Source organism: Pinus tabuliformis, chromosome 5_2 (assembly GCF_031772625.1).
Source record: "Pinus tabuliformis cultivar Carrire ecotype Pingquan chromosome 5_2, CPIR1, whole genome shotgun sequence".
Lineage (NCBI taxonomy): Eukaryota > Viridiplantae > Streptophyta > Pinopsida > Pinales > Pinaceae > Pinus > Pinus tabuliformis.
The window spans coordinates 401,519,510-401,591,598 of NC_142306.1; the positions used below are offsets into that span (position 1 = coordinate 401,519,510).

At 35.1% G+C, this 72,089-nt stretch overlaps 5 pseudogenes; all 5 read left to right on the forward strand.

Moving 5' to 3' along the window:
• The first annotated feature begins 5,025 nt into the window (after positions 1 to 5,025).
• Positions 5,026 to 6,255, forward strand: LOC149159205 (polyadenylate-binding protein 4 pseudogene; annotated as a pseudogene).
• A 15,577-nt stretch (positions 6,256 to 21,832) lies between these two features.
• LOC149159206 (polyadenylate-binding protein 4 pseudogene) lies at positions 21,833 to 25,543 on the forward strand (annotated as a pseudogene).
• A 9,427-nt stretch (positions 25,544 to 34,970) lies between these two features.
• LOC149159207 (polyadenylate-binding protein 4 pseudogene) lies at positions 34,971 to 38,668 on the forward strand (annotated as a pseudogene).
• Positions 38,669 to 48,387: 9,719 nt separating this feature from the next.
• Positions 48,388 to 49,257, forward strand: LOC149159208 (polyadenylate-binding protein 2 pseudogene; annotated as a pseudogene).
• Positions 49,258 to 56,560: 7,303 nt separating this feature from the next.
• On the forward strand, positions 56,561 to 57,778 carry LOC149159209 (polyadenylate-binding protein 2 pseudogene; annotated as a pseudogene).
• The last annotated feature ends 14,311 nt before the right edge of the window (positions 57,779 to 72,089 follow it).

Genomic DNA, 72,089 nt, shown 5'->3' on the forward strand with positions numbered 1-72,089 from the left:
TCAGGGCACCTCCAGCAGTGTAAAAATTACACAGGCGCGACCCGTTGGGCAGTGCGCGCGACCCATCAATGTTTCCTCCACAGAAAATTACCAGCAAGCTGCCAAGGAGCCACAAATTGCAAAATTTTGCAAGGTAGGCCCTCCATCATAAACAATTATTGCTTGCTACAGTTCAAGAAGGTCATGATTGTATTTGTAAAAGTCTCCATTTGCAACTGAAAGTCTCCATTGTGCTTTTGGTTTGAAGTTGTCAAATTGCTAAGGTTTTATATGTTGTTTTGAGGTATCCCATTGTTCTCATTTTTCTTCCATCTCCCATTTCATATTCCTTATAATTCTATGTAAATTTCCCTTCCAAATATGTGAAAACCCTAAACCCTACCCCTTTTTCCCTAAAAAATGAAGAATCAACCCCTAACCCTACCTCTCATTATACCCATGTAAACAATGTATATAATTATGCATATGCAATGATTTTTGCAATGTTTTTTCCCTTGAATCCCTGTTTTATATATTTATTCCCATTTTCCCTTTAAAAGTGTCCCTCCCCTAACATTTCCCTCGTGCTCCTTGTCCCCTTAAAACAACATTTTAATCAGCAGTTTTCAAAGCAGAAACAGCAGTACATTTCAGCCACTTTGCTCTTGAAACCATGTCAGAAACCGAAACCGACTATGAGCAAAGTGATGACCGTGAGTCAACACCAGAAGTTGAGCCTGCTCCGGAACATGAAAAACCACTATTGGGCCCGAATGCATGTGTGCAAGGCAAAGATGAAAATGTTCCAAAGGCGGTTGGCCAAGGCACAAAAAAGGAGAAAGAGGCCCGATCCCCTCCATATCTTGCCCGAGGCTTCACTGAAGGACCAAGGCACTAAATAGCCCAGCCACAGCACAAATCCCAAGAAATTTTGAACATTTTTGGTCAATTTTGATTTTTCAGGCAATTTACAGGTTTTGTCCATTAACGGGTCTCACCCCCCGCGCGACCCTTCATCCTGGCAACTCCATTTTGCAAAAACTCAGCATTTCCAGATTTTTCATGAGAAGTTACATATGCTCATCAATGGACTTGAGATTTTATGAAGTTTTGGGCCTCCAGAAAGTCAAAAAAGGAGCAAAAAATGACTTTCTACCACATTTTTGAGACACAGAAAGCAGTCTTGGGAGATTGCAATTTTTGAGGGGCAAATGACCACCAAATTCAGAAATTCCAGTTGGGTTGGAAAGTAGACTCACAGACCTTTCGAACAAGCCTACTATTGCTCAATTTGGACACCTGGAAGTGCCCCAAAATTGGTCCCAAAGGCGCGCGACTTGTCAGGCAGAGGCACGCGACCCGTCAGGCAAATTTCTCCAAATTTCAGTGTACAGCTCAGAAAAACGCAGTTTGACCCTGTTTGACTTTTTGGGGTGGATTATTATCCTCTTTGATGTAATTAATGTACTTTTATGACACTTTTACACTTGTGTACATCTTCTAGAAGATTCATTCATGAGATAGGTGAAAATTAAATGAATGAATTGGTTTCCTAGCTTACAGAGGCAAGTTGTTTTGACTGCCTAGATTTTAGTGCTTAGTTTAGAATTAGTTGAAACAGCTCCTAGAAGGATGAGCTCGATCCCTAGAGGCAAGGGAAGAGGTTGGCTTGCCTATATTATGATTTTTCTTAGTCATTTTCAGGGGTTGGAAGGTTGGACTCTTGAGGGAGAAGCTATCATTGTATTATTCATTGTATCTCTGCAATTTTTGGCTAAGGAAGACCAGGGTTTTGCAGTCTTTTTTGGGATTCTTGTGGTTACATGTATTGATGGTGTGTTTCTCTATGTACCTGTAAGTATGTTATGTGAATCATTTCCTTTCTTTTCCTTCTGCACATTAAGCAAACGAAGTGTTGAAGTAAGAATTCATGACTGTCATGCTCTGCTTTTAAGTTTGTTTAATTTCAATGTTTTCTACTGTTTAAGGAGAATTCAAAGTTATTGTTTGCTCTCCTTAGCTCCTCACCTATCATTCCTGACCATCCACCTCAATCAAATGCATCAATATTGTCTCCTACCTCGCCCCAAAGAACCCCCTGCAGAAACTGTGTCCAATCCCCGCACCCAAAATTTCCATCCCCTCAATTTGCCACCAAAAACCCTAAAAACCTCAAATCAACCTTTTTGATCAGTTTACTAGCCTAAAATCAGTGTTACCCTATTGGTCATCTCATCCATTGAAGATTTCACCGAGATAGACCGGAGAGAGCCCTCTCCAGCCCCGTAGGGCTAGCTACGAGGCTAAGTGGTTTGATGTTGCCTTGAGGTTTACCTTTCTCAGCCTGAGGTGAAATTTCAAGCTCTAACAGGTTTCACTACCGTTTGACTGTGGGAAATGACCACCCTGAACTAGTTAGAGTACCAAGAGGTGAGACACCCACCAGATCATGGTGACTATTTGAATAAGTACAATCGTTTACAAGGGCTAACCAAAGTTGTGGTACACATTTATGATGATGCTCATGTAGGTCAAGGGTATTGACTTAGATAAAGGTGTTATCGATGAGATTTACCTTTGTTTTAGAAAGATCATGTACATAGAAAACATTTGGATAATCATTATGAATACCTACCAAGTTAAGAGGGAGTGTTGAAGAATGCAATTATTGTCAATATTCATAATCCTTGATGTATTTATAATATTATGTACAAACACGAAAGAAAATGATATTTTAAAACAAAAGAAGGAAAATTAAAAGAAAGGAAATCAACGAGAAAACCTAAAATTAAGATCTTTGATAGTCCATACTATGGTAAATAACATATTTACTATCAGTTATTACTCGTAATAATTTAAGCAAGTATTTTCATAAAATATGTAATAGGAACAAAAAGTAAATAAATGTACTTACAAAGAGTCACTCGCCGCCATTATTTACGTGATCTTCAACACTTTAACAAATATGAGAGTGTGAAAACTTACTAGAATCTAATTTACAAAGATATATGATTTTATTTAAGAAACATGTCTCTTGTATATATTGGGTATTAAATACACTCGAACCTTTTCATTTTACGAAAGGACTTATCACACACATATCTCTATCTCTCACACATTGTGATAAATACATTTTAATTTCATGGTTATTAGTTGAATTTCTGAAGTGTGATTGTTTGATGAAGATAAAAGAAATATAATATATATTCACAAGTAATTACCACGATTCATAAATAAAGTAGTTGTATCAATCGCACTAAAAGATGAACAAGAGATCAAACTGAGCAAAACAAAATGCCAAAATATTTTGCAAAAATAATTACAAATTGCATGGATTTCCGAAGATCATTGTGAGTGATAGGGATACCAAATTTAAAGGAAACTTTTCTAAAGCTTTTTTCAAACAAATGCGGACATCCCTCAACATGAGGTTAGCATACCACCCCAAACATGTGACCAATATGAAATTGTCGATAGATGTTTGGAAGCATATCTCTGTCATTTTGTAAGAGATTAACAAAAAAATGGTTTGAATAGTTACATCTAACACCATGGTGGTAGAATTCCACTTATCACGTTTCAATAAAACTAATGTCATTTCAATCTCTCTATGATTATACACCCCCTAAATGGAAAGAGTTAACCATAAATAATATAAAAATTCCAACAATAAAGAATCAATTTGAGGATAACTAAAAGGTTGCTCGAACACTAAAGGAAAACTTAAATACTGCAAGAAACCGCACGAAGTAGCAAGATGACCAATGTAGTTTAGAAATAAAATTTAAGTAGATTGGGTGTATGTGAAGTTTCAAACCTTACAAACAATTATCGTTAAAAATATATGGGAAAAACAATTTAGGCCCCGAGTTCTATGGTCCATATCAATTTGTGAAGAAACTCACTCAAGTTGTGAAGAAAATTGATTATGTTCTTAAGTAATTAAAAAATACCTCAACAAGTCGAAGGGCCTAATGGAAGGTGTTTCTCGGGAGACAGAGGATTTTTGTTAACATCTCTCATACCTATGCTTTGAGCATAAAATATTTCTTTTGAAAGCAATGTAATCTTTTTATATATATATATATATATATATATATATATATATATATATATATATAAATATATATTTATATAATATAATTATATATAATTATGTAGAGAGGCACCACTAAACATAATGACCTTTGGTGAAAAGGCGCTTAAGACTATTTATGCTAGAGCTTTCATCGTAAAAGAATATTGATCTATAAATTATTATTCAATTTGTATAAACACATTTAATTTTATTAATTTTGATTTAATATGATAATCGTTAATTAACTAGATTTCAATAAAAATATATAAATCTGAAATAAATTTTAACCATTATTATTAATAAAAAGTAAAACTAAAGTAATGTTAGCAAAATTGGAGAAAAAAACCAAAATTTTAATTTTAATTAATAAAATTATTAATAAATAACCATAAAATCACTAACATTACATTACACTTTTTATTAAATATATATTTTATCTCTTAAATAACGTATTTATTTAATTAATTTAATTATTCTCTTTATGTGTTATTCAATTAATATAATTATACTCTTTAATCACTAATATATTTATTACTTATTAATATATTTATTTAATTACTCGAGCATTCACGGTTATGAAAAAACTAAGAAACGTCACACCATGTTTCACGGCAATTAAGAAATGTAAAACCATGTTTCTCTTCCATTCAATGTTGTGAAAAATACGGCGCCGACCCATGAAGAGAAAACCTAAAACATATTTATAGAAGAATTGGTGCGGCACTCTCACCATTATACCTTTCCATATTGAATCGAAGTGGAATGTTCAGCGTTGAAGTCTATTTTCAGCGTGGAAAATCGATATAATCTTCGCCTGTTGTACAGAAATAAGCGGTTTTGATTTTGCGATCTACACCTGCTGTGGTTTCGATTATTTCGGTTGAATTGGGTTTGGATTTTTATTTCCGTTGAGTTGGCGTTAGGAAGTTGTGCTTTCTGCTTTTCCAGGGTCAGTGAGTAAAGAGGCGATGGCACAGAATCAAGTCCAACCAGCAGAACACCGTGTTGCACAACATCAACAAGCAGTTGCTAACGGCAACAACAATCGATTACTGCCGAAATCTCTGTATGTGGGGGATTTGGAGCCCAATGTGACCGAGGCCCAGATATATGATCTCTTTGGGCGGATTGGCCCGGTGCTCACTGTTCACATATGCAGAGATGCCACTACCAACACTTCTCTGGGATACGCTTATGTCAATTATAGGTTCGCTGAAAATGCTAGTGAGGCTTTAAGTTTATTGAATTCTGCGCCCCTTAATGGAAACCATATTCGGGTAATGTACTCACCCCATGACCCCAGCATCCGTAACTTTGTATCAGCCAAAATTTTTGTAAAGAATCTTGATAGAACAGTAGGCGAAGATGCTTTCTATCGTACTTTCGCTATGTGTGGGCCCATTCTCTCTTCTAATATTGCAACAGATGCATCAGGGCAATCCAAAGGATATGGATTTGTGATTTATGAACGTGAAGAGGGAGTGAAAAATGCAATAAAATATTTGAATGGTCAGTTTATCGATGGGGAACGGGTTTATGTTGCTCCATTCATGGAAAAGGAGCAGCGAGAACGAGAAAATGGAAACACCAAGTTCCCTGATGTTTTTGTTAAGAATTTATCAGAGTCAATGAATGATGAGGATTTGAGATATTACTTTAGTGTGTACGGAACAATTACAAGTGCCAAAGTGATTAGCGATGCCGCATGTAATTCAAAGTGTTTTGGATTTGTTAATTTTGAGAATGGAGATGATGCCGCAAGCTGCGTTGAGAATTTAAATGGGAAAACAATTGATGGTAAGGAATGGTATGTTGGAAGGGCATTGAAGAAATCTGAATTGAGGAGGCAATATGGATTAAATCTTTATTTAAAATATTTGGATGACAGTATTGATGACAACAAGTTGAAAGAACTATTCTCTATTTATGGCACAATCACTTCATGCAAGGTAATGAGAGACTTTCATGGATACAGTAAAGGTTCAGGGTTTGTGGCATTTTCATCTCCTTTACAAGCATCACAAGCTAAGGTAGAAATGAATGGAAAACTTGTTGCTGGAAAATTTCTTTATGTTGATTTCGCTGAGCCAAAGGAGGAGAGAAGTGAAAAGTTACAGAGTCATTTATTCAAGTCTCACAATCCAATTGGTAGGGAACCTACTATTACTACCACTTTCTCCATGTATAAGCGTCGTTAGACGAAACCATCCAATTAGCATGGCACTAGATTTTAGTCTTGCATCATAGTTATATTTTACTCATTTATTTAATTATCTTTCTTTCCTCTTTCTAGGTGAGTTAGTTATCTTTCATGTAAAAGGAGGTGGGGAAGATAATAACCACTACTCACTACCACACTAGCTGTAACTTGTAAGCACTTCAATCTTTAATAGTTTCTATTTGGAAAAGGAATGAATACTTAATTATTTAATTAGATTTAAATGATGATTACTAAATTGGTTTAGTTACATGTTTACATCATATGATAAGTTAATTGTGCATTGGTATGACACAATTGATCATATTAGTTTATATGATTTAGATAATTTGAAATTAGTTGAAGGGCACCCAATGAAGCTATAACATTATTTCTAAGTGGCCATTAACTTCTTAGCAAAGGGCAACAAGAATGATAATAGGGTTTCCACAACTGTATCATTTTCCAACCAAGAAAGCTAAATACTTTCAAGGCATGTGCTAGATAACAGTTGTGGGAATTAGGGATGATTAGAGATACTTCCACAATGAATAATATTGAAAAAATATGAAATGTAATAATATGAATAGACTTTCTAAAAATATAATTTCTATTAATAAAAGCCATGTAACTAATTAAATTTTGACTTTTTCTAATGATGACATGTTTTGTGTGATTGAAAATGTAATATATATGTTTCCAATACCATTAGATTTTATCACTTAATTAACTTTAATTTTATATTTTTTTATTAATTAAAATCAATACATTTTTTAAATTACAAGGCCTTTTATTTTTTATGCTACATGTTCCATTTCATGACTTAGATATTCTTATCCATTACCAAGATAATCCCCCATAGATTTTGTGAGAAGAAACCAAATTGTAGCTAACGAATAAGATCAAAGCCATAAAGAAATGCCCTCAAAGCTTATTCACATAATAGTGTTCATGATTCTCCCTAATAGTTCCTCTTGTCTCAATTTATCTCATGCATTTTTACATACCAAGTAGTTTCACTATTCTCTTGTATATTATATGACACATAGAGCTATACAGTGGCATCTTTTTGTTACTTTCATTAGTTTGATCACTTTGCTTCCCTATTAAGGGGCCATTGGAACTAGTGGCATGATTGTCACATTGAATAATGAGGAAAAGCTTGTATTAGAATACCTCGACAAGTGGAAGAGCCTAATGGAAGAAGATGCTTCTTGAGAGAGAGAAGATTTATATTAACAACATCTCTCATTGCCTATGCTTTGAGCATAAAATATTTCTTTTGAGGAAAAGGTAATCTTATGTATAAAAACTAAAATAATTTTAATTATGGTTTGAGCCTAAAATATTTCTTTTTAAGGAAAAATTGATATTATGTATAAAACTAAAATGAATTTAATTGTATATTAACTATATAGAAAGGCTATAATAAAAGTGAAAAAGCACTTAAGGCTATATTTAAACATGAGCTTTCATGGTAAAACAAACTTCATCCATCCATTATTATTGAATTTGTATAAATATATTTCTATTTATTAAGTTTTCTTTAATAAAATAATGATTAATTAATAAAGTTTCAAAAAAATATATATAAAAAGTGAAGAAAATTAGAAAAAATATTATTAAATAAAAAAAACGATTTAAAAAAAAAATTAATTTAAATTTAAAAAATAAATCACTAGACGTTACCATATATCCTTCATGGTACATCCTTCATTTTATATATATTTTCTATTAAATAACATATTTATTTAATTAATATATTTATAGTCTTTAATGTTTAATATATTCAATAATATATTTATTTAATTAGTCAAGTATTCACGGGTATGAAGAAACTAATAAACCTGAAACCATGCTTCTCCCAGTCTGTTTTGAATTGTCAGGATTGATTTTGCTATTCAATCTTATGAAAATTAGGATGCCCACCAATGAAGAGAAAACCTAACAAACCTTGCACCTATTTCGAAAATCCGATCCGCCACATATTTATCCCTCTCCACATGCCTAGTGAAGAAAGACATTCAGGAAAGTCGATGTGATCTTCACCTGCGTTAGAGAAATAAGTGGTTTTCATTCTCCATCAGTGGATTTTTGACCTACACCAGCCGTGGATGGATTTCTGTTTTTATTTAGGTTTAACTGGTATTTCGGTTGAATTGGGTTTGGACTTTTATTTCGATTGAGTTGGCATTTGGGAAGTTGTGCTTTCTTCTTTTCCAAGTATCAGAGAGCAAAGAGCAATGGCAAAGATTTAAATCCAACCAGCAGAACACCGTGTTTCGCAGCAACACCTAGCAATTGATAATGGCAACAACAACCAATTACTACCTAAATCTCTGTATGTGGGGGATTTGGAGCCCAATGTTACCGCGGCCCAAATGTATGATCTCTTTGGGCGGATTGGCCCGATGCTCACTGTTCACATCTGCGGAGATGCCATTACCAACACTCCTCTGGATACGCCTACGTCCATTACAGCTCGGCTGAAAATGCTAGCGAGGCTTTAAGTTTCTTGAATTCTACACCCCTTAATGGAAACCCTATTCGGATAATGTACTCACCCCATGACCCGAGCATCAGCGACTTTGTATTATCTAAACTATTTGTTAAGAATCTTGATGAGCAACTTTGTATTAGCTAAAATATTCGTTAAGAATCTTGATAAAACAGTAGATGCAATAAAATATTTGAATGGTTAGTTTATCAATGGGGAACGGGTTTATGTTGGTCCGTTCATTAAAAAGGAGCAGCCAGAACGATAAAATAGAAATGCCAAAGTTTAATAATGTTTTTGTTAAGAATTTATCAGTCTCAGTGGGGAACGAGTTTATGTTGGTCCATTCATGAAAAAGGAGTAGCCAGAACAATAAAATGGAAATGCCAAAGTTTAATAATGTTTTTGTTAAGAATTTATCAGACTCAATGAATGATGAGGAATGATGAGGATTTGAGATATTAGTTTGGTGTGTACAGGAAATTCAAAAGTGTTTTGTATTTTCTAATTTTGAGAATGTAGATGATGCAGCAAATTCCTTCCAGAATTTAAATGAAAGAAAATTTAAGGCAAGTAATGGTATGTTGTAAATATGGAACAAATCTTTATTTAAAGTATTGGATGATAATATTGATGATAACAAGTTGAGAGAGTTGTTCTCTATTTATGGCACAATTGTTTCATCCAAGGTAATGGAGGACTTTAATGGACACAGTGAATGTTCAGGATTTATGGCATTCTCATCTCCTTTTCAAGCATGCCTAGCTATGATAGAAATGAATGGAAAAGTTGTTGCTGGAAAACCTATTTATGTTGCTTGGGCTAAGCTAAAAGATGTGAGAACATAAATGCTACAATCTCATCACCTAAGTTACTTAATCCAATTGGCAGTGCAACATAATCCATCATTTTCTTATAGCTATAGCTTACACATCTTGCCTGTGAGTGGTTTCTAATTTAGCTATCCTCTTTTATAACCATCCAGTAATATGTGTTTGTGTGTGTGTTTAGATATTTTTTTTTAATCAAAAAAATATTAGTATTATTGGATATTTATAGTTTTTGTAATGATATTATTTCTAAAAAGTTTCTCTCTAGCAAATTTAATTTTATAAATATATGAATTCTAATTTTATTGGTTTTGTAAAGATATAATTTTTAAAATAATTTCTTTCTAGGAAATTTAATTTTCAATAGTTTGTTTTTGTTGTTGTATTTTTTTTAAGAATTCTTTTTGTAATGATATTATTTCTTAAAAAAAATATTTTCCTAGCAAATTTAATTTTCATTATATGTTTTTTCTAAATAGTGTGGTTAATTGTATTCAAGATCCATACATATCCATTAAAAACCCACCTAAGCCTAATTTTAGACGTATTTCGTCTCAAATGGGTTACTTTTTTAGCTTCTGACACATTGCAGAAAAAAGTTATAGCGAAAATGCCACGATGACCTGTTTGGAGCAGCGAAACCCTAGAATCCAAAGCTTTGATACCAAATGTTATGAAATATCTAGAAGCATTGTTGTGTGCCATTTCTATTATCCAACCAAATTGGATAAACGAAACAAGGTATGAATGTAATAAGGACGAAGAAGTGTGGCCACTCATTCAAAAGTTGCAAAACATCTCAGTTCAAACAATATTGCCAGAACTTGACGAGGAAGGAAAAATCATATTGGAGCCTGGAGCAGTCACAGAAACAAGAACCTTACATCTATGAAATCGATCAATTTCAGAGTATCTCATCAAGTGGAAGAACTTACCTGCTGAATATTCCACATGGGAGGACAAATATTTTATACAAAAGCATCAAGAACTACTCAAGCATTGAGGACAACACTTTTTGAAGGAGAGGGGCATGTTAGGTCCCTATACTACTAGTGTAACCCCTTATTGTTATTAGTATAACCCCCTTATTATATTGTTTTTCCCATGTAGTCCCCATATTGTTATTATTGTTCCCCATAGAAGCCCACTATTATTATTATTGTGCCCTTACATTATTATTGTTATGTCGGTTCTAATTATATTATGACCCCTTAGACTCCTATATCTAGAAAGGAGGTCTTGTCATTTGTATCATCCAGGAATTCTTCATTTGTGTAATGTAAAGGAGGTTCCCCCACGAAGAGGCTGAATCTTAAGACGTTGATTTATATTTTCTATCTTTTTGTGAGTTGGATTCATAACAGACACATGGATTGTGAACATGTGGATCTCTTTCCAATCCCCTTACCAATTTTAGAATAGTTGGTTCTATTTAATGTTGAAAAACGAGATGAGAAGCATTCTTTCATTCATTTATTCTTTGATCATTATATCATATCTTTATTTATCTATGTTTTACTATTTATATCCACTCTTCTACCACTCATTTATATGTACCCCTTACATTAAATATATATATAGACACACACACACACACACACATAGATCAACTATTTTATTAATCTTGCTATTATATATATACCATCTCTTTGGCCTTGTTATCCTACTGACTTTTCTTATTCATTCTAATTACTGCACTCGTTTATGTTTTTTCATTTATCAGAAACATTCTTATTATTATTATCATTATTATTATTATTATTATTATTATTATTATTATTATTATTATTAGGGCATTACAAAAAGTACACCTTTTTTGAACTTGGTACTACAGAAGCAAAGTATATTGTAGCTTGTTGCACATTGTGAAGGAGTATGGATTCATAAGCTACAATGTGGCTTGTTCGACCATATGCTTGAATCGACTATTTTGTTTTGTGACAGTCAAAGCTATGTGAAGCTCACAAACAATATAGTGTTTCATGCTACGATAAAACATATTAATATCAAGTACCAATTTATTCGTGATATGGTACATAAGGGAGTGGTGAGGCTCTAGTATGTCTCCATTAATGAGCAGATGGATGACATTCTCACAAAGCCTTTCTCTCAGGAAAAGTTTGTATATTTCAGAGACAAACATGGACTAGTGAATAACTCCTCTCTCAGTGAGAGGGAACATTGTTGTGACATCAATAGGGGTATGCCTCAAAATGTTGGTAATAACAGGAGCTTGACTCACACTATTTATCGGTGGATAACAAGGCTATGGCTCAGACTATTGGTTGCAATAGGAGCATGAATCTAGTTGTTGGTAAAATAGCATGAGAGATGAATATTCTTGAAAGAAATGTTATATGGGGCCTAGACACTTGTGGAGTGGTTACCTGTTCAATATCATGGCCTACATAGAGGCCCTTGGATTTGGGACATGGGTTTTGTTAGTGTCAGTCTTTCCAGCCTTCCTCCAGTGATCAAATATGCTCTTACAAAGTGGTCTTAGAGTTTCCAAGTCAAATTTTGTCATTTCAAAGAGTTTTCAAACAAAATTTGGTCACTAGGCATTAGGTCTAGGGTTTGCTTTAACTCCTTCTAAAGTTGTCCAAATGTCGGTCCATGTCACCATTCAGCTGAGTCTATCATCATTCATAGGGTTTTCATTACCATCTCAGTGTCTAATGAGTCATTGTACACCTTGTTCATGCTTCAGTTGTGCCTTGGCAAGGTCATTTCCATCTCCTAGGGTTCTGAAAGCCAATTTCTCTTGGACGGTCAAATCATCGGCAAAAATTGTATCCTAATGTTCATACACCTTCCCCTGTCCTTAAAGTACCTTACCAAATGCTTCCCATCCCTTATATCCCCCAAATTCCTCATTTTGGCACAAACCCTAGTTTCTAGCTACAACCTGGCAATTTTCTAGGTTGGGCCTGTGTTTTGCCCTTTTGGACCCCTTTCCCTCGCTCAATCTCTGATATTCCACTTTCCCCTGCTTCCTAACATCCCTCCCCACTCCCAAAAATTTCCCCAAGAATTTATAAGCCCCCTATCCCCTTCATTTCGCTCCATTTCGACAAAATTCCTTGTTTCACACATCGGGACAAGTCGCACTCAAATGATGTTCCAGAGAAATAAAAGATGAATTTTGCAAACCTGAGAGATGGTTTTGTCCACAACATGCCAAAGAAGAAAAACCTCCTTCACTTTTTGCACAGGTGTCATGGTTTGAGAGAAATGTCAAGAATACCGTTGCCTCAGGAGAATCAAAGACACCTCAGAAATTACCTTGGGAAAATCAAGCTTTCTCCTAGATTGGTTGGCCAAATTATTTTCTTTATGGGTAAAATGATAACTAGACACAAATATCTTTCCAATGAGCTATCATGAGCTAAATTTGGGGTTGAGGAAGGCATTCAAAGGTTGACTGCAACAGCACTCTTCCTTGAGGCAGCCTCATTTGGCACTTTTTGACCAGTCTTGGGAGATTTGATTTTTGACAGGGCAATTGAACTCCAAATTGAAAAATTCCAGTTGGGTTGGAAATTATACTCAAATACCTTTCCAACGAGCTATCCTTCACCTGATTCTGACACCGGGAAGGCCTCCAAAAGCCTCCTGCAAAAGCGCGACCCGTTGAGCCTGGCGCGCGACCCGTCAGGGCACCTCCATCAGTGTAAAAATTACACAGGCGCGACCCGTTGAGGGCGCGCGACCCGTTGGGCAGTGCGCGCGACCCGTTGAGGGCGCGCGACCCGTTGGGCAGTGCGCGCGACCCATCAGTGTTTCCTCCACAGAAAATTACCAGCAAGCTGCCAAGGAACCACAAATTTCCAAATTTTGCAAGGTAGGCCCTCCATCATAAAAAATTATTGCTTGCTACAGTTCAAGAAGGTCATGATTGTATTTGTAAAAGTCTCCATTTGCAAGTGAAAGTCTCCATTGTGCTTTTGGTTTGAAGTTGTCAAATTGCTAGGGTTTTATATGCTGTTTTGAGGTATCCCATTGTTCTCATTTTTCTTCCATCTCCCATTTCATATTCCTTATCATTCTATGTAAATCTCCCTTCCAAATATGTGAAAAGCCCTAAATCCTACCCCTTTTCCCTAAAAAATGAAGAATCAAGCCCTAACCCTACCTCTCATTATACCCATGGAAACAATGTATATAATTATGCATATGCAATGATTTTTGCAATGTTTTTTCCCTTGAATCCCTGTTTTATATATTTATTCCCATTTTCCCTTTAAAAGTGTCCCTCTACTAACATTTCCCTCGTGCTCCTTGTCCCCTTAAAACAGCAGTTTTCAAAGCAGAAACAGCAGTACATAACCGACTATGAGCAAAGTAATGACCGTGAGTCAACACCAGAAGTTGAGCCTGCTCCGGAACATGAAAAACCACTATTGGGCCCGAATGCATGTGTGCAAGGCAAGGATGAAAATGTTCAAAAGGCGGTTGGCCAAGGCACAAAAAAGGAGAAAGAGGCCCGATCCCCTCCATATCTAGCCGAGGCTTCACTGAAGGACCAAGGCACTAAATAGCCCAGCCACAGCACAAATCCCAAGAAATTTTGAACATTTTGGGTCAATTTTGATTTTTCAGTCAATTTACAGGTTTTGTCCATTAACGGGTCTCACCCCCCGCGCGACCCTTCATCCTGGCAACTCCATTTTGCAAAAACTCAGCATTTCCAGATTTTTCATGAGAAGTTACATATGCTCATCAATGGACTTGAGATTTTATGAAGTTTTGGGCCTCCAGAAAGTCAAAAAAGGAGCAAAAAATGACTTTCTGCCACATTTTTGAGACACAGAAAGCAGTCTTGGGAGATTGCAATTTTGGAGGGCAAATGACCACCAAATTCAGAAATTCCAGTTGGGTTGGAAAGTAGACTCACAGACCTTTCGAACAAGCCTACTCTTGCTCAATTTGGACACCTGGAAGTGCCCCAAAAGTGGTCCCAAATGCGCGCGACTTGTCAGGCAGAGGCACGCGACCCATCAGGCAAATTTCTCCAAATTTCAGTGTACAGCTCAGAAAAAACGCAGTTTGACCCTGTTTGACTTTTTGGGGTGGATTATTATCCTCTTTGATGTAATTAATGTACTTTTATGACACTTTTACACTTATGTAACTCTTCTAGAAGATTCATTCATGAGATAGGTGAAAATTAAATGAATGAATTGGTTTCCTAGCTTACAGAGGCAAGTTGTTTTGACTGCCTAGATTTTAGTGCTCAGTTTAGAATTAGTTGAAACAGCTCCTAGAAGGATGAGCTCGATCCCTAGAGGCAAGGGAAGAGGTTGGCTTGCCTATATTATGATTTTTCTTAGTCATTTTCAGGGGTTGGAAGGTTGGACTCTTGAGGGAGAAGCTATCATTGTATTATTCATTGTATCTCTGCAATTTTTGGCTAAGGAAGACCAGGGTTTTGCAGTCTTTTTTGGGATTCTTGTGGTTACATGTATTGATGGTGTGTTTCTCTATGTACCTGTAAGTGTGTTATGTGAATCATTTCCTTTCTTTTCCTTCTGCACATTAAGCAAACGAAGTGTTAAAGTAAGAATTCATGACTGTCATGCTCTGCTTTTAAGTTTGTTTAATTTCAATGTTTTCTACTGTTTAAGGAGAATTCAAAGTTATTGTTTGCTCTCCTTAGCTCCTCACCTGTCATTCCTGACCATCCACCTCAATCAAATGCATCAATATTGTCTCCTACCTCGCCCCAAAGAACCCCCTGCAGAAACTGTGTCCAATCCCCGCACCCAAAATTAGGGCTCAATTTGCCACCAAAAACCCTAAAAACCCCAAATCAACCTTTTTGATCAGTTTACTAGCCTAAAATCAGTGTTACCCTATTGGTCATCTCATCCATTGAAGATTTCACCGAGATAGACCGGAGAGAGCCCTCTCCAACCCCGTAGGGCTAGCTACGAGGCTAAGTGGTTTGATGTTGCCTTGAGGTTTACCTTTCTCAGCCTGAGGTGAAATTTCAAGCTCTAACAGGTTTCACTACCGTTTGACCGTGGGAAATGACCACCCTGAACTAGTTAGAGTACCAAGAGGTGAGACACCCACCAGATCATGGTGACTATTTGAATAAGTACAATCGTTTACAAGGGCTAACCAAAGTTGTGGTACGCATTTATGATGATGCTCATGTAGGTCAAGGGTATTGACTTAGATAAAGGTGTTATCGATGAGATTTACCTTTGTTTTAGAAAGATCATGTACATAGAAAACATTTGGATAATCATTATGAATACCTACCAAGTTAAGAGGGAGTGTTGAAGAATGCAATTATAGTCAATATTCATAATCCTTGATGTATTTATAATATTATGTACAAAAACAAAAGAAAATGATATTTTAAAACAAAAGAAGGAAAATTAAAAGAAAGGAAATCAACGAGAAAACCTAAAATTAAGATCTTTGATAGTCCATACTATGGTAAATAACATATTTACTATCAGTTATTACTCGTAATAATTTAAGCAAGTATTTTCATAAAATATGTAATAGGAACAAAAAGTAAATAAATGTACTTACGAAGAGTCACTCGCCGCCATTATTTACGTGATCTTCAACACTTTAACAAATATGAGAATGTGAAAACTTACTAGAATCTAATTTACAAAGATATATGATTTTATTTAAGAAACATGTCTCTTGTATATATTGGGTATTAAATACACTCGAACCTTTTCATTTTACAAAAGGACTTATCACACACATATCTCTATCTCTCACACATTGTGATAAATACATTTTAATTTCATGGTTATTAGTTGAATTTCTGAAGTGTGATTGTTTGATGAAGATAAAAGAAATATAATATATATTCACAAGTAATTACCACGATTCATAAATAAAGTAGTTGTATCAATCGCACTGAAAGATGAACAAGAGATCAAACTGAGCAAAACAAATTGCCAAAATATTTTGCAAAAATAATTACAAATTGCATGGATTTCCGAAGATCATTGTGAGTGATAGGGATACCAAATTTAAAGAAAACTTTTCTAAAGCTTTTTTCAAACAAATGAGGACATCCCTCAACATGAGGTTAGCATACCACCCCAAACATGTGACCAATATGAAATTGTCGATAGATGTTTGGAAGCATATCTCTGTCATTTTGTAAGAGATTAACAAAAAAATGGTTTGAATAGTTACATCTAACACCATGGTGGTAGAATTCCACTTATCACGTTTCAATAAAACTAATGTCATTTCAATCTCTCTATGATTATACACCCCCTAAATGGAAAGAGTTAACCATAAATAATATAAAAATTCCAACAATAAAGAATCAATTTGAGGATAACTAAAAGGTTGCTCGAACACTAAAGGAAAACTTAAATATTGCAAGAAACCGCACAAAGTAGCAAGATGACCAATGTAGTTTAGAAATAAAATTTAAGTAGATTGGGTGTATGTGAAGTTTCAAACCTTACAAACAATTATCGTTAAAAATATATGGGAAAAACAAGTTAGGCCCCGAGTTCTATGGTCCATATCAATTTGTGAAGAAACTCACTCAAGTTGTGAAGAAAATTGATTATGTTCTTAAGTAATTAAAAAATACCTCAACAAGTCGAAGGGCCTAATGGAAGGTGTTTCTCGGGAGACAGAGGATTTTTGTTAACATCTCTCATTACCTATGCTTTGAGCATAAAATATTTCTTTTGAAAGCAATGTAATCTTATATATATAGGGCTAGCTACGAGGCTAAGTGGTTTGATGTTGCCTTGAGGTTTACCTTTCTCAGCCTGAGGTGAAATTTCAAGCTCTAACAGGTTTCACTACCGTTTGACCGTGGGAAATGACCACCCTGAACTAGTTAGAGTACCAAGAGGTGAGACACCCACCAGATCATGGTGACTATTTGAATAAGTACAATCGTTTACAAGGGCTAACCAAAGTTGTGGTACGCATTTATGATGATGCTCATGTAGGTCAAGGGTATTGACTTAGATAAAGGTGTTATCGATGAGATTTACCTTTGTTTTAGAAAGATCATGTACATAGAAAACATTTGGATAATCATTATGAATACCTACCAAGTTAAGAGGGAGTGTTGATGAATGCAATTATAGTCAATATTCATAATCCTTGATGTATTTATATTATTATGTACAAACACGAAAGAAAATGATATTTTAAAACAAAAGAAGGAAAATTAAAAGAAAGGAAATCAACGAGAAAACCTAAAATTAAGATCTTTGATAGTCCATACTATGGTAAATAACATATTTACTATCAGTTATTACTCGTAATAATTTAAGCAAGTATTTTCATAAAATATGTAATAGGAACAAAAAGTAAATAAATGTACTTACGAAGAGTCACTCGCCGCCATTATTTACGTGATCTTCAACACTTTAACAAATATGAGAATGTGAAAACTTACTAGAATCTAATTTACAAAGATATATGATTTTATTTAAGAAACATGTCTCTTGTATATATTGGGTATTAAATACACTCTAACCTTTTCATTTTACAAAAGGACTTATCACACACATATCTCTATCTCTCACACATTGTGATAAATACATTTTAATTTCATGGTTATTAGTTGAATTTCTGAAGTGTGATTGTTTGATGAAGATAAAAGAAATATAATATATATTCACAAGTAATTACCACGATTCATAAATAAAGTAGTTGTATCAATCGCACTGAAAGATGAACAAGAGATCAAACTGAGCAAAACAAATTGCCAAAATATTTTGCAAAAATAATTACAAATTGCATGGATTTCCGAAGATCATTGTGAGTGATAGGGATACCAAATTTAAAGGAAACTTTTCTAAAGCTTTTTTCAAACAAATGAGGACATCCCTCAACATGAGGTTAGCATACCACCCCAAAAATGTGACCAATATGAAATTGTCGATAGATGTTTGGAAGCATATCTCTGTCATTTTGTAAGAGATTAACAAAAAAATGGTTTGAATAGTTACATCTAACACCATGGTGGTAGAATTCCACTTATCACGTTTCAATAAAACTAATGTCATTTCAATCTCTCTATGATTATACACCCCCTAAATGGAAAGAGTTAACCATAAATAATATAAAAATTCCAACAATAAAGAATCAATTTGAGGATAACTAAAAGGTTGCTCGAACACTAAAGGAAAACTTAAATATTGCAAGAAACTGCACGAAGTAGCAAGATGACCAATGTAGTTTAGAAATAAAATTTAAGTAGATTGGGTGTATGTGAAGTTTCAAACCTTACAAACAATTATCGTTAAAAATATATGGGAAAAACAAGTTAGGCCCCGAGTTCTATGGTCCATATCAATTTGTGAAGAAACTCACTCAAGTTGTGAAGAAAATTGATTATGTTCTTAAGTAATTAAAAAATACCTCAACAAGTCGAAGGGCCTAATGGAAGGTGTTTCTCGGGAGACAGAGGATTTTTGTTAACATCTCTCATTACCTATGCTTTGAGCATAAAATATTTCTTTTGAAAGCAATGTAACCTTATATATATAGGGCTAGCTACGAGGCTAAGTGGTTTGATGTTGCCTTGAGGTTTACCTTTCTCAGCATGAGGTGAAATTTCAAGCTCTAACAGGTTTCACTACCGTTTGACCGTGGGAAATGACCACCCTGAACTAGTTAGAGTACCAAGAGGTGAGACACCCACCAGATCATGGTGACTATTTGAATAAGTACAATCGTTTACAAGGGCTAACCAAAGTTGTGGTACACATTTATGATGATGCTCATGTAGGTCAAGGGTATTGACTTAGATAAAGGTGTTATCGATGAGATTTACCTTTGTTTTAGAAAGATCATGTACATAGAAAACATTTGGATAATCATTATGAATACCTACCAAGTTAAGAGGGAGTGTTGAAGAATGCAATTATAGTCAATATTCATAATCCTTGATGTATTTATAATATTATGTACAAACACGAAAGAAAATGATATTTTAAAACAAAAGAAGGAAAATTAAAAGAAAGGAAATCAACGAGAAAACCTAAAATTAAGATCTTTGATAGTCCATACTATGGTAAATAACATATTTACTATCAGTTATTACTCATAATAATTTAAGCAAGTATTTTCATAAAATATGTAATAGGAACAAAAAGTAAATAAATTTACTTACGAAGAGTCACTCGCCGCCATTATTTACGTGATCTTCAACACTTTAACAAATATGAGAATGTGAAAACTTACTAGAATCTAATTTACAAAGATATATGATTTTATTTAAGAAACATGTCTCTTGTATATATTGGGTATTAAATACACTCGAACCTTTTCATTTTACAAAAGGACTTATCACACACATATCTCTATCTCTCACACACTGTGATAAATACATTTTAATTTCATGGTTATTAGTTGAATTTCTGAAGTGTGATTGTTTGATGAAGATAAAAGAAATATAATATATATTCACAAGTAATTACCACAATTCATAAATAAAGTAGTTGTATCAATCGCACTGAAAGATGAACAAGAGATCAAACTGAGCAAAACATATTGCCAAAATATTTTGCAAAAATAATTACAAATTGCATGGATTTCCGAAGATCATTGTGAGTGATAGGGATACCAAATTTAAAGGAAACTTTTCTAAAGCTTTTTTCAAACAAATGAGGACATCCCTCAACATGAGGTTAGCATACCACCCCAAACATGTGACCAATATGAAATTGTTGATAGATGTTTGGAAGCATATCTCTGTCATTTTGTAAGAGATTAACAAAAAAATGGTTTGAATAGTTACATCTAACACCATGGTGGTAGAATTCTACTTATCACGTTTCAATAAAACTAATGTCATTTCAATCTCTCTATGATTATACACCCCCTAAATGGAAAGAGTTAACCATAAATAATATAAAAATTCCAACAATAAAGAATCAATTTGAGGATAACTAAAAGGTTGCTCGAACACTAAAGGAAAACTTAAATATTGCAACAAACCGCACGAAGTAGCAAGATGACCAATGTAGTTTAGAAATAAAATTTAAGTAGATTGGGTGTATGTGAAGTTTCAAACCTTATAAACAATTATCGTTAAAAATATATGGGAAAAACAAGTTAGGCCCCGAGTTCTATGGTCCATATCAATTTGTGAAGAAACTCACTCAAGTTGTGAAGAAAATTGATTATGTTCTTAAGTAATTAAAAAATACCTCAACAAGTCGAAGGGCCTAATGGAAGGTGTTTCTCGGGAGACAGAGGATTTTTGTTAACATCTCTCATTACCTATGCTTTGAGCATAAAACATTTCTTTTGAAAGCAATGTAATCTTTTATATATATATATATATATATATATATATATATATATATATATAAAATTTTAATTATATATTAATTATGTAGAGAGGCACCACTAAACATAATGACCTTTGGTGAAAAGGCGCTTAAGACTATTTATGCTAGAGCTTTCATCGTAAAAGAATATTGATCTATAAATTATTATTCAATTTGTATAAACACATTTAATTTTATTAATTTTGATTTAACATGATAATCGTTAATTAACTAGATTTCAATAAAAATATATAAATCTGAAATGAATTTTAACCATTATTATTAATAAAAAGTAAAACTAAAGTAATGTTAGCAAAATTGGAGAAAAAAACCAAAATTTTAATTTTAATTAATAAAATTATTAATAAATAACAATAAAATCACTAACATTACATTACACTTTTTATTAAATATATATTTTATCTCTTAAATAACGTATTTATTTAATTAATTTAATTATTCTCTTTATGTGTTATTCAATTAATATAATTATACTCTTTAATCACTAATATATTTATTACTTATTAATATATTTATTTAATTACTCGAGCATTCACGGTTATGAAAAAACTAAGAAACGTCACACCATGTTTCACGGCAATTAAGAAATGTAAAACCATGTTTCTCTTCCATTCAATGTTGTGAAAAATACGGCGCCGACCCATGAAGAGAAAACCTAAAACATATTTATAGAAGAATTGGTGCGGCACTCTCACCATTATACCTTTCCATATTGAATCGAAGTGGAATGTTCAGCGTTGAAGTCTATTTTCAGCGTGGAAAATCGATATAATCTTCGCCTGTTGTACAGAAATAAGCGGTTTTGATTTTGCGATCTACACCTGCTGTGGTTTCGATTATTTCGGTTGAATTGGGTTTGGATTTTTATTTCCGTTGAGTTGGCGTTAGGAAGTTGTGCTTTCTGCTTTTCCAGGGTCAGTGAGTAAAGAGGCGATGGCACAGAATCAAGTCCAACCAGCAGAACACCGTGTTGCACAACATCAACAAGCAGTTGCTAACGGCAACAACAATCGATTACTGCCGAAATCTCTGTATGTGGGGGATTTGGAGCCCAATGTGACCGAGGCCCAGATATATGATCTCTTTGGGCGGATTGGCCCGGTGCTCACTGTTCACATATGCAGAGATGCCACTACCAACACTTCTCTGAAAATGCTAGTGAGGCTTTAAGTTTATTGAATTCTGCGCCCCTTAATGGAAACCATATTCGGGTAATGTACTCACCCCATGACCCCAGCATCCGTAACTTTGTATCAGCCAAAATTTTTGTAAAGAATCTTGATAGAACAGTAGGCGAAGATGCTTTCTATCGTACTTTCGCTATGTGTGGGCCCATTCTCTCTTCTAATATTGCAACAGATGCATCAGGGCAATCCAAAGGATATGGATTTGTGATTTATGAACGTGAAGAGGGAGTGAAAAATGCAATAAAATATTTGAATGGTCAGTTTATCGATGGGGAACGGGTTTATGTTGCTCCATTCATGGAAAAGGAGCAGCGAGAACGAGAAAATGGAAACACCAAGTTCCCTGATGTTTTTGTTAAGAATTTATCAGAGTCAATGAATGATGAGGATTTGAGATATTACTTTAGTGTGTACGGACCAATTACAAGTGCCAAAGTGATTAGCGATGCCGCAGGTAATTCAAAGTGTTTTGGATTTGTTAATTTTGAGAATGGAGATGATGCCGCAAGCTGCGTTGAGAATTTAAATGGGAAAACAATTGATGGTAAGGAATGGTATGTTGGAAGGGCATTGAAGAAATCTGAATTGAGGAGGCAATATGGATTAAATCTTTATTTAAAATATTTGGATGACAGTATTGATGACAACAAGTTGAAAGAACTATTCTCTATTTATGGCACAATCACTTCATGCAAGGTAATGAGAGACTTTCATGGATACAGTAAAGGTTCAGGGTTTGTGGCATTTTCATCTCCTTTACAAGCATCACAAGCTAAGGTAGAAATGAATGGAAAACTTGTTGCTGGAAAATTTCTTTATGTTGATTTCGCTGAGCCAAAGGAGGAGAGAAGTGAAAAGTTACAGAGTCATTTATTCAAGTCTCACAATCCAATTGGTAGGGAACCTACTATTACTACCACTTTCTCCATGTATAAGCGTCGTTAGACGAAACCATCCAATTAGCATGGCACTAGATTTTAGTCTTGCATCATAGTTATATTTTACTCATTTATTTAATTATCTTTCTTTCCTCTTTCTAGGTGAGTTAGTTATCTTTCATGTAAAAGGAGGTGGGGAAGATAATAACCACTACTCACTACCACACTAGCTGTAACTTGTAAGCACTTCAATCTTTAATAGTTTCTATTTGGAAAAGGAATGAATACTTAATTATTTAATTAGATTTAAATGATGATTACTAAATTGGTTTAGTTACATGTTTACATCATATGATAAGTTAATTGTGCATTGGTATGACACAATTGATCATATTAGTTTATATGATTTAGATAATTTGAAATTAGTTGAAGGGCACCCAATGAAGCTATAACATTATTTCTAAGTGGCCATTAACTTCTTAGCAAAGGGCAACAAGAATGATAATAGGGTTTCCACAACTGTATCATTTTCCAACCAAGAAAGCTAAATACTTTCAAGGCATGTGCTAGATAACAGTTGTGGGAATTAGGGATGATTAGAGATACTTCCACAATGAATAATATTGAAAAAATATGAAATGTAATAATATGAATAGACTTTCTAAAAATATAATTTCTATTAATAAAAGCCATGTAACTAATTAAATTTTGACTTTTTCTAATGATGACATGTTTTGTGTGATGCAAAATGTAATATATATGTTTCCAATACCATTAGATTTTATCACTTAATTAATTTTAATTTTATATTTTTTTATTAATTAAAATCAATACATTTTTTAAATTACAAGGCCTTTTATTTTTTATGCTACATGTTCCATTTCATGACTTAGATGTTCTTATCCATTACCAAGATAATCCCCCATAGATTTTGTGAGAAGAAACCAAATTGTAGCTAACGAATAAGATCAAAGCCATAAAGAAATGCCCTCAAAGCTTATTCACATAATAGGTGTTCATGATTCTCCCTAATAGTTCCTCTTGTCTCAATTTATCTCATGCATTTTTACATACCAAGTAGTTTCACTATTCTCTTGTATATTATATGACACATAGAGCTATACAGTGGCATCTTTTTGTTACTTTCATTAGTTTGATCACTTTGCTTCCCTATTAAGGGGCCATTGGAACTAGTGGCATGATTGTCACATTGAATAATGAGGAAAAGCTTGTATTAGAATACCTCAACAAGTGGAAGAGCCTAATGGAAGAAGATGCTTCTTGAGAGAGAGAAGATTTATATTAACAACATCTCTCATTGCCTATGCTTTGAGCATAAAATATTTCTTTTGAGGAAAAGGTAATCTTATGTATAAAAACTAAAATAATTTTAATTATGGTTTGAGCCTAAAATATTTCTTTTTAAGGAAAAATTGATATTATGTATAAAACTAAAATAAATTTAATTGTATATTAACTATATAGAAAGGCTATAATAGAAGTGAAAAAGCACTTAAGGCTATATTTAAACATGAGCTTTCATGGTAAAACAAACTTCATCCATCAATTATTATTGAATTTGTATAAATATATTTCTATTTATTAAGTTTTCTTTAATAAAATAATGATTAATTAATAAAGTTTCAAAAAAATATATATAAAAAGTGAAGAAAATTAGAAAAAATATTATTAAAAAAAAAAACGATTTAAAAAAAAAAATTAATTTAAATTTAAAAAATAAATCACTAGACGTTACCATATATCCTTCATGGTACATCCTTCATTTTATATATATTTTGTCTATTAAATAACATATTTATTTAATTAATATATTTATAGTCTTTAATGTTTAATATATTCAATAATATATTTATTTAATTAGTCAAGTATTCACGGGTATGAAGAAACTAATAAACCTGAAACCATGCTTCTCCCAGTCTGTTTTGAATTGTCAGGATTGATTTTGCTATTCAATCTTATGAAAATTAGGATGCCCACCAATGAAGAGAAAACCTAACAAACCTTGCACCTATTTCGAAAATCCGATCCGCCACATATTTATCCCTCTCCACATGCCTAGTGAAGAAAGACATTCAGGAAAGTCGATGTGATCTTCACCTGCGTTAGAGAAATAAGCGGTTTTCATTCTCCATCAGCGGATTTTTGACCTACACCAGCCGTGGATGGATTTCTGTTTTTATTTAGGTTTAACTGGTATTTCGGTTGAATTGGGTTTGGACTTTTATTTCGATTGAGTTGGCATTTGGGAAGTTGTGCTTTCTGCTTTTCCAAGTATCAGAGAGCAAAGAGCAATGGCAAAGATTTAAATCCAACCAGCAGAACACCGTGTTTCGCAGCAACACCTAGCAATTGATAATGGCAACAACAACCAATTACTACCTAAATCTCTGTATGTGGGGGATTTGGAGCCCAATGTTACCGCGGCCCAAATGTATGATCTCTTTGGGCGGATTGGCCCGGTGCTCACTGTTCACATCTGCGGAGATGCCATTACCAACACTCCTCTGGATACGCCTACGTCCATTACAGCTCGGCTGAAAATGCTAGCGAGGCTTTAAGTTTCTTGAATTCTACACCCCTTAATGGAAACCCTATTCGGATAATGTACTCACCCCATGACCCGAGCATCAGCGACTTTGTATTATCTAAAATATTTGTTAAGAATCTTGATGAGCAACTTTGTATTAGCTAAAATATTCGTTAAGAATCTTGATAAAACAGTAGATGCAATAAAATATTTGAATGGTCAGTTTATCAATGGGGAACGGGTTTATGTTGGTCCGTTCATTAAAAAGGAGCAGCCAGAACGATAAAATAGAAATGCCAAAGTTTAATAATGTTTTTGTTAAGAATTTATCAGTCTCAGTGGGGAACGAGTTTATGTTGGTCCATTCATGAAAAAGGAGTAGCCAGAACGATAAAATGGAAATGCCAAAGTTTAATAATGTTTTTGTTAAGAATTTATCAGACTCAATGAATGATGAGGAATGATGAGGATTTGAGATATTAGTTTGGTGTGTACAGGAAATTCAAAAGTGTTTTGTATTTTCTAATTTTGAGAATGTAGATGATGCAGCAAATTCCTTCCAGAATTTAAATGAAAGAAAATTTAAGGCAAGTAATGGTATGTTGTAAATATGGAACAAATCTTTATTTAAAGTATTGGATGATAATATTGATGATAACAAGTTGAGAGAGTTGTTCTCTATTTATGGCACAATTGTTTCATCCAAGGTAATGGAGGACTTTAATGGACACAGTGAATGTTCAGGATTTATGGCATTCTCATCTCCTTTTCAAGCATGCCTAGCTATGATAGAAATGAATGGAAAAGTTGTTGCTGGAAAACCTATTTATGTTGCTTGGGCTAAGCTAAAAGATGTGAGAACATAAATGCTACAATCTCATCACCTAAGTTACTTAATCCAATTGGCAGTGCAACATAATCCATCATTTTCTTATAGCTATAGCTTACACATCTTGCCTGTGAGTGGTTTCTAATTTAGCTATCCTCTTTTATAACCATCCAGTAATATGTGTTTGTGTGTGTGTTTAGATATTTTTTTTTAATCAAAAAAATATTAGTATTATTGGATATTTATAGTTTTTGTAATGATATTATTTCTAAAAAGTTTCTCTCTAGCAAATTTAATTTTATATATATATGAATTCTAATTTTATTGGTTTTGTAAAGATATAATTTTTAAAATAATTTCTTTCTAGGAAATTTAATTTTCAATAGTTTGTTTTTGTTGTTGTATTTTTTTTAAGAATTCTTTTTGTAATGATATTATTTCTTAAAAAAAATATTTTCCTAGCAAATTTAATTTTCATTATATGTTTTTTTTAAATAGTGTGGTTCATTGTATTCAAGATCCATACATATCCATTAAAAACCCACCTAAGCCTAATTTTAGACGTATTTCGTCTCAAATGGGTTACTTTTTTAGCTTCTGACACATTGCAGAAAAAAGTTATAGCGAAAATGCCACGATGACCTGTTTGGAGCAGCGAAACCCTAGAATCCAAAGCTTTGATACCAAATGTTATGAAATATCTAGAAGCATTGTTGTGTGCCATTTCTATTATCCAACCAAATTGGATAAACGAAACAAGGTATGAATGTAATAAGGACGAAGAAGTGTGGCCACTCATTCAAAAGTTGCAAAACATCTCAGTTCAAACAATATTGCCAGAACTTGACGAGGAAGGAAAAATCATATTGGAGCCTGGAGCAGTCACAGAAACAAGAACCTTACATCTATGAAATCGATCAATTTCAGAGTATCTCATCAAGTGGAAGAACTTACCTGCTGAATATTCCACATGGGAGGACAAATATTTTATACAAAAGCATCAAGAACTACTCAAGCATTGAGGACAACACTTTTTGAAGGAGAGGGGCATGTTAGGTCCCTATACTACTAGTGTAACCCCTTATTGTTATTAGTATAACCCCCTTATTATATTGTTTTTCCCATGTAGTCCCCATATTGTTATTATTGTTCCCCATAGAAGCCCACTATTATTATTATTGTGCCCTTACATTATTATTGTTATGTCGGCTCTAATTATATTATGACCCCTTAGACTCCTATATCTAGAAAGGAGGTCTTGTCATTTGTATCATCCAGGAATTCTTCATTTGTGTAATGTAAAGGAGGTTCCCCCACGAAGAGGCTGAATCTTAAGACGTTGATTTATATTTTCTATCTTTTTGTGAGTTGGATTCATAACAGACACATGGATTGTGAACATGTGGATCTCTTTCCAATCCCCTTACCAATTTTAGAATAGTTGGTTCTATTTAATGTTGAAAAACGAGATGAGAAGCATTCTTTCATTCATTTATTCTTTGATCATTATATCATATCTTTATTTATCTATGTTTTACTATTTGTATCCACTCTTCTACCACTCATTTATATGTACCCCTTACATTAAATATATATATAGACACACACACACACACATAGATCATCTATTTTATTAATCTTGCTATTATATATATACCATCTCTTTGGCCTTGTTATCCTACTGACTTTTCTTATTCATTCTAATTACTGCACTCGTTTATGTTTTTTCATTTATCAAAAACATTATTATTATTATTATTATTACAGGGCATTACAAAAAGTACACCTTTTTTGAACTTGGTACTACAGAAGCAAAGTATATTGTAGCTTGTTGCACATTGTGAAGGAGTATGGATTCATAAGCTACAATGTGGCTTGTTCGACCATATGCTTGAATCGACTATTTTGTTTTGTGACAGTCAAAGCTATGTGAAGCTCACAAACAATATAGTGTTTCATGCTACGATAAAACATATTAATATCAAGTACCAATTTATTCGTGATATGGTACATAAGGGAGTGGTGAGGCTCTAGTATGTCTCCATTAATGAGCAGATGGATGACATTCTCACAAAGCCTTTCTCTCAGGAAAAGTTTGTATATTTCAGAGACAAACATGGACTAGTGAATAACTCCTCTCTCAGTGAGAGGGAACATTGTTGTGACATCAATAGGGGTATGCCTCAAAATGTTGGTAATAACAGGAGCTTGACTCACACTATTTATCGGTGGATAACAAGGCTATGGCTCAGACTATTGGTTGCAATAGGAGCATGAATCTAGTTGTTGGTAAAATAGCATGAGAGATGAATATTCTTGAAAGAAATGTTATATGGGGCCTAGACACTTGTGGAGTGGTTACCTGTTCAATATCATGGCCTACAGAGAGGCCCTTGGATTTGGGACATGGGTTTTGTTAGTGTCAGTCTTTCCAGCCTTCCTCCAGTGATCAAATATGCTCTTACAAAGTGGTCTTAGAGTTTCCAAGTCAAATTTTGTCATTTCAAAGAGTTTTCAAACAAAATTTGGTCACTAGGCATTAGGTCTAGGGTTTGCTTTAACTCCTTCTAAAGTTGTCCAAATGTCGGTCCATGTCACCATTCAGCTGAGTCTATCATCATTCATAGGGTTTTCATTACCATCTCAGTGTCTAATGAGTCATTGTACACCTTGTTCATGCTTCAGTTGTGCCTTGGCAAGGTCATTTCCCTCTCCTAGGGTTCTGAAAGCCAATTTCTCTTGGACGGTCAAATCATCGGCAAAAATTGTATCCTGATGTTCATACACCTTCCCCTGTCCTTAAAGTACCTTACCAAATGCTTCCCATCCCTTATATCCCCCAAATTCCTCATTTTGGCACAAACCCTAGTTTCTAGCTACAACCTGGCAATTTTCTAGGTTGGGCCTGTGTTTTGCCCTTTTGGACCCCTTTCCCTCGCTCAATCTCTGAGATTCCACTTTCCCCTGCTTCCTAACATCCCTCCCCACTCCCAAAAATTTCCCCAAGAATTTATAAGCCCCCTATCCCCTTCATTTCGCTCCATTTCGACAAAATTCCTTGTTTCACACATCGGGACAAGTCGCACTCAAATGATGTTCCAGAGCAATAAAAGATGAATTTTGCAAACCTGAGAGATGGTTTTGTCCACAACATGCCAAAGAAGAAAAACCTCCTTCACTTTTTGCACAGGTGTCATGGTTTGAGAGAAATGTCAAGAATACCGTTGCCTCAGGAGAATCAAAGACACCTCAGAAGTGACCTTGGGAAAATCAAGTTTTCTCCTAGATTGGTTGGCCAAATTATTTTCTTGATGGGTAAAATGATAACTAGACACAAAGAGATTTCCAATGAGCTATCATGAGCTAAATTTGGGGTTGAGGAAGGCATTCAAAGGTTGACTGCAACAGCACTCTTCCTTGAGGCAGCCTCATTTGGCACTTTTTGACCAGTCTTGGGAGATTTGATTTTTGACAGGGAAAATGAACTCCAAATTGAAAAATCCTAGTTGGGTTGGAAAGTAGACTCAAATACCTTTCCAACGAGCTATCCTTCACCTGATTCTGACTCTGGGAAGGCCTCCAAAAGCCTCCTGCAAAAGCGCGACCCGTTAAGCCTGGCGCGCGACCCGTCAGGGCACCTCCAGCAGTGTAAAAATTACACAGGCGCGACCCGTTGAGGGCGCGCGACCCATCAATGTTTCCTCCACAGAAAATTACCAGCAAGCTGCCAAGGAACCACAAATTGCCAAATTTTGCAAGGTAGGCCCTCCATCATAAAAAATTATTGCTTGCTACAGTTCAAGAAGGTCATGATTGTATTTGTAAAAGTCTCCATTTGCAAGTGAAAGTCTCCATTGTGCTTTTGGTTTGAAGTTGTCAAATTGCTAGGGTTTTATATGTTGTTTTGAGGTATCCCATTGTTCTCATTTTTCTTCCATCTCCCATTTCATATTCCTTATCATTCTATGTAAATTTCCCTTCCAAATATGTGAAAAGCCCTAAACCCTACCCCTTTTCCCTAAAAAATGAAGAATCAAGCCCTAACCCTACCTCTCATTATACCCATGTAAACAATGTATATAATTATGCATATGCAATGATTTTTGCAATGTTTTTTCCCTTGAATCCCTGTTTTATATATTTATTCCCATTTTCCCTTTAAAAGTGTCCCTCTCCTAACATTTCCCTCGTGCTCCTTGTCCCCTTAAAACAGCAGTTTTCAAAGCAGAAACAGTAGTACATTTCAGCCACTTTGCTCTTGAAACCATGTCAGAAACCGAAACCGACTATGAGCAAAGTGATGACCGTGAGTCAACACCAGAAGTTGAGCCTGCTCCGGAACATGAAAAACCACTATTGGGCCCGAATGCATGTGTGCAAGGCAAGGATGAAAATGTTCCAAAGGCGGTTGGCCAAGGCACAAAAAAGGAGAAAGAGGCCCGATCCCCTCCATATCTTGCCCGAGGCTTCACTGAAGGACCAAGGCACTAAATAGCCCAGCCACAGCACAAATCCCAAGAAATTTTGAACATTTTGGGTCAATTTTGATTTTTCAGGCAATTTACAGGTTTTGTCCATTAACGGGTCTCACCCCCCGCGCGACCCTTCATCCTGGCAACTCCATTTTGAAAAAACTCAGCATTTCCAGATTTTTCATGAGAAGTTACATATGCTCATCAATGGACTTGAGATTTTATGAAGTTTTGGGCCTCCAGAAAGTCAAAAAAGGAGCAAAAAATGACTTTCTGCCACATTTTTGAGACACAGAAAGCAGTCTTGGGAGATTGCAATTTTGGAGGGGCAAATGACCACCAAATTCAGAAATTCCAGTTGGGTTGGAAAGTAGACTCACAGACCTTTCGAACAAGCCTACTCTTGCTCAATTTGGACACCTGGAAGTGCCCCAAAAGTGGTCCCAAAGGCGCGCGACTTGTCAGGCAGAGGCACGCGACCCGTCAGGCAAATTTCTCCAAATTTCAGTGTACAGCTCAGAAAAAATGCAGTTTGACCCTGTTTGACTTTTTGGGGTGGATTATTATCCTCTTTGATGTAATTAATGTACTTTTATGACACTTTTACACTTATGTACCTCTTCTAGAAGATTCATTCATGAGATAGGTGAAAATTAAATGAATGAATTGGTTTCCTAGCTTACAGAGGCAAGTTGTTTTGACTGCCTAGATTTTAGTGCTCAGTTTAGAATTAGTTGAAACAGCTCCTAGAAGGATGAGCTCGACCCCTAGAGGCAAGGGAAGAGGTTGGCTTGCCTATATTATGATTTTTCTTAGTCATTTTCAGGGGTTGGAAGGTTGGACTCTTGAGGGATAAGTTATCATTGTATTATTCATTGTATCTCTGCAATTTTTGGCTAAGGAAGACCAGGGTTTTGCAGTCTTTTTTGGGATTCTTGTGGTTACATGTATTGATGGTGTGTTTCTCTATGTACCTGTAAGTGTGTTATGTGAATCATTTCCTTTCTTTTCCTTCTGCACATTAAGCAAACGAAGTGTTAAAGTAAGAATTCATGACTGTCATGCTCTGCTTTTAAGTTTGTTTAATTTCAATGTTTTCTACTGTTTAAGGAGAATTCAAAGTTATTGTTTGCTCTCCTTAGCTCCTCACCTGTCATTCCTGACCATCCACCTCAATCAAATGCATCAATATTGTCTCCTACCTCGCCCCAAAGAACCCCCTGCAGAAACTGTGTCCAATCCCCGCACCCAAAATTTCCATCCCCTCAATTTGCCACCAAAAACCCTAAAAACCCCAAATCAACCTTTTTGATCAGTTTACTAGCCTAAAATCAGTGTTACCCTATTGGTCATCTCATCCATTGAAGATTTCACCGAGATAGACCGGAGAGAGCCCTCTCCAACCCCGTAGGGCTAGCTACGAGGCTAAGTGGTTTGATGTTGCCTTGAGGTTTACCTTTCTCAGCCTGAGGTGAAATTTCAAGCTCTAACAGGTTTCACTACCGTTTGACCGTGGGAAATGACCACCCTGAACTAGTTAGAGTACCAAGAGGTGAGACACCCACCAGATCATGGTGACTATTTGAATAAGTACAATCGTTTACAAGGGCTAACCAAAGTTGTGGTACACATTTATGATGATGCTCATGTAGGTCAAGGGTATTGACTTAGATAAAGGTGTTATCGATGAGATTTACCTTTGTTTTAGAAAGATCATGTACATAGAAAACATTTGGATAATCATTATGAATACCTACCAAGTTAAGAGGGAGTGTTGAAGAATGCAATTATAGTCAATATTCATAATCCTTGATGTATTTATAATATTATGTACAAACACGAAAGAAAATGATATTTTAAAACAAAAGAAGGAAAATTAAAAGAAAGGAAATCAACGAGAAAACCTAAAATTAAGATCTTTGATAGTCCATACTATGGTAAATAACATATTTACTATCAGTTATTACTCGTAATAATTTAAGCAAGTATTTTCATAAAATATGTAATAGGAACAAAAAGTAAATAAATGTACTTACAAAGAGTCACTCGCCGCCATTATTTACGTGATCTTCAACACTTTAACAAATATGAGAATGTGAAAACTTACTAGAATCTAATTTACAAAGATATATGATTTTATTTAAGAAACATGTCTCTTGTATATATTGGGTATTAAATACACTCGAACCTTTTCATTTTACAAAAGGACTTATCACACACATATCTCTATCTCTCACACATTGTGATAAATACATTTTAATTTCATGGTTATTAGTTGAATTTCTGAAGTGTGATTGTTTGATGAAGATAAAAGAAATATAATATATATTCACAAGTAATTACCACGATTCATAAATAAAGTAGTTGTATCAATCGCACTGAAAGATGAACAAGAGATCAAACTGAGCAAAACAAATTGCCAAAATATTTTGCAAAAATAATTACAAATTGCATGGATTTCCGAAGATCATTGTGAGTGATAGGGATACCAAATTTAAAGGAAACTTTTCTAAAGCTTTTTTCAAACAAATGAGGACATCCCTCAACATGAGGTTAGCATACCACCCCAAACATGTGACCAATATGAAATTGTCGATAGATGTTTGGAAGCATATCTCTGTCATTTTGTAAGAGATTAACAAAAAAATGGTTTGAATAGTTACATCTAACACCATGGTGGTAGAATTCCACTTATCACGTTTCAATAAAACTAATGTCATTTCAATCTCTCTATGATTATACACCCCCTAAATGGAAAGAGTTAACCATAAATAATATAAAAATTCCAACAATAAAGAATCAATTTGAGGATAACTAAAAGGTTGCTCGAACACTAAAGGAAAACTTAAATATTGCAAGAAACCGCACGAAGTAGCAAGATGACCAATGTAGTTTAGAAATAAAATTTAAGTAGATTGGGTGTATGTGAAGTTTCAAACCTTACAAACAATTATCGTTAAAAATATATGGGAAAAACAAGTTAGGCCCCGAGTTCTATGGTCCATATCAATTTGTGAAGAAACTCACTCAAGTTGTGAAGAAAATTGATTATGTTCTTAAGTAATTAAAAAATACCTCAACAAGTCGAAGGGCCTAATGGAAGGTGTTTCTCGGGAGACAGAGGATTTTTGTTAACATCTCTCATTACCTATGCTTTGAGCATAAAATATTTCTTTTGAAAGCAATGTAATCTTTTATATATATATATATATATATATATATATATATATATATATATATATATATATATATATTATATATTAATTATGTAGAGAGGCACCACTAAACATAATGACCTTTGGTGAAAAGGCGCTTAAGACTATTTATGCTAGAGCTTTCATCGTAAAAGAATATTGATCTATAAATTATTATTCAATTTGTATAAACACATTTAATTTTATTAATTTTGATTTAACATGATAATCGTTAATTAACTAGATTTCAATAAAAATATATAAATCTGAAATGAATTTTAACCATTATTATTAATAAAAAGTAAAACTAAAGTAATGTTAGCAAAATTGGAGAAAAAAACCAAAATTTTAATTTTAATTAATAAAATTATTAATAAATAACAATAAAATCACTAACATTACATTACACTTTTTATTAAATATATATTTTATCTCTTAAATAACGTATTTATTTAATTAATTTAATTATTCTCTTTATGTGTTATTCAATTAATATAATTATACTCTTTAATCACTAATATATTTATTACTTATTAATATATTTATTTAATTACTCGAGCATTCACGGTTATGAAAAAACTAAGAAACGTCACACCATGTTTCACGGCAATTAAGAAATGTAAAACCATGTTTCTCTTCCATTCAATGTTGTGAAAAATACGGCGCCGACCCATGAAGAGAAAACCTAAAACATATTTATAGAAGAATTGGTGCGGCACTCTCACCATTATACCTTTCCATATTGAATCGAAGTGGAATGTTCAGCGTTGAAGTCTATTTTCAGCGTGGAAAATCGATATAATCTTCCCCTTTTGTACAGAAATAAGCGGTTTTGATTTTGCGATCTACACCTGCTGTGGTTTCGATTATTTCGGTTGAATTGGGTTTGGATTTTTATTTCCGTTGAGTTGGCGTTAGGAAGTTGTGCTTTCTGCTTTTCCAGGGTCAGTGAGTAAAGAGGCGATGGCACAGAATCAAGTCCAACCAGCAGAACACCGTGTTGCACAACATCAACAAGCAGTTGCTAACGGCAACAACAATCGATTACTGCCGAAATCTCTGTATGTGGGGGATTTGGAGCCCAATGTGACCGAGGCCCAGATATATGATCTCTTTGGGCGGATTGGCCCGGTGCTCACTGTTCACATATGCAGAGATGCCACTACCAACACTTCTCTGGGATATGCTTATGTCAATTATAGGTTCGCTGAAAATGCTAGTGAGGCTTTAAGTTTATTGAATTCTGCGCCCCTTAATGGAAACCATATTCGGGTAATGTACTCACCCCATGACCCCAGCATCCGTAACTTTGTATCAGCCAAAATTTTTGTAAAGAATCTTGATAGAACAGTAGGCGAAGATGCTTTCTATCGTACTTTCGCTATGTGTGGGCCCATTCTCTCTTCTAATATTGCAACAGATGCATCAGGGCAATCCAAAGGATATGGATTTGTGATTTATGAACGTGAAGAGGGAGTGAAAAATGCAATAAAATATTTGAATGGTCAGTTTATCGATGGGGAACGGGTTTATGTTGCTCCATTCATGGAAAAGGAGCAGCGAGAACGAGAAAATGGAAACACCAAGTTCCCTGATGTTTTTGTTAAGAATTTATCAGAGTCAATGAATGATGAGGATTTGAGATATTACTTTAGTGTGTACGGAACAATTACAAGTGCCAAAGTGATTAGCGATGCCGCATGTAATTCAAAGTGTTTTGGATTTGTTAATTTTGAGAATGGAGATGATGCCGCAAGCTGCGTTGAGAATTTAAATGGGAAAACAATTGATGGTAAGGAATGGTATGTTGGAAGGGCATTGAAGAAATCTGAATTGAGGAGGCAATATGGATTAAATCTTTATTTAAAATATTTGGATGACAGTATTGATGACAACAAGTTGAAAGAACTATTCTCTATTTATGGCACAATCACTTCATGCAAGGTAATGAGAGACTTTCATGGATACAGTAAAGGTTCAGGGTTTGTGGCATTTTCATCTCCTTTACAAGCATCACAAGCTAAGGTAGAAATGAATGGAAAACTTGTTGCTGGAAAATTTCTTTATGTTGATTTCGCTGAGCCAAAGGAGGAGAGAAGTGAAAAGTTACAGAGTCATTTATTCAAGTCTCACAATCCAATTGGTAGGGAACCTACTATTACTACCACTTTCTCCATGTATAAGCGTCGTTAGACGAAACCATCCAATTAGCATGGCACTAGATTTTAGTCTTGCATCATAGTTATATTTTACTCATTTATTTAATTATCTTTCTTTCCTCTTTCTAGGTGAGTTAGTTATCTTTCATGTAAAAGGAGGTGGGGAAGATAATAACCACTACTCACTACCACACTAGCTGTAACTTGTAAGCACTTCAATCTTTAATAGTTTCTATTTGGAAAAGGAATGAATACTTAATTATTTAATTAGATTTAAATGATGATTACTAAATTGGTTTAGTTACATGTTTACATCATATGATAAGTTAATTGTGCATTGGTATGACACAATTGATCATATTAGTTTATATGATTTAGATAATTTGAAATTAGTTGAAGGGCACCCAATGAAGCTATAACATTATTTCTAAGTGGCCATTAACTTCTTAGCAAAGGGCAACAAGAATGATAATAGGGTTTCCACAACTATATCATTTTCCAACCAAGAAAGCTAAATACTTTCAAGGCATGTGCTAGATAACAGTTGTGGGAATTAGGGATGATTAGAGATACTTCCACAATGAATAATATTGAAAAAATATGAAATGTAATAATATGAATAGACTTTCTAAAAATATAATTTCTATTAATAAAAGCCATGTAACTAATTAAATTTTGACTTTTTGTAATGATGACATGTTTTGTGTGATGCAAAATGTAATATATATGTTTCCAATACCATTAGATTTTATCACTTAATTAACTTTAATTTTATATTTTTTTATTAATTAAAATCAATACATTTTTTAAATTACAAGGCCTTTTATTTTTTATGCTACATGTTCCATTTCATGACTTAGATGTTCTTATCCATTACCAAGATAATCCCCCATAGATTTTGTGAGAAGAAACCAAATTGTAGCTAACGAATAAGATCAAAGCCATAAAGAAATGCCCTCAAAGCTTATTCACATAATAGTGTTCATGATTCTCCCTAATAGTTCCTCTTGTCTCAATTTATCTCATGCATTTTTACATACCAAGTAGTTTCACTATTCTCTTGTATATTATATGACACATAGAGCTATACAGTGGCATCTTTTTGTTACTTTCATTAGTTTGATCACTTTGCTTCCCTATTAAGGGGCCATTGGAACTAGTGGCATGATTGTCACATTGAATAATGAGGAAAAGCTTGTATTAGAATACCTCGACAAGTGGAAGAGCCTAATGGAAGAAGATGCTTCTTGAGAGAGAGAAGATTTATATTAACAACATCTCTCATTGCCTATGCTTTGAGCATAAAATATTTCTTTTGAGGAAAAGGTAATCTTATGTATAAAAACTAAAATAATTTTAATTATGGTTTGAGCCTAAAATATTTCTTTTTATATATTAACTATATAGAAAGGCTATAATAGAAGTGAAAAAGCACTTAAGGCTATATTTAAACATGAGCTTTCATGGTAAAACAAACTTCATCCATCCATTATTATTGAATTTGTATAAATATATTTCTATTTATTAAGTTTTCTTTAATAAAATAATGATTAATTAATAAAGTTTCAAAAAAATATATATAAAAAGTGAAGAAAATTAGAAAAAATATTATTAAATAAAAAAAAAACGATTTAAAAAAAAAAAAAATTAAATTTAAAAAATAAATCACTAGACGTTACCATATATCCTTCATGGTACATCCTTCATTTTATATATATTTTGTCTATTAAATAACATATTTATTTAATTAATATATTTATAGTCTTTAATGTTTAATATATTCAATAATATATTTATTTAATTAGTCAAGTATTCACGGGTATGAAGAAACTAATAAACCTGAAACCATGCTTCTCCCAGTCTGTTTTGAATTGTCAGGATTGATTTTGCTATTCAATCTTATGAAAATTAGGATGCCCACCAATGAAGAGAAAACCTAACAAACCTTGCACCTATTTCGAAAATCCGATCCGCCACATATTTATCCCTCTCCACATGCCTAGTGAAGAAAGACATTCAGGAAAGTCGATGTGATCTTCACCTGCGTTAGAGAAATAAGCGGTTTTCATTCTCCATCAGCGGATTTTTGACCTACACCAGCCGTGGATGGATTTCTGTTTTTATTTAGGTTTAACTGGTATTTCGGTTGAATTGGGTTTGGACTTTTATTTCGATTGAGTTGGCATTTGGGAAGTTGTGCTTTCTGCTTTTCCAAGTATCAGAGAGCAAAGAGCAATGGCAAAGATTTAAATCCAACCAGCAGAACACCGTGTTTCGCAGCAACACCTAGCAATTGATAATGGCAACAACAACCAATTACTACCTAAATCTCTGTATGTGGGGGATTTGGAGCCCAATGTTACCGCGGCCCAAATGTATGATCTCTTTGGGCGGATTGGCCCGGTGCTCACTGTTCACATCTGCGGAGATGCCATTACCAACACTCCTCTGGATACGCCTACGTCCATTACAGCTCGGCTGAAAATGCTAGCGAGGCTTTAAGTTTCTTGAATTCTACACCCCTTAATGGAAACCCTATTCGGATAATGTACTCACCCCATGACCCGAGCATCAGCGACTTTGTATTATCTAAAATATTTGTTAAGAATCTTGATGAGCAACTTTGTATTAGCTAAAATATTCGTTAAGAATCTTGATAAAACAGTAGATGCAATAAAATATTTGAATGGTCAGTTTATCAATGGGGAACGGGTTTATGTTGGTCCGTTCATTAAAAAGGAGCAGCCAGAACGATAAAATAGAAATGCCAAAGTTTAATAATGTTTTTGTTAAGAATTTATCAGTCTCAGTGGGGAACGAGTTTATGTTGGTCCATTCATGAAAAAGGAGTAGCCAGAACGATAAAATGGAAATGCCAAAGTTTAATAATGTTTTTGTTAAGAATTTATCAGACTCAATGAATGATGAGGAATGATGAGGATTTGAGATATTAGTTTGGTGTGTACAGGAAATTCAAAAGTGTTTTGTATTTTCTAATTTTGAGAATGTAGATGATGCAGCAAATTCCTTCCAGAATTTAAATGAAAGAAAATTTAAGGCAAGTAATGGTATGTTGTAAATATGGAACAAATCTTTATTTAAAGTATTGGATGATAATATTGATGATAACAAGTTGAGAGAGTTGTTCTCTATTTATGGCACAATTGTTTCATCCAAGGTAATGGAGGACTTTAATGGACACAGTGAATGTTCAGGATTTATGGCATTCTCATCTCCTTTTCAAGCATGCCTAGCTATGATAGAAATGAATGGAAAAGTTGTTGCTGGAAAACCTATTTATGTTGCTTGGGCTAAGCTAAAAGATGTGAGAACATAAATGCTACAATCTCATCACCTAAGTTACTTAATCCAATTGGCAGTGCAACATAATCCATCATTTTCTTATAGCTATAGCTTACACATCTTGCTGTGAGTGGTTTCTAATTTAGCTATCCTCTTTTATAACCATCCAGTAATATGTGTTTGTGTGTGTGTTTAGATATTTTTTTTTAATCAAAAAAATATTAGTATTATTGGATATTTATAGTTTTTGTAATGATATTATTTCTAAAAAGTTTCTCTCTAGCAAATTTAATTTTATATATATATGAATTCTAATTTTATTGGTTTTGTAAAGATATAATTTTTAAAATAATTTCTTTCTAGGAAATTTAATTTTCAATAGTTTGTTTTTGTTGTTGTATTTTTTTTAAGAATTCTTTTTGTAATGATATTATTTCTTAAAAAAAATATTTTCCTAGCAAATTTAATTTTCATTATATGTTTTTTTTAAATAGTGTGGTTCATTGTATTCAAGATCCATACATATCCATTAAAAACCCACCTAAGCCTAATTTTAGACGTATTTCGTCTCAAATGGGTTACTTTTTTAGCTTCTGACACATTGCAGAAAAAAGTTATAGCGAAAATGCCACGATGACCTGTTTGGAGCAGCGAAACCCTAGAATCCAAAGCTTTGATACCAAATGTTATGAAATATCTAGAAGCATTGTTGTGTGCCATTTCTATTATCCAACCAAATTGGATAAACGAAACAAGGTATGAATGTAATAAGGACGAAGAAGTGTGGCCACTCATTCAAAAGTTGCAAAACATCTCAGTTCAAACAATATTGCCAGAACTTGACGAGGAAGGAAAAATCATATTGGAGCCTGGAGCAGTCACAGAAACAAGAACCTTACATCTATGAAATCGATCAATTTCAGAGTATCTCATCAAGTGGAAGAACTTACCTGCTGAATATTCCACATGGGAGGACAAATATTTTATACAAAAGCATCAAGAACTACTCAAGCATTGAGGACAACACTTTTTGAAGGAGAGGGGCATGTTAGGTCCCTATACTACTAGTGTAACCCCTTATTGTTATTAGTATAACCCCCTTATTATATTGTTTTTCCCATGTAGTCCCCATATTGTTATTATTGTTCCCCATAGAAGCCCACTATTATTATTATTGTGCCCTTACATTATTATTGTTATGTCGGCTCTAATTATATTATGACCCCTTAGACTCCTATATCTAGAAAGGAGGTCTTGTCATTTGTATCATCCAGGAATTCTTCATTTGTGTAATGTAAAGGAGGTTCCCCCACGAAGAGGCTGAATCTTAAGACGTTGATTTATATTTTCTATCTTTTTGTGAGTTGGATTCATAACAGACACATGGATTGTGAACATGTGGATCTCTTTCCAATCCCCTTACCAATTTTAGAATAGTTGGTTCTATTTAATGTTGAAAAACGAGATGAGAAGCATTCTTTCATTCATTTATTCTTTGATCATTATATCATATCTTTATTTATCTATGTTTTACTATTTGTATCCACTCTTCTACCACTCATTTATATGTACCCCTTACATTAAATATATATATATAGACACACACACACACACACATAGATCATCTATTTTATTAATCTTGCTATTATATATATACCATCTCTTTGGCCTTGTTATCCTACTGACTTTTCTTATTCATTCTAATTACTGCACTCGTTTATGTTTTTTCATTTATCAGAAACATTATTATTATTATTATTATTATTATTATTACAGGGCATTACAAAAAGTACACCTTTTTTGAACTTGGTACTACAGAAGCAAAGTATATTGTAGCTTGTTGCACATTGTGAAGGAGTATGGATTCATAAGCTACAATGTGGCTTGTTCGACCATATGCTTGAATCGACTATTTTGTTTTGTGACAGTCAAAGCTATGTGAAGCTCACAAACAATATAGTGTTTCATGCTACGATAAAACATATTAATATCAAGTACCAATTTATTCGTGATATGGTACATAAGGGAGTGGTGAGGCTCTAGTATGTCTCCATTAATGAGCAGATGGATGACATTCTCACAAAGCCTTTCTCTCAGGAAAAGTTTGTATATTTCAGAGACAAACATGGACTAGTGAATAACTCCTCTCTCAGTGAGAGGGAACATTGTTGTGACATCAATAGGGGTATGCCTCAAAATGTTGGTAATAACAGGAGCTTGACTCACACTATTTATCGGTGGATAACAAGGCTATGGCTCAGACTATTGGTTGCAATAGGAGCATGAATCTAGTTGTTGGTAAAATAGCATGAGAGATGAATATTCTTGAAAGAAATGTTATATGGGGCCTAGACACTTGTGGAGTGGTTACCTGTTCAATATCATGGCCTACAGAGAGGCCCTTGGATTTGGGACATGGGTTTTGTTAGTGTCAGTCTTTCCAGCCTTCCTCCAGTGATCAAATATGCTCTTACAAAGTGGTCTTAGAGTTTCCAAGTCAAATTTTGTCATTTCAAAGAGTTTTCAAACAAAATTTGGTCACTAGGCATTAGGTCTAGGGTTTGCTTTAACTCCTTCTAAAGTTGTCCAAATGTCGGTCCATGTCACCATTCAGCTGAGTCTATCATCATTCATAGGGTTTTCATTACCATCTCAGTGTCTAATGAGTCATTGTACACCTTGTTCATGCTTCAGTTGTGCCTTGGCAAGGTCATTTCCCTCTCCTAGGGTTCTGAAAGCCAATTTCTCTTGGACGGTCAAATCATCGGCAAAAATTGTATCCTGATGTTCATACACCTTCCCCTATCCTTAAAGTACCTTACCAAATGCTTCCCATCCCTTATATCCCCCAAATTCCTCATTTTGGCACAAACCCTAGTTTCTAGCTACAACCTGGCAATTTTCTAGGTTGGGCCTGTGTTTTGCCCTTTTGGACCCCTTTCCCTCGCTCAATCTCTGAGATTCCACTTTCCCCTGCTTCCTAACATCCCTCCCCACTCCCAAAAATTTCCCCAAGAATTTATAAGCCCCCTATCCCCTTCATTTCGCTCCATTTCGACAAAATTCCTTGTTTCACACATCGGGACAAGTCGCACTCAAATGATGTTCCAGAGCAATAAAAGATGAATTTTGCAAACCTGAGAGATTTTTTTGTCCACAACATGCCAAAGAAGAAAAACCTCCTTCACTTTTTGCACAGGTGTCATGGTTTGAGAGAAATGTCAAGAATACCGTTGCCTCAGGAGAATCAAAGACACCTCAGAAGTGACCTTGGGAAAATCAAGTTTTCTCCTAGATTGGTTGGCCAAATTATTTTCTTGATGGGTAAAATGATAACTAGACACAAAGAGCTTTCCAATGAGCTATCATGAGCTAAATTTGGGGTTGAGGAAGGCATTCAAAGGTTGACTGCAACAGCACTCTTCCTTGAGGCAGCCTCATTTGGCACTTTTTGACCAGTCTTGGGAGATTTGATTTTTGACAGGGCAATTGAACTCCAAATTGAAAAATTCTAGTTGGGTTGGAAATTACACTCAAAGACCTTTCCAACGAGCTATCCTTCACCTGATTCTGACACCGGGAAGGCCTCCAAAAGCCTCCTGCAAAAGCGCGACCCGTTGAGCCTGGCGCGCGACCCGTCAGGGCACCTCCAGCAGTGTAAAAATTACACAGGCGCGACCCGTTGAGGGCGCGCGACCCGTTGGGCAGTGCGCGCGACCCATCATTGTTTCCTCCACAGAAAATTACCAGCAAGCTGCCAAGGAACCACAAATTGCCAAATTTTTCAAGGTAGGCCCTCCATCATAAAAAATTATTGCTTGCTACAGTTCAAGAAGGTCATGATTGTATTTGTAAAAGTCTCCATTTGCAAGTGAAAGTCTCCATTGTGCTTTTGGTTTGAAGTTGTCAAATTGCTAGGGTTTTATATGCTGTTTTGAGGTATCCCATTGTTCTCATTTTTCTTCCATCTCCCATTTCATATTCCTTATCATTCTATGTAAATCTCCCTTCCAAATATGTGAAAAGCCCTAAACCCTACCCCTTTTCCCTAAAAAATGAAGAATCAAGCCCTAACCCTACCTCTCATTATACCCATGGAAACAATGTATATAATTATGCATATGCAATGATTTTTGCAATGTTTTTTCCCTTGAATCCTTGTTTTATATATTTATTCCCATTTTCCCTTTAAAAGTGTCCCTCTACTAACATTTCCCTCGTGCTCCTTGTCCCCTTAAAACAGCAGTTTTCAAAGCAGAAACAGCAGTACATAACTGACTATGAGCAAAGTAATGACCGTGTGTCAACACCAGAAGTTGAGCCTGCTCCGGAACATGAAAAACCACTATTGGGCCCGAATGCATGTGTGCAAGGCAAGGATGAAAATGTTCCAAAGGCGGTTGGCCAAGGCACAAAAAAGGAGAAAGAGGCCCGATCCCCTCCATATCTAGCCCGAGGCTTCACTGAAGGACCAAGGCACTAAATTGCTAGGGTTTTATATGCTGTTTTGAGGTATCCCATTGTTCTCATTTTTCTTCCATCTCCCATTTCATATTCCTTATCATTCTATGTAAATCTCCCTTCCAAATATGTGAAAAGCCCTAAACCCTACCCCTTTTCCCTAAAAAATGAAGAATCAAGCCCTAACCCTACCTCTCATTATACCCATGGAAACAATGTATATAATTATGCATATGCAATGATTTTTGCAATGTTTTTTCCCTTGAATCCTTGTTTTATATATTTATTCCCATTTTCCCTTTAAAAGTGTCCCTCTACTAACATTTCCCTCGTGCTCCTTGTCCCCTTAAAACAGCAGTTTTCAAAGCAGAAACAGCAGTACATAACCGACTATGAGCAAAGTAATGACCGTGAGTCAACACCAGAAGTTGAGCCTGCTCCGGAACATGAAAAACCACTATTGGGCCCGAATGCATGTGTGCAAGGCAAGGATGAAAATTTTCCAAAGGCGGTTGGCCAAGGCACAAAAAAGGAGAAAGAGGCCCGATCCCCTCCATATCTAGCCCGAGGCTTCACTGAAGGACCAAGGCACTAAATAGCCCAGCCACAACACAAATCCCAAGAAATTTTGAACATTTTGGGTCAATTTTGATTTTTCAGGCAATTTACAGGTTTTATCCATTAACGGGTCTCACCCCCCGCGCGACCCTTCATCCTGGCAACTCCATTTTGCAAAAACTCAGCATTTCCAGATTTTTCATGAGAAGTTACATATGCTCATCAATGGACTTGAGATTTTATGAAGTTTTGGGCCTCCAGAAAGTAAAAAAAGGAGCAAAAAATGACTTTCTGCCACATTTTTGAGACACAGAAAGCAGTCTTGGGAGATTGCAATTTTGGAGGGGCAAATGACCACCAAATTCAGAAATTCCAGTTGGGTTGGAAAGTAGACTCACAGACCTTTCGAACAAGCCTACTCTTGCTCAATTTGGACACATGGAAGTGCCCCAAAAGTGGTCCCAAAGGCGCGCGACTTGTCAGGCAGAGGCACGCGACCCGTCAGGCAAATTTCTCCAAATTTCAGTGTACAGCTCAGAAAAAACGCAGTTTGACCCTGTTTGACTTTTTGGGGTGGATTATTATCCTCTTTGATGTAATTAATGTACTTTTATGACACTTTTACACTTATGTACCTCTTCTAGAAGATTCATTCATGAGATAGGTGAAAATTAAATGAATGAATTGGTTTCCTAGCTTACAGAGGCAAGTTGTTTTGACTGCCTAGATTTTAGTGCTCAGTTTAGAATTAGTTGAAACAGCTCCTAGAAGGATGAGCTCGACCCCTAGAGGCAAGGGAAGAGGTTGGCTTGCCTATATTATGATTTTTCTTAGTCATTTTCAGGGGTTGGAAGGTTGGACTCTTGAGGGAGAAGCTATCATTGTATTATTCATTGTATCTCTGCAATTTTTGGCTAAGGAAGACCAGGGTTTTGCAGTCTTTTTTGGGATTCTTGTGGTTACATGTATTGATGGTGTGTTTCTCTATGTACCTGTAAGTGTGTTATGTGAATCATTTCTTTTCTTTTCCTTCTGCACATTAAGCAAACGAAGTGTTAAACTAAGAATTCATGACTGTCATGCTCTGCTTTTAATTTTGTTTAATTTCAATGTTTTCTACTGTTTAAGGAGAATTCAAAGTTATTGTTTGCTCTACTTAGCTCCTCACCTGTCATTCCTGACCATCCACCTCAATCAAATGCATCAATATTGTCTCCTACCTCTCCCCAAAGAACCCCCTGCAAAAACTGTGTCCAATCCCCGCACCCAAAATTTCCATCCCCTCAATTTGCCACCAAAAACCCTAAAAACCCCAAATCAACCTTTTTGATCAGTTTACTAGCCTAAAATCAGTGTTACCCTATTGGTCATCTCATCCATTGAAGATTTCACCGAGATAGACCGGAGAGAGCCCTCTCCAACCCCGTAGGGCTAGCTACGAGGCTAAGTGGTTTGATGTTGCCTTGAGGTTTACCTTTCTCAGCCTGAGGTGAAATTTCAAGCTCTAACAGGTTTCACTACCGTTTGACCGTGGGAAATGACCACCATGAACTAGTTAGAGTACCAAGAGGTGAGACACCCACCAGATCATGGTGACTATTTGAATAAGTACAATCGTTTACAAGGGCTAACCAAAGTTGTGGTACACATTTATGATGATGCTCATGTAGGTCAAGGGTATTGACTTAGATAAAGGTGTTATCGATGAGATTTACCTTTGTTTTAGAAATATCATGTACAAACACGAAAGAGAATGATATTTTAAAACAAAAGCAGGAAAATTAAAAGAAAGGAAATCAACGAGAAAACCTAAAATTAAGATCTTTGATAGTCCATACTATGGTAAATAACATATTTACTATCAGTTATTACTCGTAATAATTTAAGCAAGTATTTTCATAAAATATGTAATAGGAACAAAAAGTAAATAAATGTACTTACGAAGAGTCACTCGCCGCCATTATTTACGTGATCTTCAACACTTTAACAAATATGAGAATGTGAAAACTTACTAGAATCTAATTTACAAATATATATGATTTTATTTAAGAAACATGTCTCTTGTATATATTGGGTATTAAATACACTCGAACCTTTTCATTTTACAAAAGGACTTATCACACACATATCTCTATCTCTCACACATTGTGATAAATACATTTTAATTTCATGGTTATTAGTTGAATTTCTGAAGTGTGATTGTTTGATGAAGATAAAAGAAATATAATAAATATTCACAAGTAATTACCACGATTCATAAATAAAGTAGTTGTATCAATCGCACTGAAAGATGAACAAGAGATCAAACTGAGCAAAACAAATTGCCAAAATATTTTGCAAAAATAATTACAAATTGCATGGATTTCCGAAGATCATTGTGAGTGATAGGGATACCAAATTTAAAGGAAACTTTTCTAAAGCTTTTTTCAAACAAATGAGGACATCCCTCAACATGAGGTTAGCATACCACCCCAAACATGTGACCAATATGAAATTGTCGATAGATGTTTGGAAGCATATCTCTGTCATTTTGTAAGAGATTAACAAAAAAATGGTTTGAATAGTTACATCTAACACCATGGTGGTAGAATTCCACTTATCACGTTTCAATAAAACTAATGTCATTTCAATCTCTCTATGATTATACACCCCCTAAATGGAAAGAGTTAACCATAAATAATATAAAAATTCCAACAATAAAGAATCAATTTGAGGATAACTAAAAGGTTGCTCGAACACTAAAGGAAAACTTAAATATTGCAAGAAACCGCACAAAGTAGCAAGATGACCAATGTAGTTTAGAAATAAAATTTAAGTAGATTGGGTGTATGTGAAGTTTCAAACCTTACAAACAATTATCGTTAAAAATATATGGGAAAAACAAGTTAGGCCCCGAGTTCTATGGTCCATATCAATTTGTGAAGAAACTCACTCAAGTTGTGAAGAAAATTGATTATGTTCTTAAGTAATTAAAAAATACCTCAACAAGTCGAAGGGCCTAATGGAAGGTGTTTCTCGGGAGACAGAGGATTTTTGTTAACATCCCTCATTACCTATGCTTTGAGCATAAAATATTTCTTTTGAAAGCAATGTAATCTTATATATATATATATATATATATATATATATATATATATATATATATATATATATATATATATATATATATATATATATATATATATATATATATATATATATATATATATATATATATATATATATATATATATATAAAATAATTTTAATTATATATTAATTATGTAGAGAGGCACCACTAAACATAATGACCTTTGGTGAAAAGGCGCTTAAGACTATTTATGCTAGAGCTTTCATCGTAAAAGAATATTGATCTATAAATTATTATTCAATTTGTATAAACACATTTAATTTTATTAATTTTGATTTAACATGATAATCGTTAATTAACTAGATTTCAATAAAAATATATAAATCTGAAATAAATTTTAACCATTATTATTAATAAAAAGTAAAACTAAAGTAATGTTAGCAAAATTGGAGAGAAAAACCAAAATTTTCACGGCAATTAAGAAATGTAAAACCATTTTCTCTTCCATTCAATGTTGTGAAAAATACGGCGCCGACCCATGAAGAGAAAACCTAAAACATATTTATAGAAGAATTGGTGCGGCACTCTCACCATTATACCTTTCCATATTGAATCGAAGTGGAATGTTCAGTGTTGAAGTCTATTTTGGGCCTGGAAAATCGATATAATCTTCGCCTGTTGTACAGAAATAAGCGGTTTTGATTTTGCGATCTACACCTGCTGTGGTTTCGATTATTTCGGTTGAATTGGGTTTGGATTTTTATTTCCGTTGAGTTGGCGTTATGAAGTTGTGCTTTCTGCTTTTCCAGGGTCAGTGAGTAAAGAGGCGATGGCACAGAATCAAGTCCAACCAGCAGAACACCGTGTTGCACAACATCAACAAGCAGTTGCTAACGGCAACAACAATCGATTACTGCCGAAATCTCTGTATGTGGGGGATTTGGAGCCCAATGTGACCGAGGCCCAGATATATGATCTCTTTGGGCGGATTGGCCCGGTGCTCACTGTTCACATATGCAGAGATGCCACTACCAACACTTCTCTGGGATACGCTTATGTCAATTATAGGTTCGCTGAAAATGCTAGAGAGGCTTTACGTTTATTGAATTCTGCGCCCCTTAATGGAAACCATATTCGGGTAATGTACTCACCCCATGACCCCAGCATCCGTAACTTTGTATCAGCTAAAATTTTTGTAAAGAATCTTGATAGAACAGTAGGCGAAGATGCTTTCTATCGTACTTTCGCTATGTGTGGGCCCATTCTCTCTTCTAATATTGCAACAGATGCATCAGGGCAATCCAAAGGATATGGATTTGTGATTTATGAACGTGAAGAGGGAGTGAAAAATGCAATAAAATATTTGAATGGTCGGTTTATCGATGGGGAACGGGTTTATGTTGCTCCATTCATGAAAAAGGAGCAGCGAGAACGAGAAAATGGAAACACCAAGTTCACTGATGTTTTTGTTAAGAATTTATCAGAGTCAATGAATGATGAGGATTTGAGATATTACTTTAGTGTGTACGGACCAATTACAAGTGCCAAAGTGATTAGCGATGCCGCAGGTAATTCAAGGTGTTTTGGATTTCTTAATTTTGAGAATGGAGATGATGCTGCAAGCTGCGTTGAGAATTTAAATGGGAAAACAATTGATGGTAAGGAATGGTATGTTGGAAGGGCATTGAAGAAATCTTAATTGAGGAGGCAATATGGATTAAATCTTTATTTAAAATATTTGGATGACAGTATTGATGACAACAAGTTGAAAGAACTATTCTCTATTTATGGCACAATCACTTCATGCAAGGTAATGAGAGACTTTCATGGATACAATAAAGGTTCAGGGTTTGTGGCATTTTCATCTCCTTTACAAGCATCGCAAGCTAAGGTAGAAATGAATGGAAAACTTGTTGTTGGAAAATTTCTTTATGTTGATTTCGCTGAGCCAAAGGAGGAGAGAAGTGAAAAGTTACAGAGTCATTTATTCAAGTCTCACAATCCAATTGGTAGGGAACCTACTATTACTACCACTTTCTCCATGTATAAGCGTCGTTAGACGAAACCATCCAATTAGCATGGCACTAGATTTTAGTCTTGCATCATAGTTATATTTTACTCATTTATTAAATTATCTTTCTTTCCTCTTTCTAGGTGAGTTAGTTATCTTTCATGTAAAAGGAGGTGGGGAAGATAATGAATTTGTTGAATAGACTATAGATAAAAAAAAATAAAATAAAAAAAAAAAAAAAAAAAAAAAAAATAATAATAATAAAAAAAAAAAAAAAAAATCATCAAAATATTCTTGAAGGAAATAAATTATTTCAAACACTAGCAAAGGAAAAAATATTTTAAGAGTAACCTTGACACAATGTGTTATTACAACTAATCTTCAAGATATATTTAGTAACACCTACAGGGACACTATTAAGAATTAACTAGTTGTTAGAAGTTGTGATTCCTAAAATTAAATGAAATAGATGTGCAATCCCCCTGAGAAATATTGACAATATTTTCTCCCTTCTTCATCACTAACTAATTACTAATTGACAATTGCATACACATAAAAATATAACACAACAAATGTAACATTCAAAAACATTATCATCCAAATCCAAACACATAAACACACAAACCACTTAAAGAATCCAAACAAAGATGTACAAAGCATTCAAGGCAAGAAACATAGACTAAATTAAAGAAGATAATTATATGTTCATGCCAAGAAAATAAAACATAATGTGAATTCTAAAGTTAATCTCAAATATATACATAATAATGATAATCTAAAAATGTGACATTGTTGCCCTCAACTGGAACCATCTTAGATCCATCTAACACTAGATCTATCATGCGCCGATAGGGATTAAATCCCTCAAGGTGAAAACCTTCCTTTTGGAGTGCATAATTTGAGGAAAGGTTTACACCTCGAGGGATTTGATCCCTCTCGGCACATGATAGATTTGTTGTTAGATGGATCTAAGCTGGTTACATATTCAATTTTAGTATAACGTAGTATCAAAGAATTGACCCTCCAATCAACCGATTATGTATGTGTTTGTGGCCTCATTTGCATCACACTTAGAAAAAATATTTTCTCTACATAAATTCCAATTTCCCCACACAACCCCTTCATCTAATATAGTTAAACAATCCACACACTCTCACCATATATCTTTCTCAATGACAATTATTGCCATTGCCACTGTTCCGCTCATCCCTAATGCCTTTTTCCATGTTGTTCAAATATGCTGCAGTTCGTGCAACCATCAATTAGACAATTACCATTATCGTTAGTCATCTTTTTATCTCCATCAACCAACATCATTTCCCTTGTCCCTCACCAATGTCGACAAATTGTTCCCCTTTTAAACTTCATCAAAATACCCCTCCACCGATGTTAACAAATTGGAGCACGAACCATAAGTAAAAATTTTAATTATTAGTTTTTTAATATTTTCTAATACTGAGTTTAGTTAAAATTATATTTAATAAAATAAACTATATATATTACACTTTTAAGTTAGTTTAATTTTTAGTATATTAGGATTTTTAGTTACTAGTTATCAATCATAACATTTTTTCTATGTGGTTCATAGACCTAGAGATTGGTGATGGTTACATCAATAGAATATTTGCACTAGGAAGATATGCCTGAAGGCATCACTTCCTATAGGCTCAATCATAGGGTCAAAGGAATTGAACCCATGACCTCTGAATAGCAACAGTGATTAATGGTGGGGAATCTACCAATTGAACTAACCCTAGAGGGTAATTATTAGGTATTAACTGAATAACAATAATAATAATAATAGTAAATCTTCAAGAAGAAATTCAAGATGGAACATAACACACTACTAGTTACCCAAACAATGAGAGAATTTAGCAAGATATTGGAAGAATTTGAGAAGAAAAGTGTTGGTAATGAGACTGTAGCAATGAATTTTTTTAGCCATCTCATGTAATCAATTAATGATGTAACTACCAAACAGCAAGACTCTTTGTTAAACCTGGAAATCCCACCTCGCATTCCCAAGTCTCGATATACATATTCCGTACCGAATCCTAAAATAAGTATACCTAATCCTCATAATATGATGATTCCTAACTAATTTCCATCATACCCCAACCAATCAATTATCACATACCAACAATGGTAAATTTTGAATTGTCGAAATTTGACAGTAATGTGAAGCATGATGTGGCATGGTTCAAATAAACAAGAGGAATATTTTGAAAATCATAACATCTATAGTGATGATGAAAACGTGAAGCGTGAATCCATGCAAATTTAAGATGACACATATACAACCAATTGGAATAAATTCAAAGAAAAATTCATTAAAAAAATTCACGATATCAATGAAGAAAAATTCTTCAAAGAACTCACCAGAATACAACACAAAAAAAGTGTGGACGAGATACTCTAGAATGTGAAACACTCGCTACAAGAGTACATGGATTATCAATTCAATACCTTATTCAATCATATAATATTTAAATTAAACCCTGCCTCGAGAATGAATTTAGGATTCAAGATATTACAAGTATGGAAAATCAATTTGTAAAGTAAAAACAAATGAGAAATAATTTTAATTACCAAGATTTGATAAATTATAGTCAAGAAAAAATCATGTACAAACTACAAATATCAAAATTTTAAAATTTCTTCCACCTCGTTTAAGAGAAGATGTGAAGATTAATCTAGAAATCTAAAGACTAAAGGGAAGAAAGCATAAATATTATGGAGAAAAATGGGACCGCAAACATAAATGTATTAAAAGAAATAATACAAAAAACCTATGTACATATGAAGCAAAAAATGATTCAGATTGTGAAGAGTTAGATGAACGGGAAGACAGAAATACGCAAAAAAAAATCTATATTTTGAAAATGAAGAAGAATTTCAAATATTAGCTGTGGCTATCATAGGTACTTCCAAATTACAAACATTAAAATTAAATTGACATACAAAAAATAATAATATCGTGGTCTTAATAGATATTAAAACTACATACTACATATGGTTTAGTAGACATGAAATTGGAAGAAGACTCAACCATTTGTATATCTGATGCCGAATATGAAATTCATAGTAGCAGATGGAAATCAGATTGAAAATGTGGGGAGGTTCCAAAAGGTTGAACTAAAAATTAAAAACTACAACTTAGAATCTCCTTTTCATATGTTGCGTCAAGGAGGAGTAGATGTAGTCTTAAGAATACGGTGGCTACAAAAATTAGGCACCTATCAAAAGCACTTTCTTAATTTCAAATGGCAATTTCGACCACCCCATAATAAAATTGTATCTTCTAAGCGCATGATGAAGTTAATTTGGAAAGGAGCACCAACCTATATGATTCAGCGTCGCATTACTACAAATGAGGGGTGTTTAGGATATTATTTCAGACAGTTTTTGGTAAATTATCCTAATTTGAGACCAAAAAAAATTATCATCTCAAATATTATCTTTAGGTGGGTGTCTCATATTATTGTCTTAAAAAATTGTCTCTATAAATACACTATATAACACAAACATTATTGTCTCTTAGGGGACAATTTCGTGTTTGTCTCTCAAGAGACCATAGTTGGGATTAAAGACATATTGTCTTTATAGAGATAATAAGTCTTTAATATTAGCTATTGTCTCTCTAGAGACAATAAAAAATGTATTTAAAAGGAATAAAATATCACATTTGTCTCTTTAGAGACAATATAAGACAATGAATCTATAAAAATATGTCACCATTGAAATAAATCAATATAAAATATATCTAATTTAAAATTAAAATATAATAACACTCGTTAATTCATGTTAGGGCATAGTGGGATAGAACAAACAATATCCTACTTACAAGGAAAGTGGTGTTCCATTAAGCTAGCACCCTTTAAAGAATTATGTGTGGAGTTATAGCAAACCTTGAAATTGAATATGTAGTCATTGATTTAAAAAATACTTGATGCATAATGGAACAATATTTATAAAATCTATAATCATGCAACACCTATTTTTAACTTAGTAAAAAATAGCTCCTTGGAGTTCACTAAATTTCACACCCTTGTAGCATGACCCACACAAAAAGATAATAATACATAATAATCTACAAATAATTTAATCTAGTCCTAAAAGAAAAGTAACTAGAATTAGCACAAGCTTGTTAATATATTACCAAAACTATCAACTTTCAAACTACTTTCTGCATTAGAATTTGTCAATAAATAAATACAAAAAAGGATCCCAAAAAGGCTTCAAATGGATTCATTGAAACCATTACCGCTTGGTTTGATTGATTGAAGCAAAATGAATAGTTCTTTTAACCAATTTGAACTCTCATGTCTATATGAAAACCTCATTTAGCAAACTAAAGAGCTCCTTTAACCCAGCCTATGCTCGTCCCTGCCATGTCTATATCAAAACCTCGATTTTGTTATCTGTCAAATGATTTTAATATAAAAATGAAAACAATGAAAAGTCTCCTACATGATCTTAGATCCAAATTAATTTAATTAAATTCTTGAGATGAAATATTAATTTCATCTTAATTAATTTTCTTAAACAACCCCTTGCATACTAGTGCATAAATATTGCATATTCGTGTCTCCTGCTACCACTATGTTAGGTCCCTATAATACTAATGATGCCCCCATTAATATTGTAGTTGTATCCCTTATTAATATTGTTGTGCCCCTATTTTCCCCATATTGTTATTACTATTCCCCATAGAATCCCTCTATTCTTATTTTTGTGCCTTTATATTATTATTGTTAGGTCAACTTGGTTACATTGTGACCCCTTAGACTGCTATATATAGAAAGCAGGTTTTGTCATTTGAATCACCCAAGAATTATTCATTTATGTAATGTAAAGGAGGTTGCACCCTCAAAGAGGCTGAATTTTAAGGCGTTGATCTATCTTTTCTATCCTTTTGTGAGCTGGTGTCATAACATTTGGTATCAGAGCTTTGGATTCTAGGGTTTCGCTACTACAAATAGGTCATCATGGAATTTTTGCTATAACTCTTTTTTTGCAACGTTTCAGAAGTGAAAAAAAACCCATTTGAGACGAAATTGCACTGAACCTCGGGTCTAAATTTCAGAGCTTTTCTCGCTATATTTGTGGAGATATGATCTGAGGAAGTTGGCCTTTTTGCAGACTCCTAAATTACATTCCAAACAGGTGACCTGGGGAAAATCATCATGACTTTCTCTCTAAGCATCGGATTGAAATTTTGTCAGAATTTACAGAAAGAAGACAGACTGTAGTTTCTTGTATATATTTTTTAGAGCCAAAGGTCAAAACAGTGATACATGGCATGTCGTACAAGTTCACTCTACTGAACTAGTCTATAATCAGGTCACTTTGGGAGATCTGGCATAACTCTTCCCTGGAGAATCTAGTTTGGATCAGACTAGTGGCATTGGAAAGAGGACACAGAGGGCTACTGCAGATGGAAATTTTGGAATTGGATGATCTGAAATTACAGAGATACATCAGATTCAATATCAAGCTCCTACAAAGTGAAAAAAGGTGTGTAACTTTTTTTGAATTTTTGCATAATCTTGGTTTGAAAAATTAGTTTGAAGGAATTCAAAGGGCATAGTAAAGAATTATTATCGGTAATTGATGCCCCAAGGAAAGAAAATGAAAACACCTAGTAAGCAACCTGAAAGCTCTAGCATGACTCATGAAGAAGAGGAAGAAATGCAACATGATATATCAAAATTACGAGACCAAGTGCAACAAGTGTCACTTGCACAAAAAGTAACAGAATCTAAGATGTATGGTTTAAATAAAGGTGTAGAAGCTAAGATGGATTGTTTAAAGAAAGGTGTAGAAGCTAAGATGGATGGCATGGAAGCTAAGATGAATGGAATGGATAATAAAATATATGGCATGGATGATAAGATGGAAGAATTGAAGATAAATATGAATAAGTTGCTACAAGAAATGGTCACTAATGGTGAAAGGGTAGTAAAGGAAACTCATGATGAGAATAAAAGAAATGTTAATCATGATTCCATAGAATCTAATGTTGGATCGAAGACCCACCATATTCCAAAAATTGATATGAGGAAGTTTGATGGCAAGGATCCCGCAACATGGATATTACAGATGAAGCAATTTTTCGATCTCAATAATGTGCAAAACACACAAAAGGTACGTATTGCAACTTTATATTTGGAACCAAATCAGTTTGTATGGTATCAATGGCTTTTCTCTCATAAAAAAGTTATCACTTGGGCAATTTTTACGGAAGAATTGACAACACATTATGAGGATACAAAAAGCAACACTTTTTTTAGCCAATTCAGAAATCTCAAACAAAAGGGTTCAATAATGGAGCACATTGAGGAGTTCCAAAAATTGAACATAAGGGTAAAAAATATTCCAGGGGAGCATAGGATTGATGTGTTCATAGGGACTTTAAAGGATAATATCCAACATGACGTTCGCCCTTGGGAACCTGATTCATTAGAGAAGGCATTCAGGTTAGCAAGAAAAATGGAAAGAAAAATTATGGCAACCATGAAGCATAACACTCACAACTATAAAGATGGAAGTGTTGTTGCCCCTAGCCTTCCACAACCTATAAGGTTGACACCACAACAATTGGAAGAAAAAAGAGCAAAAGGGCTTTGTTACAGTTGTGATAGCAAATACACTAAAGGTCATAACCGTGCTGAGAAGAAATTATTCTACATAGATTGTGAAGAGGAAGAAGAAAAAGAGCAAGAAAGGTCAAAAGAAGAGGATATACTCCAGGAAAAAAACCTAGATAATGAAGAAATGAATCCGACCATATCTTGTAATGCATTGGCTGGAATTACCACTCCTCAAACCATCAAGATAGAAGGACAAATCAAGAAGAAAAAGGTAATAGTTTTGATTGATTCAGGAAGTACCCACAATTTTAATCATTGGGTTTGGATTTTTATTTCCGTTGAGTTGGCATTAGGAAGTTGTGCTTTTTGCTTTTCCAATGTCAGTGAGTAAAGAGGTGATGGCACAGAATCAAGTCCAACCAGTAGAACACCGTGTTGCACAACATCAACAAGAAGTTGCTAACGGCAACAACAATCGATTACTGCCGAAATCTCTGTATGTGGGGGATTTGGAGCCCAATGTGACCGAGGCCCAGATATATGATCTCTTTGGGCGGATTGGCCCGGTGCTCACTGTTCACATATGCAGAGATGCCACTACCAATGCTTCTCTGGGATACGGTTATGTCAATTATAGGTTAGCTGAAAATGCTAGCGAGGCTTTACGTTTATTGAATTCTGCGCCCCTTAATGGAAACCATATTCGGGTAATGTACTCACCCCATGACCCCAGCATCTGTAACTTTGGATCAGCTAAAATTTTTGTTAAGAATCTTGATAGAACAGTAGGCGAAGATGCTTTGTATCGTACTTTCGCTATGTGTGGGTCCATTCTCTCTTCTAATATTGCAACAGATGCATCAGGGCAATCCAAAGGATATGGATTTGTGATTTATGAACATGAAGAGGGAGTGAAAAATGCAATAAAATATTTGAATGGTCAGTTTATCGATGGGGAACGTGTTTATGTTGCTCCATTCATGAAAAAGGAGCAGCGAGAACGAGAAAATGGAAACACCAAGTTCACTGATGTTTTTGTTAAGAATTTATCAGAGTCAATGAATGATGAAGATCTGAGATATTACTTTAGTGTGTACGGACCAATTACAAGTGCCAAAGTGATTAGCGATGCCGCAGGTAATTCAAAGTGTTTTGGATTTGTTAATTTTGAGAATGGAGATGATGCCGCAAGCTGCGTTGAGAAAACAATTGATGGTAAGGAATGGTATGTTGGAAGGGCATTGAAGAAATCTGAATTGAGGAGGCAATATGGATTAAATATTTATTTAAAATATTTCGATGACAGTATTGATGACAACAAGTTGAAAGAACTATTCTCTATTTATGGCACAATCACTTCATGCAAGGTAATGAGAGACATTCATGGATACAGTAAAGGTTCAGGGTTTGTGGCATTTTCATCTCCTTTACAAGCATCGCAAGCTAAGGTAGAAATGAATGGAAAACTTGTTGCTGGAAAATTTCTTTATGTTGATTTCGCTGAGCCAAAAGAGGAGAGAAGTGAAAAGTTACAGAGTCATTTATTCAAGTCACACAATCCAATTGGTAGGGAACCTACTATTACTACCACTTTCTCCATGTATAAGCGTCGTTAGACGAAACCATCCAATTAGCATGGCACTAGATTTTAGTCTTGCATTATAGTTATATTTTACTCATTTATTTAATTATCTTTCTTTCCTCTTTCTATGTTTTTATCCACTTGGTTATTCTTTACTCTACCATAAAAAGCCCCTAAAATACCATTTACCCAATATTACTAATAATAGTTTTATTTTCACATCTTTTCATTAACCTATTTGTATACCTTTTCAGTATTTCAAATTAATGTTAAATGTTTTACTACCAAATCTAGATTTTCCAAACAATTATCTGCTACTTTGTCTTAACTACATAAGTGAAGACTCTTTAGGGGTGATTTTTGTTGAAACCATTCATTTTTAACTTTACATTATCTATTCTAGGATGAGTGGTTTGTAATTTAGCTATTTTCTCTTGTAACCATCCATTATATATGTATATGTCTCTCTATTTAGAATTCTTCTTTAATATTTAAATTAAAAAATTATTAGTATTATTGGAAATTTATTGATTGTGTAATGAAGTTTATTTCTAGGAAATAAAATTTTCAATAGTGTTTTTTTGTTTTATTTTTTTAATCCTAAATTCCTCTTTCAATTTTAATCAAATTATTATTATTATTGTTGAAAATTTATTGTTTTTGTAATGAAGTTTATTTCAAGGAAATTTATTTTCCAATATTAGTTTTGTTTTTATTTTTATTTTTTAAATCCCATGGTTCATTAGGTGAGTGAGTTATCTTTCATGTACAAGGACGGTGGGAGGATAATAGTCACTCCTCCCTACCACATGAGCTACAACCGCTTCAATTTTCAATAGCTTATATTTGGAAAGGAAATGAATTCTTAATTATTTAATTAGATTTAAATGATGATTACCAAAATAGTTTATTTACAGGCTTACACCATAAGATAAGTTATAAACTGTGTATTGGTATGACATAGTTTATCATATTAGTTTCTATGATTAGCTAATTTGGAATTAGCTCAAGGGCACCTAATGAAGCTATAAACTTGTTTCTCTGTTACCAAGTCTATCTTCTCAACAAAGGAAAAAAAAAATGATTTAATAGGTTTTCCACTATTGCTACATTTTCCAACCAAGAAATCTAGATACTCTAAATAAATATACTTACTACACTTGATCTTCATCACTTTAACAAATATGAGTAAAAATGTAAATTGATAGGCATTCTAGAATTTAATTTACAAAGAGATATGATTTAATTTAAGAGACATGTAGCTTGTGTATCTTTGTGGGAAATCCGTGCAGTCGGATAACTTCATTGACAAACACTCGCGCCACATCCGTAACATCGTAAGTGTCCCTTACTGGGATGAAATGGGCACTTTTGGTCAATTTATCAACTATAACCAATATAGCATTGTGCCTCTGGGAAGTGAGTGGCAAACCCACCACAAAATCCATGGAAATTACTTCCCATTTAGATGTAGGGATGTCATGAGGTTGTAGGAGTCCTGTTGGATGGCGATGATCAGCCTTCACTCGCTGACATTCAAGACATTTGGCGACAAACTGGACTATGTCATGATTCATGCCTGCCCAAAAGAAGAGTTTCCTTGCGTCTGCGTACATCTTCTTTACCCCAGGATGTGCACAATAGAGTGCTCTGTGAGACTCTCCAAGGATGGTTTCTCTTATACCCCCTTCCTTAGGTACGTACATTCTCCCTTGGAATCTCAATAGCCCATGTGATTCAAGGACATATCCTTCAAACTTTGGTTCTATCTGTTTCCCATTTTGGATATCTGAGATGACTTTTAAATACCAACTATCTTCAAAGAGTTTCTCCAATATCCGCTCCCTTAAATTTACCTTTAAGGCTACTAGGGAGAAAGCTCGTGGCCTCCTGCTTAGTGCATCCGCCACTACATTCTCCTTTCCCTTGATGTATGAGATTTCAAAATCATACTCACTCATGAATTCGATCCATCGCCTTTGTCTGGCATTCAAATCCCTTTGAGTGAAGAGATGCTTTAGGCTTTGATGATCTGTTCTTAACTCAAATCTTCTCCCAATGAGGTAGTGTCTCCATAGCTTCAAGGCTAACATCACTGCTGCCAATTCTAAGTCGTGGGTAGCATATAACTCTTCATGCTTCTTCAATTTCCTAGAAGCGTAAGCTATTACTCCGCCTTCTTGCTTCAATACTGCACCCAATCCCTGCGTCGAAGCATCGGTGCAGACAGTGAAGTCTTTTGTCATGTCTGGTACTTGAAGGATCGGTGCACTAGTTAGTAACCTCTTCAGCTCTGTGAATGCAGTGCCACATTCATTTGTCCATTCATACCTAACCCCATTTCACTGTAATGTGGTGATGGGTTTTGCAATCCTTGAAAACCCTTCCACAAACCTGCGATAATACCCAGCTAGCCCCATAAAGCTACGTACCTCACGGGCATTTTTTGGTACTGGCCAATCCATTATGGCCTTCACCTTTTCCGGGTCAACAGAAATCCCTTCTCCCGAAATGATGTACCCAAGGTAATGGACTTTCTTCTGAAAGAAGGAACACTTTGACAATTTCCCATACAATTGATTTTCCCTTAAACAAGTCAATACTACCCTTAGGTGATGTTCATGCTCTTTTTCATTCTTGGAATATATAAGAATGTCATCAAGGAAGACTTGCACGAATTGGTCCAAATACTTCCTGAACACGCCATTCATGAGGCTCATGAATACTGCTGGTGCATTAGTTAAACCGAATGGAACAACTACGAACTCATAGTGCCCAAATCGAGTTCGAAATGCAGTTTTTGAGATGTCTTCCTCCTTTATCCTCAATTGGTGGTACCCAGATCGTAGATCGATTTTTGAGAAGACCGCTGCCCCCTTCATTTGATCAAATAAGTCATCTATTCGAGGTATTGGGTACCGATTCTTTATCGTGGGTCCGTTTAAGTCTCTATAATCTATGCATAGGCGCAGGGAACCATCCTTCTTCTTGACAAAAATTACTGGTGCACCCCAAGGGGAAATACTAGGCCTGATCAATCCCAAGTCTAAGAGCTCCTTTAACTGCATCTGCAACTCACAAAGCTCTGGAGTTGTCATCCTATAGGGTGTCTTAGATATTGGTTCTGCACCTGGTTTCAGATCAATGGTGAAATCAATCTCTCTTACAGGAGGTAATCCAGGCAATTCCTCTGGAAAAACATCCTTGAATTCAGCCAAAACTGGATGTTGATCCAGGGAAGGTCCTTTCTGGTCACTTACAGTCTTGACCAAATACAGTTTGCAACCTTGTCTGAGACAACGTTTTACCTTCATCATAGATATGAATCGTAGGGACACTCCCCTCTTGATTCCACAAATCTCAATTGTTCTACCTTCATCATCTAAACAGATCACCGTCTTCTTGAAACAGTCTACCAAAGCTCGATGAGCTTCAAGCCAGTCCATTCCAACAATTACATCATACGTTCCCAATTTTGTGACGTATGCCTTCGACTTAGTCATACACACCCCGAGGTTTACCTGACATTGGTCAACACTAGGCCCTACTGCTTGTTTTATTCCAGAAGCCATCTCAACTTGTTTAAAGTCATCGTGCTCATAGGTTGCCAGCCCACATTTTTCTAATGCAACTGGTGAAATGAAACTATCTGTAGCACTAGAGTCAAACAAAATTTTAACTTTTACTTTGTTTATTATACCTGAGGTTTCTACCACAGCAGACTGGTGTTCAACTTGCTGATTGTCAACTGCGGCATAGATTCGGTGGTGGCTACCTGCTCCCCCTATTGGTTCTTTTCCCTCTCTTCTGCTGTTACTGGTTCGAAACTCTGGGCAGTCCCGCTGGTAATGAGGTCCTCCGCATCCCCAACAAGTGATGCATGGTGGACCTTGAACCGAATGATGTGGAGTTCTTTGGAAAGAGTTTCTTCCCCTGGAACCCCTACCCCCACTTGTTGTTCCTCGCCTATGACTTTGATTTGTACGCGCCCTTGAAACTGTGGGTGAAGCTGCACTAGAAACCATGGAAATTCCTACTGTAGGTGTTCTAGGTATAACCCTGTTTCCATATGGTGGTGGCCTCCGACTTCCCCCCCTTGGGAAGGTACGAGGGGCCTTACCCATAAACCCTGTTTGACATGGAAAGATAGCTCTGCCTTCACCCTTTAAATCTAGGTGTTCTTCGACATAACGAGCCTGTTCTACAGCTTCTGCAACTGAGGATGGTTTCCACATCCGTACCATTTCCCTAATCTTAGGTCTCAATCCATACATAAAACGATCCGCTTGGCGCTGATCAGTATCCATGTAGGAAACGTACTTGACTAATTCCATAAATCGAATTTCATATTCTTCTACAGTACGACCTCCTTGTATCAGGGCATGGAAGGCTCCTACCTGTTGTTCTTCATAATATGCTGGTAGGTACTTCTTCCTAAACCTCTCCTCAAACAATTCCCAAGTAACTGTGTCTGGAGTGAGGTGCAGTTGACGCTCCAAGTTACCCCACCAATTCAGAGCACTATCTCTGAGTTGGAATATTGCTATTTTGGCTTTGGAATTGGAATTGTAATCCCTTAGTGCGAAACACCTTCCCATCCCCTCTAACCAGGCTTCTGCACGCTCACTGGCACGACCTCCTGCAAATTCTGGGAGTTTAATCTTCTGGATCTCTCTAGTAATGTCCTCAACTAGAGGTCTTCTATCATAGTCTCTAGATCCCTCGGGGTTCCCTAACCCTGATGAAGGGTGTTCCCCTTCCATTTCATTTGTTTGGCGTCCTCTTAAGGTTTCATTAATTGCTTCCAAGGAACGCAGGATGAGAGTCAATTCTGGTGAAGGTAATGGGTTATTTGAAGGAGGTCCTTGTGAAGACTCCCCAGGCCCTTGGTTCCTTCGCGTCCTCACCATTTTGATTTGTTCAAAATCTGTTCAATATCTAAGACTTATTAATCCATCCTAGGGCTTGTCTCTCGTAGCTGACTCACATACTGGCTTTCAAAAATACTCATATAAAATGAAATTTTGAACCATTCTTGTGTATTCACCAATAAACCATCAATCCTATTTACATATAAGCAAAACTCTCAACAATATTTCCTTCTTAGACATAGATGTATCAAAACCATTCGAGGCACAATGAACATAATATTCGCCTTAAGTAGGGAAACCAACTCCAATAGTTGTTGAGATTTTAATTGGACAATATTTTGATTTTAGTTCTTTGGCTCTTTGAGCATACACTTCCCCCCTTTTATATATATATAAAATAATAATATCAATTATCATTAATATTTTCCATTTAAATGTGAACATATAATGATACTATATCTAATTTGTTTGAGATAACTAAATAAAATATATTTCTTCCCTAAATATCTGTAATATCCTTTAACTGTATATTATTACATCTAACTAATAATTAACTTTAAATTTCCTTTCTTTACTGCATATTTAATAATTCTACCCTATAGTTTTATAAATATCTAATTTGGCTTATAGGAAGCCTCATATCTTATACAGTTTGAGATATTGTATTATATATACCTTTGAAATATGAAGATGTCCTCAATAATGTTTTACATTGCTTCTACCCCAACCAAGTACTTGGCAATTTATTGTTTGATCTCAAGCAAATGCGTAAACTTGCCCTGCAATCCATGAGACAGATATAGGAAGCTACCACATCGGTTAGAGTTGGCAAGGAATTTTTTTAGTGTACTTTAGAAATGTTTTTAGAATTACTTTGTTTTTATTTTACTATGAGTGGGCATTTGTGTGCTTGTTGTGGCTCCCACACTTTTTAAGTGTTTTTATTGGCGTGAAACAAACACTGCTAAGTTGAAATGTGTAAGAAACATGGGCCTGCATTTTCAAATCATGAAATTCCCTTGAAATGTTTCAAGGTGTTTTGAAATGTGTTCCAGCACTTTCGGTGTAGAAACGAGAGGTGGAGTTAGATGGTTAGACAAGGTGGGGAGGATGGAGTTATGATGTTGAGATGTGAGCTTGGGTGCCTCTAGCACTAACACAGGATTGCATTGCCCTGGGAGTTGATATGGCAACAGGTTCACAACCTTTGAACCTTATCACAACCTTTTTATCATGCAGATAAATTGACGTAAAACAGCTATTTTATGGGTATGTTCATCTTTTGTAATAATGCTCCAACCACTAGTTATTAATATTTTGCACAAAACCAGCAATGTAAAATAAGGCTTCAAACTGATAATTAGTGTGTGTATGATTAATTCAATACGTAAGAGCCTAAGCATCCCATATCAGTCCCTCCTTTTGTATAAATAAGAGTTTCCCCTTCTCTTGTAATCATATTGATATTACACGTTTTAGTACATTGTGGAGACCATTATCTACACTTGAATGTGCAATCCAAGCTTGGGAGTACAAGTATTCTCACTACTTAGTTATTTCTCTCGTTGTTGTCTTGAAATTTGAACTAACTCCTATTTCTTACTTTGATATTGTACTTGACTCCTATCATTTTTCTTACTTTCATTGCATATCAGTATTTGCAATAATTGTGTTGAGATAATCTCATGAGAAGATTTCTTCTTCTTGGTTGAAGAAGGACCATAATCAATCTACAACAAGACTTTAGAAGGAGGTAGTACAATCCCTGATGATTTTGCTTGTCTGATTTTTTTATTTTATTTTATTTTTTTCAGTTGAGTTTAATGACTCTGATGAACTGCAAAAGAGTTGCATAATTATGATTGGATAATTATAGCTCATGGACCAAAGGGTTTATAGTAGGTTGCAAATGACTTGATGGTTATGGGCAAGCTTGCTTTCCCAATATTCAAAGGGAGATGTGATGTTTTTGATAATTTTGATTCTCTAATTTATCATTAGTAATATCATTAGAACTGATAACAGTGGAATCATAGTAATATCGATTTGTAGTATTGATATTTGTATCTCAGCACATCGACATCTCAGTGAAGCAGTTATTACGATGGTATGGCAACTCAGAAACCTTGTTGAAAGTGTCATCACTGTTAGGTTTGGTCTCTGATAAGTTGCCATTGCATATAGTCACACTGCACTTGGATTTACATCTCTCCTATGTAATTATGTGTAGATCAGTTTGGATAAGTTTGGATACTTGTCAAATCTATATAGTTACAGTTCTGAACCAGTGATGATAGCTATGTTACAGCTCGTATGACCATGACTGTGCCATGCAGTAGTGACTGTGCTATGCAGTAGTCTTGTTCACAAACGAACTTGTGAACAGGATTGTTTCAGATCTTAGATAGCTTAATTCATGAGATCTTGTACTCTGTATCTTTCTGATGAACTTTCAGTGACAACTAATTCAAGAAGAGCAAAGATCAGGTGCAAGAAGGATTATTTGAAGTCAAGCTCTATTCTTTGCGGATCCTTATCTTAGTACAATTCTACTTAGCATATATACCTTCAGTAGACCGACCAATATTGGCACTAACAAAAGAAGAGTTCATTGTTCTCTCTCTGAAATCACGTATGGCCTTAAGGAACTTTAAACGATTTGGCGAGCAGACAAACTTTGAAAGGCTTATGGGCTTGTAGCTTACTGCGTTCTTTTAAGGTCTTCGTTGAGCACATTTACAGGTGGTTCTAAGGTAATGAGGTAATCCATATGTTGTAAAAGTGTTAATTCCATCCATAAGTAGTCAAAGGTTATACTCCATCTGTAACTTTTCAACTTTCTAAGACAGTTCAAAATTCTTGGTAATGCGTCAAGATTGAAAGAAAAGGCTCAACCCTCCTCTCATTGTTCTACGTATGGTATCGCTATGTTATTCCTCTTCGCTTGGTATCACTGTGGTTATAGCATCTCAGTGGCAGCTATATTGGCATCACAGTGGTATACCATCTTAGTGGTATGATTGATCTTCGCCATTCTCATCTTGGCTGACAATAACACGGTTGACTTCTTATGTAAGATGGCATCACAACTGTGTGTATGACAGCTCAGTCAATTCATTTTAGTTCAACGATCTATATTACTTTATTACTTTTCATCAGCAGTGATAATATTCAAAAACTCTAACAGAAGCATTGAGAATGGATCTTGTTCACAATCGAAGTTGTGAACAATATGTGTAAGTTCTAGACAGTCTGATGAATTTAAGGACAGATCTAACACTTCGTCCTTGACATCTTGCGCAAAAGACTTTTGATGAAGTACAGAGGTAATTGTGTGACAAGTTTTTGGAGGAATACAACATAAAGGAATATCCTGGTTAGGAAAGGTTTCGGCAAATCGCTCATCTCAACAGATGATTTGAAACTGGATATCCTTGATATAGCAGCACTACTTATTCCTTATACAGCAGTTGATGTTATACTTCCTCAATTCAAAGGAAGATGATGAAATTCAGAAGGCAGAGAAAAGCCACTTGTCATGGTCATATGGATACAAATGGCTGGATGAGAAAATCATCCCTATTGAGTAGTTTCATGCACATGGAAGAAATCATTTAGCAAGCTCATCGATGAAAGCTAAATGACCATCTGACGTATGGCCTCAGAGGGAGCCATAGATTATTTCAAGAAGGATAACCATGTCAAAGGGTGTTGATTCATGACAACTGATTATAATATGATATCTGATGACTCTAAAAATGATATCCTTGTCTTAAGAGGCAGCATGATTGGCTGACTTTGGTGTATAGACCGAAGGATGAAGAGCAGGGTGCAGATGGCTTGATGGATATGCTCTGAACAAGCATGCTTTTCTGATGTTCAAAGGGAGCCATGATGTGTATTGAGATCCTCGCATATAAGAGGAAGCTGATATCTTCCTTTAAAGAAAGGGTGGAAGTCAATGATCTATTTTATTTTTTTATTTTTTTAATTCAGTACATTGGAGGGCCACCTAGACTCATCATTATTGATTGAGTGAGGAGATCCCTATTATCTTGGTAAGATCAAGATTATCTTTCTTCAGAAAGGAGACTTGGAGTCATGGATAGATCCTACTATGAGGATCCCGACTATACATTGAGCTCTGGTAGACTTATATCGTTCGCATCCGTAGGCAGACAAATTGTCTGCAGAAACAGAGTAGTTCTGATTTTGTCTGGTGATGTATAGGAGCGGGGCGGGCCATTGAAAACATTCGAAGGGGCTGATTTTATTTCCATATATGTCCTAGCATTTTCGCATTTGATCATAAGACTCTGAATTAGTTTCTCTGGAACGGGCTTCTTCTCAGCAGGTTTATTCTCTCTTGGTTTTTCTTTTTCTGCCCACTATTGTTGATAACAACAGAAAACACTCAACAAAAACGCAAAGCTCACTCTCTGAACACGGAATTGGTATCAAAACAGAACATAAACGCACAGCTAATTCTATTCACACTGAATTGGTATCAAAACTCAATAGAGAATTCGATGGCGAACAGGAGAATATGGGCATTGGAGACTACTAGGCTCTCTGTTTATGGGTGGGTAGACACACGTTGAATTGATGAAATATTAATTATTCAGCGAGGTTATTTGAGCGAATGTATCTTCCCTAATGACAGTTCTTGTATTTCCAGATATGTTTGGAACATCTACAGTGTCTCTGGAAGATAGATCTACAAACTCTGTTGACTCTTGGTGTTTGAGATTAACTTGATCCGAGATTGGAAACTGAAAATGTTAATGGAACTGAAAATGTGCGGTGATTTTCCACTTCGCATTATCACATGGCAGGCAAACAAATGCCATAAATTGTGTGGAAATTTTCTATTTTTACCTTACCCATGGCAGGCAATGAAATATGGGAAATTTATTCCATAAAGAGTTAATGCAAACAAAAACCAGATTCACAGACAACAGACAGCCACTCATATCATACATTTTCATGATTAATATAGATTGCAACATTGATTGCATTATTGATTGTCATGACAAAACATGCGGGAGGAGTGCTACCCACCTCAAATTTCTATTCGCTCGTTTTGGAGAAGACTAGCAGATAATCGAACCAGCGCAATTTCATCACGAAATCACTGATTTCTGCCCTGAGAATCCATGATGTCGAAGGCTTTTCATCTCAATCAGGTTCTCCATTAACAACAAGAAATGGCTGCCCTTCATAAAATAATGCGGGGTTCTAATAACTTCCATTGTTTAAACCTGGACTCTATATCTTCGCCACTCGCCTCTCTATGTTTGCAAATTCATAAATAGTTAGACAGACACTGATACCATACTCGGAGAGGCGCTCATACCGCATTTTCAAGTCCAGAAATCAGGTTTATGATGAGGCAATTTAAGACCTGTAAATGGGTGCAAGGTGGGCTTTGGAGGCAAATTTGAAGAATCTATATATTAGAATTGTGAGTCCTTATGAGGGTTACCAATTTCTTACAGCGGAATTTGGGTTTAGTGGGTTTTTGGCCCAGATTATGAACTAAAGCTCTGATACCATGTGTAGGAACCTAAATCCTATTATTAGAGCCTTTACTTCGTTATACACTAACATATCTATTTTCCTGTTAATTTATAAATAATAAAAGGAGCTTGCTGACCTTTTCACATAGCTTTAAACATTTAACATCTAATCATTTTATCATAAGCAACATAAATTAAGGTGAGCATTCCATTGATATCAACTTAACAAGAGTAGTCCATGGAAAAATACCTGTTCCGGCGGTTAATGAAGATACCTTTGTCTGATAGCTCCAGTTGAATGCTCCTTCTGGCCGACCCAACCGGATTTTACCTCCCAGCCAACTAGGAAATAAATTCCTAGCCCAGGAAACCTCCACAGGTTCCCTAGCCCTCCGTGCCCAAGTCCAACCAGATATAGTGTGTCCTCAAGAAGAATGTGCAAAACTAGATAATGATACTTTCCTCCTCTCAAACCCAAGAAACCTCCACAGGTTTCCAAGGTCTCCCAAAAATCATAACAAGGCCAAACAATCACAACCAACCCCCACAATCCTAAGCAAAACTTCAACTCCCCTTTTCTTCCTTCCCCCTTCCCTTTTATACCCTCTTTCCTCAACCACCTCTCATTAATGTCATTAACTCTCACCCATCCTTGGTTGACTTCTCTTCTAAGCTAGGTGTACATTTGGAATTGTGATATGAATATAAAATTGAGAATTTAATGGGAAAGGATCATGTCTTCTCCCAAGTAAATCTGAAAAGTACATTTGGGAATGTGAAGTGTAATTACATGGGGAGGACCATGTCTCCTCCTTAGTAAATGTGAGGGTACATTGGGGAATGTGAAATGAATAAACATATATTGATGATAAGATGGAGAGGACTATGTCTTCTCCTTAGTAAATGTGAGGGTACATTGGGGAATGTGAAATGAATAAATATATATTGATGATAAGATGGAGAGGACTATGTCTTCTCCCAATTAATTGTGAGGGTACATTGGGGAATGTGAAATGTGCTTACATGGAGAGGACCATGTCTTCTCCTTAGTAAATGTGAGGGTACATTGGGGTATGTGAATGAATAAATATATTTTGAATTAATGGAAGGAGACCATATCCTACACAATATTCAAATTGAGAAGGTAAGTGGGGAATTTGAATAATGGAAATCATAAATTTATTTTAGACCAATATTTCTCAATATTTTCAGATAATGTAAATATTAACACAATTTGTAGGATATGGTCAAATAGATGGCTACTTGTATAAGATGGGGTTTGTCAAGAGTAACGCGGATCTGAATCTATACTATCTGGTTGTAGAGAATGAGCCACTTATCATAGTATTATATGTGGTTGATCTCTTTCTGACAGGATCATCAAGACTCATTGAGGACTACAAGAAGAATCTAGCCACAGAGTTAGATATGAAGGATCTAGGACGAATGCACTACTTCTGAGGGTTGGAAGTTTGGCAGCAGAAAGGAGATATCTTCCTTGGGCAAAGGAGGTATGCTACAGACATCCTAAAAAGGTTCGGGATAAGAGACTTTAGACCTATGGCTAAGCCAATGATCACCAATTGGAAGAAGATTGATGCATCAGAAGACAAGGATGTCGATCCCACCCTATACCGATAGCTCATAGGGTCCCTAATGTATCTGGTCAATACCAGGCGAAATATTTGCTATGCTGTCAACACCCTCGATCAGTGCATGGTGGAACCAAAGAGGGCACATTGGGCAGCAGCCAAACACGTTCTCAGATATTTACAGGGAACAGTTGATTATGGGCTCTTATACACCAAGGGGAAGGATATCAGGTTGAGTGGATTTACTGATGCAGATTGGGCAGGAAGTTCAGTGGATCAGAAAAGTACCTCTGGGTACTATTTCAGCATTGGATTAGGAATGACCCCTGGTGTAGTAGGAAACAGAAGTCCGTGGCTCTAAGCTCATTTGAGGCACAATATATGGCAGCAAGCACAGCGTCGTGTGAGGCCATATGGCTTAGAAAACTACTAGTGAACCTATTCAGAAGAAACATGGAGGCGACCAGGATCATGTGTGATAATCAGAGTTGCATCAAACTGTCTGAGAATCCAGTATTTCATGATAGGTCGAAACATATTGATATCCATTGTCACTTTTTTAGAGACTATGTCCAACGAGGAGCTGTACAGTTGAGCTACAGTTCTACAGGAGAGCAAGTGGCAGATATCCTCACCAAGGCCCTTGGAAAGTCAAAATTTGACTATTTCAGGGAAAAGATGCAGATGGTAAAGAACCCCTTTCAGAAGTAGTGTGTTAGCAGCACGAATGAAGAGGGAGTTGCAGTGCAAATGTAGTGTTGGGAGAAAGGACCAACAGCAGCACAGACGCAGAGGGAGTTGCAGTGCAGATACAGTGTTGGGAAAAAGGACCAGCAGCAGCACAGATGCAGAGGGAGTTGTCGTACAAATGCAATTTTTAGTCCATTTTTCAGTCCATTTTTCTTTTTATCTTTTCTTTTAGCAATATGACAAACTTCTCTAAAATTCTCGATGCTCCCTTTTTCTTTCTTCCACAGAATCGAATGGTTGGTTTTTCAATAGATTGAATGCTCCTTTATATATAGCTTCTTCAAAGGTGGATGCATCCTTTCATTAGGCCGACTTGAAGATTGAAGAGGCCTACTTGATAGGAGGCAAAGTTGACTTGATGGAGAAGAGACAAAAAATAAAAATATTTTTTCTTTCTTGACATAGGGAGCCCAAGAAGGGTCTTTTACATAATGATTTTTGACTTTGACTCAATAAAACCTAGAGCACACAATGGGTACTTTGACATATTGACCATTGACCCAAGCATGAAACCCATGCTTTAATAAGTCAATTTTTTTTACAATAAAATTTATTTTTCCTTTTAACAAATATATTACATCATGACTCAAATACAATTATGAAGACCGACACTAGTTACATTCTTGAATACACCCCTCCAGTGAGGAAAAACTACCCAATTTGTAAGCTATTTTTGAAAGCTGTCTAGGTTAGGCTGCAGCGAAATTTCTCAACGCAAACATAATCATTGCTGCGAAGGAAAAGGTTTCCAATGATAACAAATCTAGGCAAAGAGAATGGAACATCTGTAAGTGACCTAGCCTATCTGTGAATACACAACCCTTTGTGAGTTGCCAACATGTTGATGTCTAAAGCCTTTAAGGCAATGCTTGTGAAAAAATAATGGCCTTACAAAAAAATGTTTCAGTTCATTCAAAGGGAGCATTGAAGATATAATGGCCTTACAAAAAATGTTTCAGTTCATTCAAAGGGAGCATTGTAATTATCTTCCCGTAACTTAATTATTTAGTGCTTTGTGTGGCAGAATTTTTTTCTGAACAGGGCCATTATTTGAAGTCTATTCCTCCTACTCATTTTTACAAATACATCAAGTCTTTCGACTCTCATCTTCCAACTTCCTTTCATTAATTTTGTGGACTCTTCCACTTGTCATCATGTAAAATGCTCTTCAATGCATTGTTACATTTAACTTGGGATCTCTAATATTCGATACTTTCTGGGTTTTTCTTTCCATAAAACCTTTCAAAATCCAAAAACAACATTGTGTCGCTCAACCAGTTTTCTTCCCTTCAACCAGGATGGACAAAAATAATTATTTGCTAGAGTTTCATTTCTTTAAATTCGAATATGTTATCGCTATTTCATTGAATCACCATTCATTAGTGGTATTAGTTTCCTAGTATCATGGTAAGTTTATGTTATTTTTTAATTTATAGAGTTTCCCTTATTTGTCCCTATCTTTTGTCTTTCAATTTATGTAGTTTCCCTTATTGCTCCCTAATTTTATCTTCTTCATTTTTCAATACACAGTGCACACACACTTTTGCAACGTGTCTCTCGACTCTAAACAAATGTCTCATAGTCAGAGCCCAAAAGAATCCCCTTTTATCTTC